The 72,089-nt window shown below is 44.5% G+C and overlaps 1 protein-coding gene and 2 pseudogenes across 3 annotated transcripts in view; all 3 read right to left on the bottom strand.

Annotated features, from left to right (window-relative positions):
• LOC310796446 (carnosine synthase 1-like) overlaps positions 1 to 3,379 on the bottom strand; it is a gene marked incomplete at its 5' end in the record, with an annotated part of 15,698 nt that extends 12,319 nt beyond the window's left edge. Inside the window, 2 exons of the mRNA XM_083658626.1 lie at positions 2,799 to 2,888; positions 3,220 to 3,379. Of these exons, the coding sequence (XP_083514752.1) occupies positions 2,799 to 2,888; positions 3,220 to 3,379 (250 nt within the window). The remainder of the gene's footprint in view (positions 1 to 2,798; positions 2,889 to 3,219) is intronic.
• A 9,593-nt stretch (positions 3,380 to 12,972) lies between these two features.
• LOC310795921 (deoxynucleoside triphosphate triphosphohydrolase SAMHD1-like) lies at positions 12,973 to 41,251 on the bottom strand (annotated as a pseudogene). The gene is made up of 16 exons (XR_014553970.1): positions 40,992 to 41,251; positions 38,843 to 38,909; positions 38,557 to 38,626; positions 36,926 to 37,086; positions 36,489 to 36,604; positions 36,180 to 36,250; positions 32,829 to 32,963; positions 23,805 to 23,903; positions 23,559 to 23,667; positions 23,362 to 23,453; positions 23,094 to 23,212; positions 22,413 to 22,552; positions 18,803 to 18,886; positions 18,519 to 18,623; positions 17,605 to 17,742; positions 12,973 to 14,348 (listed from the first exon to the last, which is right to left on the bottom strand). The product of XR_014553970.1 is annotated as a deoxynucleoside triphosphate triphosphohydrolase SAMHD1-like (transcript).
• On the bottom strand, positions 26,128 to 29,636 carry LOC310796062 (coiled-coil domain-containing protein 57-like; annotated as a pseudogene). Its single transcript has 3 exons — positions 28,836 to 29,636; positions 27,126 to 28,770; positions 26,128 to 26,400 (listed from the first exon to the last, which is right to left on the bottom strand). The product of its transcript is annotated as a coiled-coil domain-containing protein 57-like (transcript).
• Positions 41,252 to 72,089: the final 30,838 nt, after the last annotated feature.

Raw genomic sequence — 72,089 nt, 5'->3', positions numbered from 1 at the left:
TAATACAATGCAATTCCAAATGCACTTTTATTTTAAAAGTAGCCACACAGTGAGAAAAAATAAATCATGTATTGTGGAAAAAAGTGATGCATCAATTTAAGATGCATCGAGATCATAGACATCGAGATGCATCGAGATGCATCGATAATCGTAATCGAATTGAATCGTAGCCCTCTGAATCGTAATCGAATCGAATCGTGAGGCCAGTGAAGATTCACAGCCCTAGTTACTATATGACCCCTCAAGTGGCACCCCAAATACTGCCTCTCCACTGACTACCTCCATATTTGCATTCACCGAGTGACTCCGGCCAGTGCAGAATTGTGACGAATGTCCATCTAGTGTGATGTAAAAGTCGCATGAATTCTGATACAGGTCACATGACTGTTCAGACTGAGGTTGCATTTAAAGAAAATCTGACCTGTATCTGATTTAGAACCACATATTAAAGTAACCCAAATCAGAATTGAAAAGATTAGATTCTGTCTGTTATTGTCCATCACTAAAGGGGGGACTATGGATCTGTGGTCGTGCACGTGACTCGTCATGGCCGTAGCTAGCTATGAGGACGGGGAGGTCCGGACCTCCCCTAATATTTCAGAGAAAAAAATAAAACAACCTGCATGGAAAAGCATGAAAAACACGGGATCTCTTTTATTTTGAAACGAAAGGCAGGTCAGGCAGGAAGTCATCTGACGCCGCGTCCGCGGTAACTTGATTCTGAGAGAGCAGCAGCATGGTGGTGAGTGATGACTCTCTGTCTGCCTGGCGAGATAATTGAAGGTGAGCGAGCTGCGAGACAGTGAGCGAGTGAACGACAGACAGTGAGTGACACTGACAGATTTTTTAGCAACAACCAAGAAAGTAAGTGTCTAGTCTGTCTCTTAAGTAATGTTACCTGTGTGACACGTTGGGATGCTACTGGCTAATCATGCATGATGCCAATTGCCAAGCTCCCGAAGTCAGGTATGCAGGTGGCTATATGCATGGTTTCAGTTTCATGACCCAATAAGTAACAAAAAGAGGTGGTGTAAAGTTAAAAACAACATAATATATTTTATTTTATTTTTCAATCGTTCCTATCAGGAATAAATAAATGTCCCTCTGTATGTTTTTTTTATTATCGATGATCGAGTCCGATCGAATCCGCCTCCCCTTGCTGGACCTCCCCTATTTCGGAACTCTGGCTACGGCCCTGTGACTCGTGACACGAGGGAGCAGGGAGGGAGGTGGTCGTGCACGTGACTCGTGACACGAGGGAGCAGCGAGGGAGGTGGTCGTGCACATGACTCGTGACTCGAGGGAGCAGCGAGGGAGGTGGTCGTGCACGTGACTCGTGACACGAGGGAGCAGCGAGGGAGGTGGTTGTGCACGTGACTCGTGACACGAGGGAGCAGGGAGGGAGGTGGTCGTGCACGTGACTCGTGACACGAGGGAGCAGCGAGGGAGGTGGTCGTGCACGTGACTCGTGACACGAGGGAGCAGGGAGGGAGGTGGTCGTGCACGTGACACGAGGGAGCAGCGAGGGAGGTGGTCGTGCACGTGACTCGTGACACGAGGGAGCAGCGAGGGAGGTGGTCGTGCACGTGACACGTGACTCGAGGGAGCAGCGAGGGAGGTGGTCGTGCACGTGACTCGTGACACGAGGGAGCAGCGAGGGAGGTGGTTGTGCACGTGACTCGTGACACGAGGGAGCAGCGAGGGAGGTGGTCGTGCACGTGACTCGTGAGAGCAGCGAGGGAGGTGGTCGTGCACGTGACTCGTGACACGAGGGAGCAGCGAGGGAGGTGGTTGTGCACGTGACTCGTGACACGAGGGAGCAGGGAGGGAGGTGGTCGTGCACGTGACTCGTGACACGAGGGAGCAGCGAGGGAGGTGGTCGTGCACGTGACTCGTGACACGAGGGAGCAGGGAGGGAGGTGGTCGTGCACGTGACACGAGGGAGCAGCGAGGGAGGTGGTCGTGCACGTGACTCGTGACACGAGGGAGCAGCGAGGGAGGTGGTCGTGCACGTGACACGTGACACGAGGGAGCAGCGAGGGAGGTGGTCGTGCACGTGACACGTGACACGAGGGAGCAGCGAGGGAGGTGGTCGTGCACGTGACTCGTGACACGTGACACGAGGGCCGAGAGGTTCGGGAACACAGAGACTCAGGTCGAATAGGAGAGCGAGGCGCCCGGAGGGACATTGAGGAGGGCGCGGCCCCCGAGTCTGGAATTTGTGAGAGGCAGCAATGTGCATCCAGTCTGCCGGAAAGCCATTAGAAGAAGAAGACTGATGACAAAATATCGACTTGAGAGAAAAAAAGGCCAGCACTCAAAAAGGTCATTTAGGCGTTTTAGATAGTTAGCTTGTACAGCAGCACGATTTATCATTGCTGTTGTTTGAAGAAATCGACTTGAGACAGAAAAACTCAGGTTGAGCGTGCGAAGCCACAGGGCCCCTGGTATTCCTAGCTACCTCCAGGGACCTTGCCTGCCAGCCGACCCTTGCTGGCCCACACTTAAGCACCCCTCCCGGGGTACAGACCTCCAGCCGCAGCCCAGGGACTGTGTGCCCCTGGTAATCCTTTTTAAAACCACGTGCCTAAACACATGAATTGGCATGAGTTTGGTCACATGGTACATCCTCTCCAGAGTCTCCAGCTTAGAAATTTGCATGTGAAGCGCGTGGATTTCTAGTTAGAGTAATTCCTCAGACAAACTCTACACATACAAATGACAGATGTGGCTGTATGATGTACAGTAGAAGACAGTGTAATACAGTAAGACCGTCAAGATGTTCTGTTGCTCTTTACCTGGGCTCCTCTGTCCGGCCTCCAGCAGCAGAGAGAGGTAGGGGAGGGGGGAGCCCAAAACACAGACGCACACCTCTGAGTACTTCACACCTGTAATCATCCACAAGAACCAAGTTATAGTTGAAGAATATTTTCTGCACTATTGAATATATGAATTTGGTGAAATTCATAAGCAATAGAATTAAATAAAATGAAATACAACAATAAAGAAAAAGAAAAATGTTCCCTCCCTCCTGGTGAACAGTGATAATATCATATATCGCTAGATTTTGGCAGGACAGCATCGGATATTACATTTTGGATATCGCCAATATCGTATCGACATACTGTATACACAGAGTAGGTGGCTGATGCTGCTACTGTGCGTACATGATGGTATGGGAGGGCGGGGCTTTTACTATGCCATCTAGCTGGCTCGTACCCTGTAGCAGGTCCTGTGTTTCAGGCAGCCCGAGCTCCCACAGAGCCTGCTGCAGAGTCCGCTTCAGCGCCTCCTCTGGGCTGGAGGGGCCCCACTTCACGTGCACGCTCCCAACGCAGGGCCCCTGAGAGGAGGGCAGCGTGGGGCGAGGAACGACCATGCCGGGGAAGGACCTGATGGAGAGCTGGAGATGGAGAGCTGCAGTGAGCTGCAGTGTGTGCAGCTGCAGCTGCAGTGTTCCATTGCAGTGCAATGGAAAAAGTATAGGGTCAAAGTGATCAAAAAGATACTAATAAGTCAAATACAACACTGTCAGCCAGGGGCGTTGGAAGTACTTTTAGGTAGGGGGTGCTGCCACCGATTCAACATTGGGGGGGACGGCTGCCGGGGCCCACAGGGCGCCGGAAAATTTGGCCACTTTGTCGCCAGATTAGAGGAATATTAATATTTAAATAAATTGAGTGCCAGCCACTTTTGGAGAACGGACGCTCCCAGTGCCAGAGTTTCAGAGCTTTTTTCAGTGATTTCTCGAGGCCCACAGAATATTGTGTGATATTACTATGTAAACAATGAACACGCAAAAAGAACGATGAGACTCTTTTCTATTATCAGCAAAAACAGGTTTATTGATATCATTTTCCGTTCTTTAGTTATCAGCTGGAGAAGATAGCTTGATTTAACAAAAAAGAGCCGTTTTTTTCTAGAAGCTGAGATAATGGCTCTTTTGTGAAATTAAACATTTCAAACACAACACTGACTCTGAAGCTAATTTTCTGATGTAGTCACACCTCAAAAATAATTTCCTTCAATAAAACAGTGAAGGCCAGGGAATTTTGTTTGGCAGAATAATATTTTTAGCTGCAACCAGCAGCGCTGGCCCCTGCGTGCGCTGCTGGTTGCAGCTTCTTGCTGCTGGTGGGCATCGGATATTCTGGCTTGCGTTTGCCAACCCTGTCCTGCTGCTGCCTGGGTCTGTCTGGGTGTTGTGTGGCTGTGTGCTGCTCTGCGTGCCCCCCCCCCCGCCCCGCCCCGCCTCGCCTCAACTGCACACTCCTCCTGTATGGGAGGTGGCTCTGTGCTGAGTTTGCTCTGCACTGTGAAGGGTGCGCGACATCTAGCTTTTTCCGCGTGTTTGTCACCGGCTCCTATGCTTCCAGTTGAGAATAATAACGTCTCCACGGCTGATCATGCGAATCGGCTGTTGCAGCGGACATGGAGGAGCTCAATTGTGGGAGCAGATTGACTGCTGCAGGGACATCTAACGTTAAAACGCTTCATGCATATCGATGCATACGGATGCGATGCGATTTCCGTTTCCCCCAACGACTTATTCTCTGTTTTTCTCTGCCTTTCTGTTAACCTGGAGAGCACTGTCGCCACCTAAGGGTTCTGTAAAATAGGTTATAGACCTCCAATAGCTACAATAGTTGTACAGGAGCTGCGGAAGGCTTTGATCGACGTCCCACCGTCAAAAAACGCATTGGACGTCGAAAGACGTCCGTGGCACTCTACGTCACTATTTAATTGGACGTCGAAAGACGTCCATGGCACTCAATGAGTTAAGATTAGACTGTTGTGTCATTATTCAGTCACCTTTTCTCACTCACCTCCATGTCACCACTTGCTCCCACTGCTGTGTTGGAATCCTCATTCTCTCTCCCACCCTTTTTGGACTTTTAGCCATATTTAGAGGAATATTAAATTTTAAATTAACATTAGGATTATACTGTTGTGATGTCATTATTCAGTGTCTTCTCCTCTTCTCTGCAGCATTACTCAATTTACCCTCAGGACTCAGGGACAGTGATAGCCTACCTGCTATTCCTCCCATATATCCAGGGCCGGATTAATAGTACCATGGGCCCCCGGTGCTATTCATTTTCTAAGCTATTCATTTAGCCTTTCAAGGTAGTCATAAAGATTATATCTTCCAGACTGAAATGTTATAACAGAAGTGGAGTATTGGCCAGAATTACATGAACATTTGGACACTTATTCCGCGGGTATTTTGCATGTTGCGTTCAGGTGCACTGTAAAAAAAAAAAAAAAAAAAAAAAAAAAAAAAAGAATTACATCTCTTGCCACCAGGGGGTGCTGCAGCGCCCACCGCACCGTGCTTCCAACGCCTTTGCTGTCAGCTGCTGCATCATTTGTCTCTGGCGTCCATGGATCCATGGTCAGACGACACCAGCTGCACTCATTCAAACGCAGCGGTTAACTTTTCAGTTGGAATTCAGCCGAACTGACAGCAAACCCCTTAAAGATAATATCATGAAGACTAAAATGCAGCCTATATATCTCAGTGTTTTCCCTATTGAGATGTCATTCACAATGTCTTTGCTATGTTTCCTTATCACCGATATTTATTTCTATTGTTTTTTTGTTTTGTTTTTTTTATTTTTTATAAGGCCCATTTCCCCCCTTGTGTTTCTTCAGTGAAAAAAGTTGGCCAAATGAAGCTGCAGGGCTAATATTTGAGTTCCAACAAAATAATTTGTATTTCAAAGTAGCATAAGGCATAAAATCTATTATTAGTCTTTGGAATAGGCTCATGCCCTTCTAGCTCGAGCCATGAGCCATGGTAGCCTACATCTGAGCCATGGCAACTCTCTTACTAAAAGGCTTTGGTTACCTCAAATGACAATGTAGAAAAAACAAATGGCGGAGACAGCTGTCAGATCCTTGTGAATCGATCTTTGCTTATAACTTTAGTACACTGAGTATGACCTGTGTAAATAACACGCAGGGCTAAATTTATGTCCAGCTGACTCTTAAGACCTTCTGCACATGTAGACTTAGACAAGATGCACTGTAACTAATTTATTACGTTTGTGACATTCCAACTTTTCTGTTATCCTCCGATTACACTTGCACATTCAAGGATTGGTGTAAAAGCATTGGTATCTAGACACAATCTCCACTATCAAACAAGAGTGCTAACTTATGCTCAAAGCCATATTGTCAGAAATAAATTATATACACAGTTTATTTAGAAAAATAGGGAAACTTGTTTACAGCATGGACTGAATATTCAACTTATTAGAGTATATTAGAGTTAACTAATCAGCAGGCAATCCAGCATGCATGCAAATTAAGAGAAACTACTAAAATTATGAAAAAAGCCCAGCATAAAATCCCATTTGTGTTCAAATTAAGCCAAACTGAACATGAGACAAATGCATAAACACATTGCATTTCAACGTCAATATCTTCAAAAATACTACTACAACAAAAACAACAAAACTCTCAATATATTATTTATTTATACTCACCATATTGACTGCAGAGCACAGGCAGCACACTGGAAATGACAGCAAGATGTGGAAGGTTTGAAGTCAGGACAGAGAGTGAGAGGAGACACACACACACACCCACACTCACACACAGAGGTAGGTGTGTGTGTGTGTGTGTGTGTGTGTGTGTGTGTGTGTGTGTGTGTGTGTGTGTGTGTGTGTGGGTAGGTGTGTGGGTTCGGGGTCTTACTTAGAGGTGAGGAGGGGATCAGAGAGTAAAAGGAAACAGTAATTATACAGAATTAGGGTTAATAATGAGATGTGCTGCATGCAGAGTGACAAAATATTTTGGAAAGTATATTTTGGTTTTGAAAAGTCAAACAATGAGGAAATGCCTCACACGATATCAATATTAAAAAGATAAAAAATACTATATATTTTTTTATGTTTTTAATGATATATATTTATATATATATATATATATAATATATATACACACACACACACACACCGTCTATACCGTATGTATGTATGTATATGTGTAATAATATTAATACACATATTAATAATAATAATAATAATAATAATAATAATAATAATAATAAATATAGCCGCAAGCGGCGATGCGGGGTCCAAGCTTCTGGTGACTTGGGGGTTATATGTCAGATAATATAGACACTGAATTGCACATTTAGTCAGAGTTGATATGTGCACAAGTGTACCAAGTTTGTAGTAAGTAATATGTAGTAAGTAGCAGTGGTGGTGGTAAGCCAAATGGTGGCTGTCAAAGAGGCTTATTAAGCAATGGACTTTTTCTAGGCAAACTGTCATAATTTCACATCCTAGCTTCCTGATAAGCTTAGATGTGTTAGCCATGAGTGGACAGCTTACTGAGGTGTTGCTTTTGTGGTGTTCCGAGTCCTTCGGATGAAGAGAGTGTGCTGCTTCTACTGTACACTTCTGATCATGGTTAGATGTGCTCAGTGAGGAAAGGATTAAACAAACTGTTCCTGAATGGTGATCTAAGTAATTGGTTGTCACAATGAAAAGCCAATGCTTTTGTAGTAGTGGTGGTAGTCATACATCTGGTCTGCATAAGCACAAGGCCAGAATTTGAACCATTTGTCATGAAATTAATGTAAAATCCTAACTGTTACTAGATACTCCACATGGTACATTCATAGTGTCTCTGTATAGGTATAACAAGATTAATATTCAGGTTGTGTAAATCACCCTTTAAGTCAAACTGTTAGTGGCTTAATAGGTTATCAGTTAACAAGTTACTTGTCTGTTATTCAGATGTTTTAAAAGGGTAAACTTGGGCACAGTGGACATCTACAAGTTGGCAATAAAAGTGTAAGCTCAAGGTTGACTAAAGGAGTTAGGATATAATGCATAAAGAACTGGGACAAAGGAGGCAGATATATGATTCAAACAATAAGTTTTTATTGCAAATAATAGTTTTTATGAAATTAAAAACTTAAAGTAAAAAGAAATATATCAATCCATTTTGTCCTTGTGTGGGGCTGAGTCGGGGTTTCTGGACTGTGTGGAGCTTCTTCCATTTCGTCTGTAGTCATTTGAGTTGGTGATTTTGTAAGCAGTGGTGTGATAAGTGCGAGTGGGATGGTGTATGATGTTTCCTGGTTATTGATGGACAGAGAGAATTGGATATGTGTTTTGTGGTTTCTGTTTTATGGCGTTGATTGCATTTGTGACGTTTGTATGTGAGTGAGTCAAAGTTTACAGTAGTGATGGGTGCCAAAAACAGAAGTACTTGTTTGTGACGGTGGCAGAAGAGACTTCACTATAGATGCTTTGAGTGGTGGGTGGTGGTGGTTCTCTGTATGATTCAAGTGCAGTGGTGGGTGTTGATGTTGTGGTTGGGGTGGTTGTCAGATATGTATTGGTTTGTATGCATGTATGGATAGGTTGGTCAGGTGGTACCAGTCGTCGATGTCAGGTTTACAGTCCCCCCACACAGCAAGGTCAATGGTTCCAGTTGGGTCACTGAGGAGGAAGGTTGTTGTGTTCATGGTGGTGCCGGCTCAGGTTGTTGCTTCAGTTGTGGGTTTTACCAGTTTGATTACTTTGCAAGTGATGTTGATCTGTGGAAGAGCATGGCATAAACAGACAAATTACACACCACTAAAACAGAGGCTAAAACAGAAACTAAACTTTTTGGGCGATATTGTTATGATAAGTCATAGAAAACATCACAGTAACAGGGAAAATTAAAATGTTTCGGGGCATTTTGGATAATTTCCAGTGCAAATTTAGCAAATACAATAGCATTTTTATTTATTCAGGGACCAGGAGGCAATTTGATGTTTCACATGCTTGTGCAGTGTAGGCTCACTCTCCTCAATAAAAACAAATCACACCCGGGTGTTGAAGTTCAGAGAGTATGAGTGTACTCTCTGAAAATACCTTGAAAGTGTTATCATTTATATGGTCCCCCCCTCAGTTGACTTTATAGCATCGTCTGAGTTTTCTTTCCGACCAAATGTACAGTAGAGTCATACACACACAGTCAGTACATTTCAATTGAAAACTCTCCTCCTTGTACTACCGTGGCTCCTTTTTCCTCTGATAGCCTGCTGGAACCTCCTGTAGTCAGAAAATCCGAACCATCCAAAAAATATTTTCACGCTACAAATGAACCGAACCATGGTCCAGTTTGATCCGGACAGAGACATCCACCTCTCTTCATCGGACCAAGATTCGGCTGTTTGCGAGAGGTTGGATTGGAGGGTGGTTTTGTATCAAAATGGAAAGTCTGGACCAAACAAGGTAGATGTGCAAGCCCCCTAACAGTGATGTTATTCCTAATTAAGGTCAGGCCTGGCCTCATGCAGAATCTAAGCTGCTGAGAATGAGTGATGCCAAGCAGAGTAGGGATAGTGTGTGTGTGTGTGTGTGTGTGTGTGTGCGCGCGCGCACGTGCATGCGTTTTGTGTGCGGTTGTTTTCTTTCCTGTCAAACAAGTTTTTTTGTTTTCTTTTCTCTTATTTCCTCTCAGACATTTTGTCTTTCCTGTCAAACAAGCCCCAGTGTCTCTTTAAATGCAGGCTACATGATTGCCTGGCACTGGCACTCTTGTTTGCCCCTGTGGTTACAGGCAGACGTGCTTCAGAAATACACAGAAATGATCAGAAATAGCTATATCAGTCACTAGTCAAACTAGGCTACTAGTGCTAAGCTGTTTGTTAATGGGTCTGTTGATATGCAAATGCACACTAGCATAATGCTAAGTGGCCAGCCATTTTGGTAATGTGTTAAATTGTAGCCAATGTTTAGAATAGCCACTGATATGCCTGTTGGAGTGTTGCTTGCTATGTGTGAAGGTTAGCTTTATTCATGGTTGCCATACAGTTTATAAAGTTAATTCCTTTAACTTCTTTGGTACCTCATTAACCTCAAGTCACTCTTAGATTATTGTTTTATTGATTTTGTGTGGAGGTGGAGAACAGAGGAACTGTGAGAAGAAGCTGTATCTGCTAGAAGTACACACACACAGAAGAAGAAGAAGAAGAGTGAATCTGATAAATTGATTAAGTTTCTTCATAGATCTAGTCTCTTCATTTTGATCTCAACGTGCACCAGATTGATACATTTTTACTTTAAAATGTAAAAAAAAATCTCCCGGGGGGCCATGCCCCCGGACCCCCCTAGGGGGGCTGCGGTCCACCATATACATTCTTTGGGGGCTGAGCCCACCCAAAGGTGTCATCCTAAAACCGCCCCTGCAATTCACCTTTAAGATCAGGATGGCTTGGAATGGCTTAACAATGGCTAACAAAACTACAACTTACTAATAATGCATCTGAAGGGAGGATAAACACCAAAGGACTGAAACACCAACACAGCCTTCTGCAGTCAAGGACACAGACTGAGTGTAGAGGCTGATTAGCCTCTTAAGTGCAGGTGTGTGGTGATCAGTCCAGAAGTAGGTGCAGGTGTGGCGTGTGTGTGTGTGTGTGTATAGGTGTATATGTGTGTGCATGTGTGTGCGTGTGCATGTGTGTGTGTGTGCGCGCCAGTGGTGGCTGGTGAGATTGGTAACAGGGGAGGTAGCTTTGGGCATTTTTTTTTCTCTTTTGCCCAAAACGCCCAAATCTCATTTTAAATTAGCATTAGGATTAGACTGTTGTGATGTCATTATTCAGTTTTAACCATCAATAATTGTTCCTTTTCTCATTATTTCATTTCTCAGAGTAAATACTGTATATTTATTTCGAGATTTTTGTCAATTATTTGTGCTGTTATGGTTATAATTAGCCTAGTTACTCACTTCTACACTATCTTAGATTGTGTTACTTATGGATGGCATGGAATTATAGTGAAAATAGATTATCCCCCCTTTTTGCTGGGGACCCCACTTTGAAAACCACTGGCTTAGGCTAGAACTGTTGCGAGAAGGTTTCAGGATTTATCTCTATGCATTAGGCTGTGATTACTATTTATATAAATCTATTTATTCACATAGATTCATGATATATTATGGTATACAGCCTACCTGTGACATCAATGTTTTGATTAATCTGCGCCAGTACCGAAAATGTAGCCTATTACTGCATGACTGATCCTATGATGTCTCACACTCAGGTGTGCTTTCACAAGACAGGTGTTGTCCATTCAATCAGCCAACCTGTCTTTATAATGGCTGTCTTGCACTGTTTGTATGATACTTGACAAAGTCTATGGCCGAAACTGTTGTCAAATAGCGTTAAATTACACTTAATTGCATCTGGAACGAGAGTGTGTCTTCCCGTGCACAGTGCTGCACTACTCTAGTTACATTCCAATTCATCAACTTTGGAGCCTTATTTACCCCCCCCTTCCCGACATCCTAGGTTGACATGCTTCATCCCAATCAATTCCTTATTTCTTCTACTTTCATATGATATAAAGATCACCACTCAAGCTTTAAAATTGAGCTTGCTGTCAGCTATCGATTTCAGGCCAAATTCAGTTAAAAAATGTGTGAATTTAAGGTTCGCGGGTTTTATTATAAAAAATTACAGGATGAAACTTCAATACGACAAAAATAGCGCTGCTCGGTGAACCATTTCCACGCCGAATTTAATAGAAGGCTCGGATAATTTGAAATCAATTGACTTACTTGAATATCCATGCTGTCTGTAGTGGAAACGCTGCAGTCGAGACGTTGCAAATATTCCAGTTTTCTGACATTGCAAAAAGCCCAGTACCGCGCAGCGCACCGCAAGGCTGAGGCTCCCGCAACTCGAAACTCGTTTTGGGTGTAATCCAATACAACGACTGTCTGGCTTGTGAACACTTACTGATTGATAAAAATAAGGGGTAAATATAATATGCTGCTACTGTCTCAGTAAAAGTCGTAAATCCTTCCTGTCAGGTCATCACAGGCAGCAAAGTGGATTTCACTTCCTACTTTGATTCAGCTTGAGAGACCAGACAGTGGACAATACAAATGTCAATCAATGTCAGCAATCTATCCAACCAACAACCAATTAGATTTCACCTGGTTTAACCAGGGTAAGGGCGTGCTCACTTCCAGCTCAATCTTATTGGTTGGAAAACACATCACTCTCACGTGTTCTCTGTGAATTGCAAATGTTTTTCAACCAATCATATTTTTCATTAGATAAATTACCAAATAAATAAACGCCCACAGGGCGAATGTTTTTTTATCTGCCTACTAAAGGCTGGGACCAGGGCCAGAGTGACTCTCTGCATGGAGCTCTCCTTTCCATCAGTTCAGGTCACTGTTGTTGAAGCATTTTAAGCATATAAGAATATAATGAATGAAAAAATGAGCGTCTGCACATCAGAAAAAACACATTTGATTGATATTTTATTATAAAAAAAAATGAAAAATGAAAAATGAAAAATGAAAAAAACAAAAACAAAAAATTATAATATTTTTTTTTATATAAAATCCCCAATCTAATAGAGGACCATCCTCCTATGCCTCACTGGAAAAACCTCCTCTGGTATATGACCATGCTGTAAGTCGCTTTGGATAAAGGCGTCATCTAAATACCAATAAACTAAAGTAAGTAGAGTATTAACCTATACCGAGTGGGACCTCTAAACTTATCTTATCCATTTCGTCAGCTCATGAAGTCCGAGTCCTGGCAACTTTCTCTGGCTTGTTAAAGTAAGCTATTTTCCCAATCTGTTCGTGTTGGAAAAATTACTTCTGGTCTGATGACAGTTCAAAACAGTCAATCCACACAGGAGTGCTTGTAGCAAATATTTACACTGCATCTACATGACTGACAGCTGTCGCAGAAAAGAGGAAATGTATTGGTCAGCTGTGTGTCCAAGGCAATATTATTTCAATGACACCTGATTATCTTTTCACATATGGATTTTCTCTCTCTCTGAAGCAAAACACTCATTGCTGCATGCTGGACTGCTTGGGTCACCCAAGCATTTGGGTGATAAAGGGAACTGTTTGAGAAGGCTTTGCAAAGGAATAACGATCAAGAGACTTAGTGCATGTTGCCCTCTGGTGTTGAGGGAAGGGAATTTTATTTTCAAACCATGGACAGCCACAATCTGTTTACAGACCCTTTTAAAGAGACAGGATCTCCCAATGAGTTAAGGTTTCCTTTTACCGTCTTTCAAAAATATAATTATTTTATACACAATGAGTATAACAAAACAAAGCAGCCTTTTGATCAAACAGCTTAGCAATGATCATTTGATGATACATTTGGGGAGAAGAAAACAATGTGAATGAATGGCATCCAAAATATGCCTTAACTGCAGTGGTAGAGATGGTTAAATTGGAGAAAGCAATGGGCAACTTGCAAGTTGAACTTACTGTGAATAAAATAAAGCACAACATATGTCACAGCAACCATAAAGAATCCCCAACCGATAGTTAATTAATTATAAGTTGTAAAATATAGAATTCCAAAAATAAATTCACATGTACAAACCAAATAACATTATATGCTTTAAATCCCCAAAACACAAATCAAATGCTCAACTTAAGACTCCATTACCCATATTGTAATGAAGTTACTTTCTGACGCACCACCATGCTCATATGACCTCCTGCTGATTAGTTACAGATCTTTTGTAAGCTTGGCAGTTGCGCAAAAACAAACAAAACAAAATATAGCTGCTAGCTGAATAAAACAATAACCTGATTCATATCAGCTGGTGAGCATGCTGTAAAAACACATTGCCCTGAAATAAAACAGTTTAGACAGCATAATTGATTGTCCAGAGTAGAGCATAGGTCCAGAGTAACTTTTAACTGGTAACAACTGCATGCTTATGATGGTTAATAATAAAATTGTGTGATTGAAGAAGACACATACCGGTACAGGATGTAGAAAGACAGAGCTTTCCTTGACATTCACATTATACGCTCATATTTTTCTTACTGTATGTTGACCCGTAATGATATGATCAGATGATAGTGGGTTAGAACTTAAAATGTGACAAATACAACTGCCAACGGAAAGGGAATGTAAAATAAAATAGATTAAAAAAAAATCAAAATAAAACAAAGGTATAAATAATCCTTGGCATGCGGACAGGGCTCAAACCCTGAAGTACAGGCACTCAATATCCAATAATGCATCCCTGTGTCTTCTATTTGGAGTAAAAAACAGTGTTCAGTACTTCAAATAGAACTTCTCATCCTTGCTGTGCTCATCAACACACTCACCTTGTAGAAAAATAAAAATTTTCACTTAAAGTAACAGACTGTCCCTTTAACCAACCTGTCCCTTTTTAGGCCTCTTCCTCTTCCTCTTCCTCGAACAGTTTGATTTTGGCCTTCTGTTGCCCGCTGATGCGTGCAGCGTCATCTTCAACACTCTCATCCTCAATGTTCTTGGCCCAGCTGTCTTTCAGAGGGGTCAGCTCAGGTGCGATCACATCTCCATCCTGAGTGCAAAAATCATACAAACATATCAGTGTGAATAAGAGCTGCATACCATAGAGACATTGCATGTAATAGGCCACGCCCATCACGGGGGAAAAGCTCCGTTCATTTCCACACACCAGCATCATTTTCCTTGAATTAAACATAGCTAAAAGCTGTTGTGTGGTGAGCTGCGCAGACAACAAATGTAAAAAATCGCCAGTTAGTTTTTTTGTACTCCTGAGCAAAACAAGGAAGCCATTGAGAATTGGCGAGAAGAAAAATGTGGATCTAGCTGTCAAGAAGTAAATTGGAGTGTTCATCTTCCGTATATACGATCTTTTGGTGCAACACGCAACCATGCACGTGACATAGGAGAACGCCAGGATTGGACAGGAGTTTGTGTTTTCCCCCGTCTTGGGCGTGGTTTCTGAATGATGACGCGTTATGCAGTGTCTCTATAAAGTGAGTTAGAGGCAAGAAGAACACAATTTAACATTACTGAAGGGTAATGGTAATCATTTAGTTTAGGGACATAACGCAGTGAGGGAGCATTTAAAAGTCTAAAACAATCGAACATGATCCAGGGAGAGAAAGACAATTTTATTTCATGGGAGGGGAACAGAGGATTGGGATTTTTTTTTAAGTTATAAATGTATATTTACACCTACTAGTCCAGCCTGATGTCACCATTAAATATAGGCCTACTGTGTTTTCCAGGTAGTAAAAGTAATTAAGAGTTTTTAATATAACAAATCCACTCCAAATGTTCATATGAATTGAGGATAACTGCGACAACAGGTTTTAGGGGGGATGCTGAAGCCCAGGATCCTATACGAGGAATCAGTGTGATGTCACAACGACAACAAACACCTGACTTCCAGGTGTTATGCGCAAATCCTTCCGCCTATGTAAATACATGCACCCGCACTAGGCACTGGAACATACATGGCAATAAAACGCCACTGAACAACCAGTTTGACGGTTGTTCAGTTTGACGGTCATGTTCGACTCACTTTCCATAAAGCCCACCAGCTTTGATATCTGTTGGCTAGTTGTTGATATATTGTGGCTCTAATATACAATTTTTATCGATGCGATAAGACTGTCATGGCAGCGACTTTCACTCCTCACTCTGGTGTACTCTGTTTCCACCCGGAATTATTTTGAAGCGAATTGTTTACCAAAATGTTGATCGGCCGATCCCTCGTATACAGCAGTTAACAAGACTTTAAACAGAACGACTGCACGGCTGGACTGCAATGTATTCTTACCGGTGCGATGGCCGGTGGGCCGCTGGGTAGTTGGCCGGTCAGGTTGGTGAAAAAGTATGTATTATGTATTTGATTGGGCCGGTAGCGGCCCATTCAGGCGTCAATAATGAATGATTCTGGTCTCTGGAGTGGCCCTCTAACCAATGCTAATGTATAGCATTGTAATTTAGGATGTTACCTGAAGGCAACACAGGTGGTGACAGCCAATGACATGCACGGAAAACGTATGTATGTGTGTGTGTCTCTGACCCAGCTCCATGGGAGAAGAACCACAGAGAGAGAAAGAGAAACTGTTCCTCGTGTTATATTTATTTCCTCCGTCTTGCTGCTGCTCTGGGAGTGCACGCGAGAACTGCTGCATTAACCCACTCTGCTAACAGACGTGTTGTTCAAAGATGTTGTTGGTGCTTCCTCTAACTCCACAATGTGCAAGATAGTAATAGGCTATGTGTCTCTGTATAGGCGGGTGCACAACGCACACACCCTGCTTAGAGAGCAGCGCACACATGGGCCGCGGAGCCTATAGGGCCGGTAGGGCTTGAGCCCGACCTACTTTTGGGGAGTTGGACCGTCGTTTTGTGCAGAGAGACTTGCATGTGGCAGCTGCCCTGGAGCGCCTGATTGTGTCTGCAGCTGAAGGGGAAAAGGTCAGTTTCTCGTCTGCTATTCTGTGTCTCTACGAGAAGGATTTTAATGTTGACTCTCTCGGCACACAGCTTGATATGTTGCCAGACACAATCAAGCTTTTCGAGGAGGGCGAGGAGGAAGCAGGCAAACCCCTAACCGTGTCATCTGTTGTGTCAGCAATGAACAATACACCTGTGGCAAAAACACTCCTGCCAGATGTACACAAACTGTTAAAGTTGTTTTATACAATCCCCGTGTCGTCTATCCAGCGCCGAGAGGTCTTTCTTCCTCCGTCGTTTAAAGACCTATTAATTGATATATATTATGTGATCAACGACCTATATGCGATCAACAATGACACAAAAAAGACTTAATAGCCTGATGTGCGGCCATACACACAAGGACTATTTGGACAAAGTGGATGTTTCGGTGATTGCAAGGGAGTTGGTCCAGAGCAACGACAAGAGGACGCAGTTCTTCGGCAGAATGTAAAGAGATAGAGAGAGAAAGATATGGTGAGTCTGGCGTGTGTGTGGAGGAGGAGAGAGGGGAGAAAGTGTGTGTGTTGCCGAGGTGCAGCATCAGCTGGTGCTTTTTTGTGTTTCACTACTATATGTGTATTATTCTATCCCTCCTGTTCGCAAAGTAGTAGTAGCACTATTTAAACCACGAGGCTGAATCGAAGTGATGCTTGATTAATTAATTGATTGATATCGGAATCGGATTGATATAGGCTATAACCACAACTCCGCTCCATTTCAGTAGCAGGGACAGCGCCGTACGGCCCTATGCAAATAGCCTAAACTCACCTGTCTCCGATAATAAGCTTCATTTAACTAATGGAGTAAACTTCAAAAAGTTTAATATTGTTGTCTGATGTAGTCTAGTCTAATTTTTGCGGTTGAGCCCGACCTACTTCCGCCTTCCGCGGCCCCTGAGCGCACACACATGCTGACATGCTGCGCTGTTGAGACGCACAGTGTGCGACTGAAATGTCTGCACTTTTAAAAAATCAGTGTTATGTTTAGTACTGTACTTATGTCTATTTAAATAAGTAAACGTTGAGTTCTCACTGGGCACGTTTATTCAATGCTGCAACATCATTACACCTAAAACCCCTAGACCGGGTCATAACATGTGGCTTTATAAGTAAATCCCCAACCCATGCGAGCGTGAGCGAAGGGAGCGCGAGCTCGAAAAATTGGGCCGATTCGAAATTGTGGGCCTGTCTGACACATGGCAGGTAGCTTTTTTGGTCCCAGTCCAGCCCTGAACGACTGGATGATTGGACAAAATCCCCTCTATCAACACCACCCCTGGTCAGACATTGCAAAACTTGACAATTCAGTACATGTTAGCATCTGACTTGTGCATATACCTGAGGCTTAGAGAAATCCATGTTCATGCACCACTGGACAAAGTACTTCTTGGCTGCCTCCAGCCTCCTCTCATCAGTCTTCTTGTAGTAGACCCTGATCAACTGCTCCGCAAAGCACTCTGGCAGAAGTTTCGACACCTAACAGGAATGACAGTACAGTGTCCATTCTAAGGCCCAAACAAGAGTACAGAGGACTGATAGAGAGCTTCGTCACACAATACGACAATCACCTGAAGCTCAATATGAGCAAAACCAATGAGCTTGTGGTGGACTACCAGAGGAACAGGACACCCCCTGTCCTGGATGTCTTCTAGCTGACAGGAAGTGAAGAGGGTGGACTGGACTCATACAAGTATCTTGGGGTCCAAATTAATATAATTAATGTGATTATTAGGTCAATTTGAAGGATTTTTGTGTCTGAAAAAGGTCGTTTTCTCAGCAAAACATTATGATGTCACAGTGAAGTTGACCTTTTACTTTTTGGATAGAAAATGTCCACTTCATTTGATCAGACTGTATGTGTGAAATGTTGTCATAATTAGCATCTGAATTCCTAAGAGTTATGGCTAAAATAAAATAAAACGTCTTCTGTGAGGTCACAGTGACCTTGACCTTTGACCACCAAATTGTAATAAGTTCATCGTTGAGTCCAAGTGGATGTTTGAGCCAAATTTGAAGAAATTCCTTCAAGGAATTCCTGAAATATTGCATTAACGAGAATTGGATATATGGATGGATTGGATGGATGGACGGGCGGACGGGCAGACGGACAACCCGAAAACATAACCCCTCCAGCTATGGCTGTCGTCGGCGGAGGCATACAAATACAATTGAGCAAACAACAATTTAAAGCTACAAATAGCTCATGCAAAAAAAGACATTTAAATGTTTGTGGTCATTGCTTTAGCTCTGACCTGGTTTTTCTGTATCGGGTAGGGCTTGGTAGGGTCATTCTTACAATAGAAATGGACATTATTGATGGGGTTCTTGCTCTTCATGCCATAGTCCAGCGTAATGACCTAAAAGATATGAGGGAGAGAGGTCTCTTTATCTCCACAAGTATAGACCATAAAAGGGAGTCTAGAAATCAAAACGATAATCAGTGAATCCCAAAACCTCAAGAAAAGTGAATTCCCCATTTTGGAGTGATCAGTAAATGAATTTGAGGAGATTAAAATAAATCAGCCTAGATACTCACGCTTATGACAAAGTCCTTTGCCTTCAGAACGATATCCTGAGTGTAACCCTGAGGCTTGGATTCGGCCACGTCACGTGCCCAGGCCTAAGGGAGGGGGAAGGGGGGAGAGATGGGAGGGGTAAGAGGTCTATATATTTAGAGGCTATGGTTACAGGTGACTTGTGACTTATTCCATCATGCCAGGACACTTTAAGTGACAGGCCCGGATGGCCAGAAATCATCACATCATTCACAATCAGATGTGAGAGTGGTCAGGTTCGCATTGTGATAGGAATTCTATGTAGTCTGGATGCAATCCATGCTGCAGTGTGCATGCAGGCAATGTAAAAAGATAGAGAGAGCAGGGCAAAGAAATGCAGACACAAATTTAAATAAGTACAACCACAAAACATAACCCAAGTGTAGATGATATTTAGAATCAGAATCAGAATCACTTTTATTGCCACAGTATGCAAGTTACATACAAGGAATTTGTCTGTATGCAGCGTAGCAGTCACATCAATATACAGAGATAAGAAGTAGGAAGAAAACTAAAGACAATCACAAAGTTGCAAAGTGTAATCAAATCGAGTAAATATATACAATATGAGTGGTGAAGTGTTCTGTGGATGATAAATATTAATTTACGTTGGATTTACATGAGATTTACAGACTGAGTTAAATAGACGTTAAATAGGCATTGGATTTACATGAATTTACAGTCTGAGTTAAATAAGACTTTACATTGAATGTACATTAAATTTACAGGCTAAGTTAAATAGGCATTAAATGTGCAGGGAATTTACAGTCCCAGTTAGACAGGCATTAAATTAGATACAGTATGAGTTCCAGTTTTATGGGGGGGAGTTCAGTTGAGTTTAGGAGGAGGTAGTGAGTTTGTGTGTGTGTGTGGGGGGGGGGGGTTGTTGGTGAGGTCCTTGGCGGAAGGGGGTTTCCGGGCCTTGTTGGTGAGGCTGATGGCGGTTGGGAAGAAGCTGGTCTTGTGGCGGGTGGTTCTGGTCTTGGCAGACCTCAGTCTCTTGCCGTGGGGGAGTGTCTTAAAGAGTTTGTGGCCAGGGTGGGAGGGGTCAGCCATGATCTTGCGAAACCGCTTCAGTGTCCTGGCTGCATGCAGGTCCTGGAGGGATGGCAGGTTGCATCCGATTATCTTCTCAGCGCAGCGGATGATGCGCTGAAGTCTGTTGATGTCTTTGAGAGTGGCAGCAGCATACCAGACGGTGATGGAGGAGGTGAGGATGGACTCAACGATGGAGGTGTAGAAGTGCACCATCGTGGCCTTTGGTACTTTGAATTTCTTCAGCTGCCGCACAAAGTACATCCTCTGCTGTGCCTTCTTGGTGAGAGCTCTGATGTTCAGCTCCCATTTTAGGTCCTGGCTGATGATGGTCCCCAGGAAGCGGAAGGACTCCACAGTGTTGACTGGGGAGTCACCCAGGGTGATGGGGGAAGGTGAGGCTTTGTTCCTCCTGTAATCCACAATCATCTCCATTGTTTTTTGAGCATTTAACACCAGGTTGTTTTGACTGCACCAAGTCACCAGATGGTCAACTTCCTGTCTGTATTCCGACTCATCTCCATCTGTGATGAGCCCTATGAGGGTGATATCGTCTGTAAACTTCAGGAGCTTGACGGACTGGTGACTGGAGGTGCAGCTGTTGGTGTACAGACCGAAGAAGTAGGGAGAGAGGACACCGCCCTGGGCAGCGCCGGTGCTGATGGACCGAAAGTCAGTGATGTGCTTACCCAGCCTCACGTGCTGCTTCCTGAACAAGTTCTCAACTAGAACGACCGCAACGTGGACTTATGCCTCCGCCATTAGTTCATTCTTGAGTCCAAATCGCCATTTGAGGCAAATTGGAAGAAGTTCCGTCAAGGCGCTCCTGTGATGTTGCGTTACAGAGCTTGGAAATTGGGTGTGTGAGGTCACAGTGACCTTGAACTTTGACCACCAAAATGTAATCAGTTCATCCTTGAGTCCAAGTGGACGCTTGAGGCAAATTCGAAGAAATTCCATCAAGACATTCCTGAGATATCGCGTTAACAAGCTTGAAAATGGCATTCAAGAGGTCACAGTGACCTTGACCTTTGATAACCAAAATGGAATCAGTTCATCCTTGCGTCCAAGTCGATGTTTGAGCCAAATCAGAAGAAATTCTATCAAGCCGTTCTTGAGATATTGCGTTAACCAACTTGGGAATGGCGTTCGTGAGGTCACAGTGACCTTGAAGTTTGACCACCAAAATGTAATCAGTTCATCCTTGAGGCCAAGTTAATGTTTGAGACAAATTTGATGAAATTCCGTCAAGGCTTTCCTGAGATATGGCGTTAACAAGCTTGAAAATGGCGTTGGAGAGGTCACAGTGACCTTGACCTTTGATCACCAAAATGTAATCCATTCATCCTTGCGCCCAAGTCGACGTTTGAGCCAAATTGGCAGAAATTCCATCAAGCCGTTCTTGAGATATCGCTTTAACGAACTTGGGAATGGCATTCGTGAGGTCACAGTGACCTTGACCTTTGACCACGAAAATCTAATCAGTTCATCCTTGAGTCCAAGTCGATGTTTGATGAAACTCCGTGAAGGCATTTCTGAGATGTTGCGCTAACAAGCTTGAAAATGGCGTTCGAGAGGTCACAGTGACCTTGACCTTTGACCACCAAAATCTAATTAGATCATCCTTGAGTCTAAGTCGATGTTTGAGGCAAATTTGATGAAATTCCGTCAAGGCATTCGTGAGATATCGCATTAACAAGCTGGAAAATGGGGTTTGAGAGGTCACAGTGACCTTGACCTTTGACCACCAAAATCGAATCAGTTCATCCTTGAGTCCAAGTCGATGTTTGAGACAAGTTTGATTAAATTCCGTCAAGGCATTCCTGAGATATCGCGTTAACAAGCTGGAAAATGGCGTTTGAGAGGTCACAGTGACCTTGACCTTTGACCTTTGACCACCAAAATCTAATCAGTTCATCCTTGAGTCCAAGTCGATGTTTGAGGCAAATTTGATGAAATTCCGTCAAGGCATTCCTCAGATATCGCGTTAACAAACATTGTACGGACGTACAGACAACCCGGATCCATAATGCCTCCGGCCTGGCTATCGCCGGTGGAGGCATAAAAATCACATGTCATTAGGGTGACCAGATGGGACAGGAGGTTGGGGGTTGTGGTCACGTCCTCCAGTAGGCTATATATTTCAAACATAACTACAGTACATGTGAACCAATGACTCAAACGGGTGGCTTAAGGGGAAAGGTCATACGGATTAAAATTTATAGAATTTAGAGTAACATGACTAACTGTGATAACTGATCATTTGTTATGAATATTATGGCGATCAGTTACAGATTGATAAAATAGGTTTGGTTCTGCTCGTTTCCCCTCGGCCACGGACCACCCATATCATTATGCAAAAAGGACGCTATTACGTTAATAAAGGAGTACTCGTTCATTAATTAAGAGAGTACTCGAATATTTAAATTACTTAAAATGCCCATCCCTACCAGGATCCCGGGACAAGTGCTTGTAATTTGGGACTGATACGCTACGTCGTGAAAAATGAAATGTCAAGCGTAATGGACAAGTATACACGAAGACAGGAGCACACACCGGGTTCTCCTCCATGGGTTTCTTAGGCTGAGTTTCACCCACAAACTTGTACAGGCGCCGACAGACAATGTTGCGTAGAATCTGCCTCGATTTAGCCAGATCCGGGGAAGAGGAGTGGAGTATTTGTTCAAACACAGTGTCTATAGGGTTGGACAGAGTAGAGGACCGGTCAGACAGATCAATTAACGACAACAAAGGTAATTCATTTCATACATTTCTCGCTGGGACTTTACTGTCAGTAAAGATAAAAGTTTGCATATTGAGTTGACAGTAAAAACACAAGAAAATAGACTCAGAGGGGTAGAGAGGACTGATAGAGCTTCGTCACAAGGTGCAACGACATTCACCTGAAGCTCAATAGCGAGGCAAAGTGACCGCCTACTTCCTGCTTCAGCACTGTACCAGAGATTTTTATCCGCCATTTATTTTCCCATAGACATTTTGTAAAATGCTTATAAAAATAGTTTTACTTCGTCAAACCAAACGGTTCAGCTATATTTAGAATCGGGAGAGACCATAGAACATTTCACTCAGGCCAAAACCTAAAAAACTACATCGAAAATATTTTCTTTAAATCCGCAATTTTTTTAACGTATCCTGGTATCTTGCCTATCTCCTCCCTGTTTCTTAGTGTTCTACAAACATGAGCTAAGAGGACATACTGTAGTGGCCTCCACTGACCTGTCAGCTTGGTGTAGGCCTCCATGTCATCAATGGCAGAGGAGAGGGTGAACATCTTCCCCCCTGAGCCTTCGATCTGGAAGTGTTCGTTGTCTGCTTTTATGAAGGCCTCTGTGATCCTGGATAATCAATTCCAAAAATGTCATTTTTGAGAACATCTATCACACAAGATATAGTGAACCATAGACCAAAGGCGAGAAGCTACATGAGACACAAGACCAAGCTACATCAGATGTTGCCAAAGTACTAATGTAGGCAGAGCACTCACATGGTCTCTATGATGTTGCCCACTTTGTGCTGGTAGGCTCTTCTGTAGAGACAGTTCCTGGTGTGGAACAGATCATACAGATTCCCGACTTCCTGTTGAGGGAATTCACATCTAGTTCAGTCTTCTTAACTAATAATGGGAATGGATTGCTGTTTAAATCAGAGCTGAAAGTGGGGGCCTGTTTGCATGGTGAGCACCTTGTCTCTGGTGCAGATTTCCTTCTTCCCGTCCACCTCGCACACCCTGGCAAACTGGAGGAAGCGGTGATAGTCAAAGTTATTCTGGATGCCCAGGTGGTAGCAGTCCCTGAGGAGAAACCAGTGAGAGATATACTGTATGAAGAGAACTAATAATCAAAACGATATCGGATCAGGTCACACGTATGAATTCTTCATCAGTCCGTGGTCAAAAGTGAATTATCACAATTAATCAATGAGGCCCACCTGGCAAAGTAGTCCAATTTATCCACATCGATGCCATTTCTTTTTGGCCACAATTTCATAGAGGAAGGACTTGTCCTTTGACCGACCCTTGTACGGCCACTGTGGAGACAGCAGCACAACACGGCATTAGACACAGTCTGGTTAAACCAATGGTGCAACTGACTGGTTGGTGATTAGGGCTGTCAAAATTGGCCAAAAATGATGTTCAATTATCCCCTTCTAAAAAAACACAATTAGGTTCGAACAGTGTGTGAAATACCCGGTGGCAATCGGAGGCTCCCCCCTACCTAGTGGTCCAGTGTTATGCTGAAATCTTACACAGATGCATACATAGCTGTATAGCTACAAGATTGCATGGATGCAAACCAAGGCAATCAACTAAGGTGCTTTCTCACTGGCGCCCGGGTACCGTTCCCGAGCACACTTGGTGGTCTGAGGAGCGCTTTGGTGTGCCCGGGCACGGAACACTTGCGAGTGTGAAAGCCAACTGTTCCGAACCACATAGACAACAAACGGGCGAGGATAAACTCCAGGCATAGTTGATGACGCAAGTGCACTCTGTTCCGTTTCCGAGCGCGGAAGAAATGTTGTAATGTGAAAGCTGACCAGTGGGGGAGAGGGGAGGCAATCGTTCCAGGGTGCGGAACGGAATGAAAGCAATTGTTCCCAGTGAAAAAGCAGTAAAGCACCCTAAGTTATACAGATTTTCATACACATCACCAAGGCTAATTTTGTTAACAATAAGGCCACTCACAAATAAATACAGTATACTCTGCAACAACTCCAGGCACATGCACAGATAGACCCCAGGAGGTGCTCAAGCACCTCCCCTTTTGGCCTCTGATTTGCCATCACAAGACGGTCTCTAGTAATACTTCCTTGGCATGGTAGGCTATAGCTTATTTTTTTTATTATAGAGCTTTGATTTGCTTTGATTATTATAGATAGGTAGGCTGTACTTGCAAGCTCTTTTCTTAGTAACCTGCCCATCCCTGCTACAGATGGCAGGTTAGAGGTATGCAGATATGCATGTATGCCTGCCTGTACAGATCCAGATTGTTATCAAGGTGTTATCATTTACTCTGGATTGTGAAGAAGAACAATGCTGTCAAGCAGGTGATTTCCGTGATGAGCAAACATTCATCCAGAGTGACAGAGAGGAGGAACTAATCATCTCTGCACAGCTCTCAAGATGCCAGGTTAGATGTGTTTTTGTTGGTATGCGTACATTGGCTATAGAGGTACAGTAGTAGAGGCAGGTTCATTATTAGTTCCTCATCTCTGGTCATCACTGAAGTCATCTGCTGCAGTGTTGGAATGAAAAGCCATGGCACATTGTTGTCCCATCCCTGCCATAACACCATAACATCTTGTTACTTACCGACATACTCTGCATACCAACAGAGGCTCCTCTGACCTGCCATCAGGGCAGAACTGGGCACAGTACATTGTTTGCTGTTTTTAATACTTTAATACATGTAGTGAGTCAGTCAGATGAAGGATGATGCTTTAGTCAGGTTTACAGTATTTGATTCCCACTCCTGTTGACTCTTTTAATGAAGCGCTCTATTGAGATGAAGGTGAAAGCAGGTCAAAGCCATTGTCCCTTATTAATTTAGCTTTTTAAATGGCTTAATAAATCTATACCAATCACAAAGGAGGAGATGTAGCTAAAGAGAAGCAGGTAAGAATTGAGATGTGTACTGTGTGAAAGGGGCTGGAACTCAACATCACAGATGTCCCTTACCACTGTGTCAATGTTTGCCTTATGAAGGTCACCTGCTGGACTTCATATCTTACCCAACTTGTTCTCTACCACTGCATCTCTGGGTGTGTGCTATACTTTATAAAAAAAAGCCTCTACCTAGCCAGAATTGGCATTCATGCAATGGTCCAAGAACACTACGTTCTTCCACACTTCCCCTCCCTTCCCTTCACTGGTCCATCCATCCGGACCATCAGCCCTTGATATTGTGGTTTGTGATCTTGCTGACCCTGCAGCCTGTCTTGGCTGGGTGAGGGTGTAATGTCATTCTAGTGGGTTTCCTCCTCTCTTGGGCCTGTATCTGTGTCTGGATAGGGGCCCTGACCCCCTGCACCCTCAAATGGACATGGACTCCAGCGCCGCTGGGCTCAGCCAAGTCCCTGGTGCTCGGGTCCCCTTCACCTTCAATGAGTATTGACGGACTGAGGCCTCGGTCCAGCATCTTTCACACTTGCTTCAGCGAGCCCTCCGATGCCACCGCTGACATCAGGGGTCCGGCCGGGCGGGAGGGGTGCAGAAGCAGCGAGCTCGGGGATTGGCTGAATGGAGGAGGCGTGTTCACTTTGCTCCTTGGGTGCTCAGGCCCACCTGTGTCTTTGGGCCCCTGGGTCCAGGGTTTGGCAGCCACGTTTGTGCCCGACCTCCACTGTTGGTCTCAGAGAGCAGCGGCTGAACCACAATGGAGGGCCCCTGCTTCTGAGCGTACTGCAGCTCCTGGGAGGTGAGCTGGTACTGCAGCTGTTCCAGAGAAGACAGACGGCCATGTTGGTCCCCCTGCTTCTCTATGGAGAGCCTCTCTGGCTCCATTGACTGCACTGGTCTGACAGAGGCCTGGGGGACATGTAGTCCAGCAGTGCTGGTGTGGGCTCACAGGCGGTTGCCCATCTCTATTCATAGCTTTCAAGGGGCGTTACGTGCTGCCGGGAACGCCCACCTGGCGGTAAAAAAAAAACTTGTTGATTCCGTTGCCTGCGAGTCGACTCACGCTGTTTGTTCAGCCAAAGTGCCGCATAGCCTACCTGTTGTGCTATCGGTTGCACTAAACCGACGAGGAGACACGCCTGGCTTGTGTTTTACAGAATCCCGTCGGAGAAAGAAAGGAGAAGGTTGTGGATTTGTGCGACGTGGTTCAGTCGCTGGGCAGGGGAAAAAAATTGCTTTTTTTTCTACCATCAAAGTACACACGTCTTTGCTCTTTGCGGGCAACATTTCATCAAAGGTAAGCTCAAGTAACGTTACAATAATGATTAATACCCCGTTAACGTTACTTGAGCTTACCTTTGATGAAATGTTGGCCGCAAAGAGCAAAGACGTGTGTACTTTGATGGTAGAAAAAAAAGCAAAAAAATGTTGCCCCCAGCGACTGAACCACGTCGCACAAATCCACAACCTTCTCCTTTCTTTCTCCGACGGGATTCTGTAAAACACAAGCCAGGCGTGTCTCCTCGTCGGTTTAGTGCAACCGATAGCACAACAGGTAGGCTATGCGGCACTTTGGCTGAACAAACAGCGTGAGTCGACTCGCAGGCAACGGAATGAACAAGTTTTTTTTTGACCGCCAGGTGGGCGTTCCCGGCAGCACGTAACGCCCCTTGAAAGCTATGAATCAGCTGCTGCCGCTCCCTGCTCAGACGGGCGATACAGCGAGCCGCCTGCTTCAGCTTGGCCTGCAGGAGAGGTGCGTTTGGTTTACCACCTGGCACGTCCCCTGGCACACCGGCAGACCTCAGGCCCAAGGCCAGCTGCTGCCGCCGGAGACACAGGTTCTCCTCCTGGAGCTGTCGCACGATCTCACTTTGTTCACACACAATGGGCTCCCGCCTGCTAGCAATGTCCAAATTCAGTGCCGAAACCTGGTTCCCCAGGGCAACAGACTCCAGGTTGTTGAGGACATTTCCTTTCTGGTACTCCTCCTTCTCTCGCCTCACTTCCTCCAGCTCCATCTCTACTGCGGCCAAACGCTGATGAAGACCCGCCTCCTCACACACCCCCTTCCTCCGCTGATTGGCCACTTCCAGACGTAGCTCCTCCCCTTCCACCTGCTTGGCATGGCACTGTTGCGTGAGGCTGGAGAGGGCAGACTCCAGATGTGCCACTCTCACCTCCTGCTTCTTCAAGGCAGCAGTGTTGCTGACTTTCTCCATACGCAGACCGCCAATAGTTTCGTTGAGTGATCTGATGTGGTTCTGTAGGTACGTGTTGTCCAGAGCCACGGGGGCCAGGGCCTCAACAGGTCTGTCTGTGGCTGCAGCTGGATTGAGGGGTCCTACAGGGCCCTCTAGCTGTCCCTCCAGGTGTCTGCACCGAGCCTTCAGCAGTGACACCTCCTGCTCCAGGCCATGACTGTATTCTGGAGGAACTGGAAGTGCTGTGCTGGTTGTAGAGGAGTTGCCAGTGGGCTGTGCTGGTGGTCCACTAGCCACCTGTATGCTGGTAGTAGGGATGGTGGAGGAGATGACAGGGCCGCTTGGAGGCTGGGCTGGGAGATGGCTGAGATCCATATCCTTCCTCATCTGGGCCACCACAGCCCTCAGGCTGCTGCTCTGCTGCTGCAGGCGACGGATCTCCTCCGATGCCAGATCACTCATGTTTGGTGTGAAACCCTGTAGTGCCTGGTCTCTCTCCACTGTAACAGAACGCAGTAACAGTCAGGTCCTGTAGCTCTCTGTCTCGTTCCCTCAGCTCCGCCCTGGTCTGGTCTCTGGCCTGGGTCAGGCCCTGTATGAGCTGCTCACTGGCCAGGTAGTGTTCAGCCTTGGTGTCCTCACAGCGTCTCTGCCACTCCAGCTCCAACTGGACTCTCGTCCGCTCTAAAGCCTTCTCTCTGTCCAGACCTGCGCCCAGCTGCAGCTTGTATCTCTCCACCTCCTCCCTGCTCCTCTCCAGTTCACCCCTCAGTTTAGCCTCTCTCTCCTGCAAGGGCAGCATTTCCGTCTCCTTGGCAACAGCCTCCTTGGAGGCTGTTGCCAAGGAGGCTGATGTACAGTACTTGTCCCAGCCAACTTGTGTCACCTCCAACTCTGAGCGAAGCCTCTGTGCAGTCTTGTCTCTCCGTTCCAGCGCTTCCCGCTGGTCGCTCTGTGCCCGGCGCGCCTGTGCAGCCATCACCTCCATGTCCTCCTGCAGCTTCACCACATGTCTCTCAGCGGTCTGCAGCTGCTGGGTGTGGGCCTGCCGCTGGGCCTCCAGCCGGGCCTCGCACTCCCTCAGAGCCCGGTCCAGATCCTCGTGTTGTGGTTATCCTCCTCCTTCTTCAGTTTACAGACCTCACTGCTGGCAAGGATCACATGATTAAGGAGCTTGAGGACAAGCTGAAAAGGATGGAGACCAATCTTCCAGGCGCTGTGTTGGAGCTGGGTTTGGAGCTGTTGACAGAGCTCCTCAGAGGCCTGCAGAGCCTCCACAGCCTGGACCTGGGCCTGGAAGTGCACCTCCATCTCTTTAGACAGCAGCTTCACGTGGAGTTCATGAGACAGCACCACACCTCGCATCTCATCCATTTTCAGGTTGAACTCGTGTTCCCGGAGTCTGAGATCGTTGTCAAAGTCTGCCGTCATCTCCCGTCTCTGTAGGGCCAGCTCTCCTTCCACCTCTATTATCCGGCGCTGCAGATCCTGTTTCATCCTCTCATACTCCTCCCTTTGCTTCTGAATGTCAGCAGCCATAGAGCCCTGCAGCTGGTCCAGCTGCAGGCTGTGCTTAGCAGCTCGGTGCTGGCCGGCCCTCAGCTCCTCCTCCCTCTCCTTGGCCTCCCGGCCTCTCAGCTCCTCCAGCTTGACTACCTGGATACGCAGCTGGCTCAGCTCCTTCTGTCTGTTGCTCTCTACAGTCAGTGACATGGTGGCCACAGCATCGTATCTCTCCAGCTCTGGGTCTCTCTCCTCTAGGACCGCCAAGTTGAATTGGAAATCCTCCCTCAGCTGCTGGAAGCGTTGCCTCAGGGAGGAGCGCTCGTCCTGGGCCTCTTTGAGGGAGCTCTCCAGCTGCTGGAACCTGAGAGACTGGAGCTCCTTCCATTCCTTCTCCTTACTGGCCAGCTGAGCCTCCAGGTCCCCATCTGCCTGCATGGTCAAACTGGGATACACCTAGGAGTTTTGACACCCTCTTCTCTTGTCTTCCATGTGACGTAAACGCTTCCCATGGAAATCATCCGGTACGTTAACACATTGAGTGCCAGCGACGCCATATGGCGTCATTAGAAATTTACCGTAGAGTGCCAGCGACGCCAAATGGCGTCAATAACTCTAAATTGTTTTTTTGACGGGGGGGGGGTGTCCATCTCAGCTTCTTACATCGCCTCTTACAATATGAGAGCTATTGAATGTGTCTAACCTATTTTACAGAACCCTTAGGTGGTGACAGCGCTCTCCAGATGAGAGAACGTGGAGTAAAACACACAGAAGAAGTCGTTGGGGAAAAGGAAATCGCATCGCATCCGTCCGTATGCAGCTGCTTCATTGAAGCATAACGTTTAGCTGTGCCCCTGCAGCAGCCAATCTGCTATCACAATTGAGCACCTCCATGTGCGCTGCAACAGCCCATTCGCATGATCAGCCGTGGATTTGTTATTATTCTCAACTGGAAGCATGGGAGCTGGTACACGCGGCTGTAAAAAAGCTGGATCTAGCGGACTTTTCAAGTGCTGAGCACACGCAGAGCAAACAGCAGAGCCGAGCAGAGCAGAGAGACACTCCTCCCACAACGGGGGGGGGGAGGAGGAGGGGGGGAGGTGGGGCACGCAGAGCAGCACACAACACTGACCCAGACAGACCCAGACAGCAGGACAGGGTTGGCAAACGCAAGCCAGAATATCCGATGCCCACCAGCAGAAGCAAGAAGCTGCAACCAGCAGCGCACGCAGGGGCCAGCGCTGCTGGTTGCAGCTAAAAATATTATTCTTCCAAACAAAATTCCCTGGCCTTCACTGTTTTATTGAAGGAAATTATTTTTGAGGTGTGACTACATCAGAAAATTAGCTTCAGAGTCAGTGATGTGCTTGAAATGTTTAATTTCACAAAAGGCTCATTATCTCAGCTCGTAGAAAAAAAGGTCTGTTTTTCGTTCAATCAAGCTATCTTCTCCGGCTCATAACTAAAGAACGGAAAATGGGATCAATAAACTTTTTTTTGCAGGTGATAGAAGAGAGTCTCATCGTTATTTGTGCGTGTTCAGTGTTTACATAGTAATTATTAAAGAAATTATATGACTGTTTTAAAATGCATTGCGGCCTATGTGGCACAGCAAGCAACCTTTTGCCCAAGGGCCGTGGCACTCAAAGTGTTAACATGCTATTCACATTTTAGTGGAGAGCAGCAAGTATAGAGAGCAGCCACTCTGCTGCACTGTTGTGGGGAAAGCCATCGTTGTCCAAGTCGTTGAGCGGGCGTAGGGTTTTTGAGGTGAAACGGACTGAGCACAAGTTTTAAGTTCTTCACCTTAGAGTTGCACAGCGCTGCAGTGTGTTGGTCAGCCAGTCTCATGTGTTACTGTTGAGTGAGCACTGCTCTGCTGCACTAACATTAATGTTGGTCTCCGAGTGACGGCGAGTTCAGAATGTAACGTTCGTCTGGCAAAGGTCATTATTGAGTCATTTGAAGATGAACAACAAGATGTTTTGACAAGATAGGCTGTCTGCGCCATATAGTCTCTGGACGCTGCGGCGGCACTGCCGTCACAGTTAAGTTCCACACACGCAAAACTGTATGGGTGCTACTGCTGTAAATTATTTCATAGCATGTGTGACATAATTGCACTGTACAGCCCTCACTGATGACATCACAATTGCGTGATTGATGACATAAATTCAGACTTTTTCCTCCGAATTCATTACATTACGTCATTTGGCAGATGCTTTTATCCAAAGCGACTTACAATAACACATTTTTGTCAGCAATAGAGCAATCAACTATGCAACACAGTCTATGACAGCTACAACTTCTGAAGAAATAGTGGTAAAGTTTTTTTGTTGTTTTTTTAGAGAGAGAGAGAGAGAGAGAGAGAGAGAGAGAAAGATGTTAGTTCAAGAAGGGGCCAGGTGGAGCCTGAAAGGTGTGTTTTAAAGTCCCTGGAAACCAGAAATATTTCTTTATTATTTAGCATTTTGAGTTCATCACATCACAGGAGCCTATGTTAATAAGCCACCAGCCAAATTTGAACGATGATGAACGTCGCAAAATATATAAATTTAGGTTTGACAGTCCTGGCAAAAGTCATGAGAATCAATTATTTTTTAGAGTGTATTTTCTCCCGCGGACTGTGTGGGCGTGTCCCGTCTACAGCAGGGAAATTTCCCTCTCTCAGACCTCTCTCCTCTCCTCGGAGAGGGAGAGAGAGAGAGATGGTTTGTGTGTGTGTGTGTGTGTGTGTGTGTGTGTGTGTGTGTGTGTGTTCGCGTGTTGCTGCGCGCATAGCGTACTGACGGTCATCTGTCTATCTGTCTATCTGTCTGCACGCGCGCACACACACACACACACACACACACACACACACAGCAGCGCCGCAGCAGGCAGAGGAGAGGTTTCTACACACCGCCGACGAGACTAATCTCTGCTCTGCCACTTCGAGTGCACAGCGCTTCTGTCTCCCTCCCACCGTGTGCTGTGTTCGTTCGTTCGTTCTCTCTCTCTCTCTCTCTCACTAGTCCAGAGAGAGAGAGAGAGAGAGAGAGAGAGAGAACGAACGAACGAACACAGCACACAGAGTGGGAGGGAGACAGACAGACACTGAGCAGCGCTGTGGGGGCAAAGAACACCCGTGTACAAAGGTTATATAGAGCTTATGACCTCATAATCTCCTGCGTTTTAGCACCTCGCGGACTGCTCTCTTCAATGAGGAAGTACTTTGTAGAATCTTGTAGAAAAGTGTCGATTTTAAGGCTTTGGGTTGAAAGTAATGTATAATAATTTCGGAGGCACACAATTACTAACATAAGACCCTAAATAACATAGTTAGAACGTTTTTGTGGATTTTGGTTTCCAGGGACTTTAAGTTTTTGACGAAAGATTGGCAGTGAAGCGGCCGTCCTGACCATAGGGGGGAGCTCATTCCACCATTGAGGTGCCAGGGACGAGAAGAGTCGAGATTGGGATGAACGACTTTTGAGCCCCGTAGTGAAGGGGGGCGAGGCGTCCTACACTAGTGGAGGAGCGGAGGGAACGGTGAGAGGTTTGGAACCTGACCATAGATCAATTTAGCCAAGTCACACACTTTTCTAATGCTTAAAAGTCTATACACATTTGTAGTGTGTGTTAATGACTGACCGAGACGGGTCCACCGATCTGCTCCTTGATGAAGTCCAGGTCCTCAGGCAACACCAGGCCATGATCCTTCATCACCGGCTCCAGGCCATTATCACTCACCAGGTAGTCAAACATCTCTTGAGAAGCAGTCTCATGCTGCAACACAACAGGCACACAGATGCATATTAAGATGAGAACGTGAACATTCACCATTTCAAATTGTCTTGACTCACTAATCAAACAGAAAGAGCTTATCTAAGAGTTTACTACAATGACAGGCATACTCACATATAAATGCTCATGTGTGGTTAGAATTAAACAGATTCATATCTTCACAGCGACTGAGAAGGTGTCCTATTTATTTCGACATATTCATATAGAATTATCCACGACAATAACAGTCCAGGATACAAACTTGAATGGTTCTTATCTCTCTCACGTTTGATAAATTGTATTAATGACACCATGACTAAGAGTTCTTATCACTGAACCTTATCAGGCTGGACACTGTAATAATGACTATCTTAGTTGACAACTGTTTTGCTTACTAGTCATTTGACAGGAATTGCTTAGCAGATCAGCCTTGGTTTAATTATATACAAAAAACACCATGCTGTTCACTTACATAGTTCTGGCTTTTTGAAAACTTCTTGTTAAACCATATTTTAAGAACACCGGAGAGGTCAGGTCAAGCTTTGTGAAACTAAAGTTTTAGCTTCCGAATTGCTAGAAAATAGCCAAAATAAACAATAAATAATAAATAAATAATTGGACAATCCAACAGCATGTTTGGGCTGGATTATTACTGTGGTTGTGGATTGCAGACATGGGACCAAGTCACTTCGGTCCAAGTCTCAAGTAAGTCCCAAGTCATTTGGTCCAAGTCTCAAGCAAGTCCCAAGTCATTTTGTTTTGGGCAAGTCAAGTCAAGTCAAGTCACAGGTTTTGTCAAGTCAAGTCAAGTCGAGTCCCTAGTTAAGGCAAGTCAAGTCCCAAGTCAAGTCACTTTTTTTTTCCACGCCCAAATACTGCAGTCTTACCTTTGTTTATAAAGAAAAAAGACATGGTATTAATACCTGTCTAATAGTGGTGATATTATTGGCCAATTTACAGTATCTAACCCGTTCAAAAAGTATGACAAATTTAATTTGTATTCTAATCATTGATATTCAGTGAAATAAATGTAATCAAACAAAAGTCAAATAACTTTATAAACGCTTATTTATTTCTTAACTGCTTCTCAGTAAAAAAAAAAAAAATCTGCCACGTCAGTTTTAAACTGTGAATTAGTGACAGGCTGACAGCCATACTACAATGTAATCAAACAAAAACAAATAGCTTAAACTTAGAGTATTTACCTCTTCTCAATCAAAACATATTAATATAAACAAGGCTAGGTGGAAACGTAGTAGTGCAGAAAAGCATTGTTGAACCTGTTGACACACACACACACACACACACACACACACACACACACAGCTGACAACATGTACCTCTCCCCCCTCCAACCCAGGGCTGACACATAGGCTACATTTGCATAATGTCCCAATATGCATTGTGGTTGACAAGGAAGCAACCAGATGAAGCTAAATAAGTGGTAGATAGTAATATTTCTTTTTACCAAATTTTTACCACAAGTTGTAATATTTCAATGTTGGCCAAAATAAAAATTTAAAATTGACTTTATGAACACCCTAAGTCTAAAGCACATTTTCAGGCGGGGTATATATACATCTCACAACTAGAACGAGTTGTAGGATGATTAGGAACTTTGGAGACCACCGTGTTGCGCAAGCTTGTGCATAATATTTTAAGATCTCTTGGCGTGCTCGCAGTCTACAGATCGAACCGATAGTCTACGGGCCTGCGCTGGCCAAAAGTATTTAATAAATATTTCCTCTCAATCACTGTTAAACAGTGAAACACTGACAGCCAGACTACAACATCAAACGTTCCGCCCCTGTCCCTTCTGCCTGTTTGAAGAATATCGCAGCTGTGTGCAATCCAGTGACATGATTGATTGACGGCCAGTCATCCAATCACGACAATGCTATAAGGCGGAGCATGACTGGATGACAATTTGTCATTGGATCACTCAGTCATGTTCCTCCTTATAGCATTGTCGTGATTGGATGAGCGGCTGTCCGTCACGCTCCTCTCTTCGTCTCCTCTCCAGCTTGCACTCCCCGCCATGCACTGACTGACGCATACCGGACAGACAGAGAAACTTGGACAATGTTATGTTATGATTTAATTATTTAAACAGACAAACACAAACAAGTCATCCAAGTCATCACCTCTCAAGTCAAGTCAAGTCTCGAGTCTTTAACTTCCAAGTCCAAGTAAGTCTCAAGTCATTTATGTTTTTGTCAAGTCAAGTCACAAGTCATCAAAACAGGGACTCGAGTCGACTCGAGTCCAAGTCACCAAGTCTCAAGTGCCCATCTCTGGTGGATTGATAGATTCTTAGGAATCTAGCATATCCTTGCTGCTAGAGATAGTTTTCTGAAGTATCTAACATTGGACATTGGTTTAAAACAGTTCCAGCTTGCATATTGACAGCAGATGTGTCTTGTCGTTCAGTTGGTCATTCAGCCCTTTCAATCAGAGCCTCACAGTGCTGGAACTGTGTGCCAGCACTTATCAAAGAACTTAATACAGTTAAATACTGTTTGTGATTGAACCAGTCCAGTTTGACAGTGCTGTGTTTGTCAGTGATGTCATACATAAGCATTGTGACATTACTTTACTCCCTGGCGAAAGTCGTTCCACTACTCGTTACATTACTTTTGCGTTACTAACATCGCTTGAGTGAAGTAATGTGCGTATCTCCACCCCTCAAAAGTTGTAGACAGCGCTGCCATCCCCCCCTCCCCCTACAGCCCCCCCAAACTGACTCGAACTCCTATGAAAGTTGGTGCTACAATGGATCGGCCAGAGGGATGACTGCCTCCGATTGACATGAAACATCCTATCGTCACTCCTCATGCCTAAATCTAACCAATCATCACTCCTCCCCGTCCCTCTAGTCCATCCATTCTAGCAATTAACGGCTTTTAACAGTCAGCTGTGGTGTTGCGCAATCGTGCATTAAAAAGCACTGGAAACATTGGATGTTTTTTTCCAGAATCCTGCAGATTCAATCCCGATCCTGCTGATGTTTGAAGGATTTATGTAATGCAAGTAATGACAGTGTTTGATTTAGTAACTAATGTGATTACTGGATTTAGGAACCATAACGCCTTACACTACTCGTTACAGACAACTGTAATGTGATTACAGTAATGTGTTACCCCTCAACACTGACCAATATATGACATGGGACTATAGAAACAAAATTAAAAAATATATATAAGGGGGACAGTTTCTCACCTTCCATTTCAATCCTGGACGCGCTCTGGGGATGAACATGCCATCGAACATATGGGAAAAAGGTCCATGTCCTGGATAAAGAGGGATATGGAGATGTTACTGATTTGTTTGCGTGTGCATTAAACTATTCATGTTTATATCTTACCAAGTCTTGTACCAAATAGAAGCTACTGAAGCTACAGTTTCAGTTTTATTCTGACTCCCAACCACACCCAGTTATTAATGATCAGTTACATGAGATGAGTCATGGCATGGCACAGTGTGTGTGTGTGTGTGTGTGTGTGTGTGTGTGTGTGTTTCTTAACTCACCCAGGTCATGGCAGAGACCAGCGATCTGCACACAAAGGATGTCCCTGCGCGAGATGAGGAGTTCTGGCTGCCTGTCATTCAGTGCTTGTACAAGCCGTCCTGCTAGGTGTCCCACCCTGCAGCAGGGCATCAACAACAGAACAACCCCTTTCACAACCACTGTGTGACCATCCTGCTGCTACCCACCTGGAACTAACACATCATGAGCTTTTGATGCATCAGAGTTGACAATTTAGTCTGCTATCAGGCTAAAAACTTTATATTTTGCATTGATGACTCTGTTGACTGTTCTTTACATGTTTTCAAAGTTTCAAAGTTTTATTGTTCTTATTGTGTGTGTTTTACTGCACCCTGTCTGCAAACCAAACTTCCCCAATAGTAAACATTTTGAATCCACACACACACACACACACATCTGAAAACACACACAGACATACCCAATGGAGTGTTCAAAGCGGTTGTGAGATGCACCAGGGAAGACATAGTAGGTTCCTCCCAGCTGCTTGATGTTTCGTAGTCTTTGGAACTGGGGTGTGTCTATGATTCGGATGAGAAGTGGGTGTATCTCCACATGCCCATGGATGGGATCATTAAACACCTGGTAGAAAACAGCACACCAAACAGCTAGGATTAGAAAAATATACACACGTATTGTATTATTTATCAGCTAAGAGACTGTTAGTTAAAAACAAATCTGTGCCTGTCTTTCGGGAGGCAGGGAGGCCGTCTTTACCTCTTGTAGTGTGACATATTCAAAGACCAGCGTCTTGGCATCTGGGATGCCTCACAACACCCAAATGAAAAGTCTATCATGCCAGTCTCTTTTTGGTATTGTCACAGTTGGTTAATATGATGGTTGCTGGTTACCCCTGTTGTGTGATTTATGGCATCGCGTGAGGCTGTCATAGGAAAGTGGGAGTTGACTTGAAGGGGTGTCTCTCGGCCACTCCAACCAAGGAAGACATGTTGTCTCCCCCGCCTCCTGTTCTCTCTATTCTCTTTATTCCTTTATTTTCACGTATGGGTGTGAGTGTGTGTGAGATACTTTTCTGTTAGCGTCTAAACTAATGAACGGAAGCTGGTTGTAGCTAGCTTCCACACCCCGGCTTGGGCTATCCAGTAAAGCACGAGCCGTCTGCCTCGGCCGGCCTGCTGTCTGCGCCCTACGCCTGTGCCGGGTAAGTCAACCTCCCTTTCACAAACTTTCCATCTGGCAGCCTTGTGGGTCTTTGGTTCTGCCGTGGTATGTTGCGGGTCCAGTTCATCTAGACACGAGCCTATCTCTTTTTAGAACCGAAACCGTGACAGTATCGTCTCGCATAGTTTGTCTTCCTGGCCAGGAACCAACTCATTCGTTGCACAACCACACCTGTGCCAGGTAAGTCAACCTCCCTTTCACAAACTTTCCATCTGGCAGCCTTGTGGTTATTTCCTTCTGCCGTGGTATGTTGCGGGTCCAGTTCATCTAGACACGAGCCTATCTATTTTTAGAACCGAACCCGTGACAGTATCGTCTCGCATAGTTTGTCTTCCTGGCCAGGAATCAACTCATTCGTTGCACAACCACTGCAATACCCTAACATTTAAATTGAGGTCATTCCTCATAGTGGTTTTATTTTGGAATGAAGTTTCTATGTGTGTGGAGTGGACTCCTGATTCAACATCGTCCTCGGCAACCTGGGAAATCCACACGATAGTCCCTACCAACTCCAAGGGTGTTGTTTTAGAGCTCACTGTTCAATATCACTGGAAGGGGCAAGCAAAGATGAGGGGATGATGAAACTAGTGTTTCATCATTCATCTTATTCTACCTCTCTTCCCCCTTTTTCCAGCCTGCTGACTTAACTTGACTGTAGAGTGAGAGTAGACAAGGACAAAAACAATAACAGCAAGCAAAAAAGAAACCATAATGGATGGTACTGTAGGTGGCTGTGATGGTCCTTTACTGACCCTGGTATGTCTTGACCTTCCCTTGCTGTTTATCCTACACACCTTTCTTCTTTTAAATAGTCAGTCTCTGTTATCACCACATCCTTCAACATGAGTTATTTTGAAGAACATTGTATACCTTTGGCTCCGCTGCTCTCTGCCAGAGCTTCCTGAGACTGTATAGGAGTTGCAGACGGACACCACGGGGCCTAGGGAGAGAGAGAAAAGCAGTGTAAGAGAAAGTGGACTGTGAAACATCAAAGGGGGCTGTGGGTTTTGCTTGACTGCCTGCCATTCTGGTCAACCATTATAGTGATACCACACCAAGGGGCATTGGCTTTGAATGAAACCCCCTTTGGTTAGGCAGGAATCAGGATTCGTATGTTTTCTTAGACATCCGACACCAGGACAAATGACACACTTACTCTATGCCAATCTTCTCCAACTGTGTCTCGGAGAGATCCTGCAGATCGACACCAGTTATTTTTTTCTCTGGACACAGGAGGAAACACAATGTTGTTGGCATTTCATAGTTCTCCTGTATCTCAGGGAATAGAGCAACACAACACTGTTAGGGTTAGGCGTTTGGTACTTGTGGTATTGCAGAGCACTTTGGATAAAAGCGTCCCCCAAATGGCACGTTAAATTATGTTTATTGATTGTGCGTAGCTAGATTTAGCTAGACACCCTCTCTGTAAAGTCCTCTGAGACATGCTTGTGAATTAGGGCTATACAAATCAACTTGGCGTGACGCGTGTAACTTAACGTAGACACTACAGTCCCTCCAGGAAATTGCGATTTTGCGATCGCAATAATTAATGCAAATTCAACCAAACTCCGCGATATTTGCGGGGCTTGCAATTTTTCAAAATTCCCGCAATTTTGCCACAAAAAGTTAGTAAAATGCCGCATCTATTCTTTACCTGGGTTTGAGATATGTGTGCACTGTCATCTTGCCTGGTTGCTGTGGGAACGAGGGACAACAATAGGAAGTGACGAGAGTATGGGACATAACGTAACACGTCATCGCATTGTGATGAGGAGGGCAAACCCCTCACATTTACCAACAAAAATAACCGCAAAACAATTTCCAAATGTTTTGCATAAAAGTGGAGGCAAACTATTTTGCACTCCCTGCAACACTGTCGTGGAGGAACACAAACGGAAATCGTCACTGGACAGCTACTTTGCTAGCGCGAAGCATTTGAGACCCACACACACACACACACACACAGGTGGCATATTTAGCTTAGCCTAGGTAAACCCAGCCCCCACGTGACCTGCTCTCTCAGTTCCCAGTCACTAGTGACTGAGAACAGGTCTGAGAGCAGGTCACTGGGGGCTGGGTTTACCCAGGCTATATTTAGCTTAGGGTCTAGTTGTTTGAATATTTAACAAGGAACAAGGAACAAGGAACAAGGAACAAGGAACAAGGAACAAGGAAGGGATGAGGAGGACAGGGAAGGCATGCCGGTCTATAAACAAATCATAACGGAACTGAAAAGGCAAAGAACACTGGACAGAACAAAGAGACCCACACCCTGGCACCTGCTCACCTTCTAACAGACTTCTTATTTTTGATAACTATTCCTTTCTACTGTTTATAAAAAATAAATAAAAAAAATGTATTTACTGTAAATGTTTGTAACCCCTTATTGAATAATTGAATAAAGTATATTTAAAAAGGAAGGCATGCCAGCTCGCCCCCCCCCTTGCTTCGCGGGCTCAAGGGCCGCTCTCAAGCTCGCCTTTTTACCTGTCTCGCCCCCAAATGGTGGAACGAGCTCCCCCCCATGGTCAGGACATCAGAATCTCTCCCCATCTTCCACAATCGGCTAAAAACTCATCTCTTTTCTCTCCATTTTACCTCCCCCTAACCTTCTTCAACTCCCTTATATGCTGCCCACGGACTGTCAACTGTTTTTGGTTCTTTATTTTATTTATCTTTTTCATTATCTCTGCTTTCCACTATGTATGTTACATGATCTATGCTTGTTTTTTATCCCTCTGTACGTCGCTTTGGAGAAAGGCGTCTGCCAAATGAAATAAAGTAAAGTAAAGTAAAGAGGAAATAAGGATAAGAGGAAATATATAAAGCACTAAGCAAAAGGTATGAGAAAAGGCAAAGTGATAATAGCATTATTGAGGATGAGGAAGAAAGGAGAAGAGAAATGATGAAGGGAGGAAAAGAAAAAATGTAATTAAAAATTAAAAAATTAAATCGAATTGTTTTCCTCATGCCGCAATTTTTGCCAGTTCCCGCAATTTTACAGCAGAAAATCACATAAAATGTTGCAAATTGCATCGCAAATTTTGAGAAAAGCCGCCGCAAAATCAAGCATCTACAGCTTGCAACTGTGTACGTTTTGACAACAGCTGTAACAAGAACATGAACTAGCTAACAAGCTATTAGTTAGCAAGTCACACAAATAAACATGGACAGGTGGACGTTAACCGAGCTAGCAGCTGTCCAAAAGGAGAAGAGACTGGACTAGTCAGGCTAACGTTAGCTGTAAGAAGAAAATACATTTAAACAGATCAAACTGTATAAACCAAAACCATAATAAGACAGACTTCTAAATGTGTCTGCCCATTCCTCGAGTCCTTGTTGTCGCTGCAGGTATTGGCACGTTTCCTCCACTCCCCATCTCATGAAGTCCTCTTCGTGCTCTCGGACCACAGACACTCTCTTCTCTGGGGTTTTGAAAGTGTCAGCAGTGGATGGATCTTGCTCTAATTGGCGCTTTCGGTTCGCCATGTTGAGCAGACAAAAAGCAGTAGATAGAGTGGAGGCCCACAAATGAAATGTCACGGGAGCAGTTTCAGCTGATCAGTTCAGACATGCACACAAGACAAGACACCCAGGCAGTGAAAAATGCCGGGTTTTTGTTTCTCTCCCTCTCACTCTGTTGTCTGTAGTCAAGAGCCTCTGTTGTCTGTAGTCAAGAGCCCCAGAATCACAATAGAACTTCCGGTTACAGCCTTCAGAATACAATTCTTTGGTTTAACGCTAGTTCTTTTTAAAGTAATAACATCATTCATACAGAAGTGGGAACAACACTTAATGAGGATAATATCGGGTCTGTTTTCCCCCTCAAAGCACACCTGATTGTTCTAGTTGTCAGACTAAACCTCCACCACCGATATGCCCTGACAACTAGAGCGGTTTATTTTCCAAAGGAAACCACATAACTTCCTTCCAACTATCTCCAACTTCATGCAGCTTTTTTCTGACTTTGGGTTTGGTTGACAGCTAAAGGGCGGAGCTATGGCTCTGGGCGGAGCCAAATATATTCAGAGCAAATGAGATACCTTCATTCGCCCGGGATCGTCTCTCTCTTTCTTCTTGGGCAATTCATGGCATAGGAGTTGAAATCATGTAGCCTAATCTCTCACTGACCCTTTTAACCTATTGACGTTTCACTGTCACTGTCACTTACTTTTCACCCATGTGTGAGAGGAGAGGAGGAAAACCCCATGACAGTTTTTTGATTGGCCTGTTTGTTTTTTTACTTTAAATAATATCATCATCAGTATATAAATGGGAGCTAGCAGGGCTCTGTTTCTGTCTGTCCCATGTCCCACTGTGATGTCATAAATGACATCATCAGTGATGTCATAAATCCCACTGTGACATCATCAGTGATGTCATAAACCACTGTGACATCATCAGTGATGTAATAAACCACAGATGACCACGGGAGAGACTGAGGGAGAGAGAAGAGAGAGAGGGGCAGAGAGACTGAGGGAGAGAGAGGAGAGGAGGAGAGAGAGGAGAGGGAGAGAGGGGGGAGAGACTGAGGGAGAGAGAGGGGGAGAGAGACTGAGGGAGACATGCGCCAATAGGGCAGGCCAGGCCACACAGCAGCCGAGCTGCGGGCAAGGCCACGCAGCGGCCGAGCTGCGAATGCGAGCTGCAGGGCCAGCTTGGCGAGCTGCAGGACGGGTGAGGCCGCGCAGCGGGCAAGGTAGCAAGCCCGGGTAGCGGGCAAGCCTAGGGATCGAGCGCGTATGCGCGCTCGATCTGTCAATCCCAAAAGCTGGATTGACAATCATGGCTGCGTTTCTTGATTAGAACTGGGAGGTGGACTATTTCTCTGGCCTTTTGACAGCAGAAACGGTTGCTGAGCTTTGTGGGTCCAGATCACTGGCATAATTCTCTTTTACAGGGAACCAGTTAGAACAAATAGCCACAAGATGGCAATGTTGTTCAATACTCTGTTTGTTTTTAGGGTTAGCAATGGGCCATGATGACCCATGGGCAACATGTTGGACTGCTTAGGTCATACGCAGCAATGTGGCAACATTTAAACTTCCACTGTGCACTTTGTCTCTTTATGCACTTTATGCCTCTTGTAGCAATATTTAAACTCCTCTGTGCACAATATGCCTCTGCATTTTATGCCTCTTTTATCATGATTTTATGACTATGATTTTAGGATGTAAATCGTAATATACGATTTTATTTCGTATGCTTCTTACTATTACTCCTGATGCAGTGTTGGTGTAGTCTGTGCTCTGTTTTAATTAGTTTTTGTATCTCGTATGTAAATGTGTGTATGATCTGATCTGTAACTTGCTGCCTTCTTGGCCAGGTCGCAATTGTAAAAGAGATTTCGTATCTCAATTTGTTTTACCTGGTTAAATAAAGGTTATAATAATAATACATGGGCAACATACGGCCCGGGCGCCCCCTGTGTGGCCCGCGATGGAATTGCAAAAAAAAAAAAAAAAACGTTTTTTTTGTTTTTTTTTTACAGTGCACCTGAACGCAACATGCAAGATACCCGCTGAATAAGTGTCCAAATGTTCATGTCATTCTGGCCAATACTCTTCTGTTATAGCATTTCAGTCTGGAGTCTGGAATATGGAATATCTTTCAATAATATTTATGACTAAAAGGCTAAAAGTAATCTCATGTGTAAGAAATGACTGTTCTACATTGAAGTAGAAATTTAAATAATGAACTTGTTGATTTTGGATTTATTTAGCTTCAAGAGTGCATTTTTGTTCTTGTGTGACCCTCAACACAGGCTTTGAGAATCCCGGGCCACTTACTGATACTTATGCTTAAATTAACCCACTCATATTCTGGTTTATTTCAAGAAAAACATTTCGGCTAGTGGAAATTCGAATTGGCTGGTAACTTTAAATCTAGCAGCCATATTGGCAGGTGGTGAAAAAAGTTAATTTCAAGCCCTGCAGGGAGAGAGTGTGGTGACATAGGAGTGAGTGAGAAAAGGATCAAATATTGGTGGTTAAGACTGAATAATGACATCACAACTGTTAATTTAAAATGAGTTATTCCTCTAAACCTGACTTCAAATGCCCAAATTTTTTCGTGCTGGCGCCGTTCAGCCCTCAGCAAAACCTGGTAGCGAGGACATTTTTTTGTGGCCCTCTCTATCATCAAAGTTGCCCATCCATGGGTTATGGCATGACAATATTTGTTCGGCCCCCGGCAACAATCTGGGTTTCTCATGTGTGGCCCCCCATGAAAAATAGTTGCCCACCCCTGGCTTAGGTGATAAAGGGATTAAAAATTCAGGTTTTGCAAAGGAATATAAAGCAATGCTCAATATTAAATCCAGCTCACTGCCACCACTTTTCATACAAAGGCCTTTGTTTTTGAAAGTATTGCCATATTTTTCAGGCGCAAGCACGGCCAATGTCAGAGAACCAAACAGAGAGCTAGCTTAGTGACAGTTTTGTCAACAGCATGCGTCAAATTAAGATGTATTCTATTAACTCTTGGCTAAATATAACTTTAATGACATGGGGAACACAATGTAAAATCTCCATTAAATACATGTTCTATTAAATGGCAAGACATTAGTCTCTTTATACAATTTTACTGTCTACAAGACCATTCATCAGCATTTTACAAGATTCTTCCAGCCCTCTATTATTAAATCCTGTTAAAAGTAAGCTATTAGGAGGTACGGTGGTGCAGTGGTAAGCACTATCGCCTCACAGCTCGAAGGTCGTGGGTTCGATTCCCACCTGGGGACGAAAGTAAGCTATTATTTGCCAGATTTGAGTAAGAATTTATAACAATACATAATTTATTACATGTTAATATATTGGATGGACACATATCAATTGTGTACCATGGACACAGATGTGCCTTAGCTCCTCCTACTCCAAAAAATAACTACAAGAATGTGCTGTGATGTGGGATCTGCTGGACCTTGAACTTAGTTAAAAGACTTCACAAGTTGCTAGTCTGTTGTCCCTCAGCAGTGACCTCTAGTTCCCACTACATGGACACTCTCTTTCACCGTGGAGCTCAAACAACCACGTGTGTTAAAACAAAGGCTTGGCTTTAACAGTCAGGGATCATTGTACAGTAACCTGAACCTAAATCATTTCAACACTGTGGGCCTCCTGTCAATCAAATATTAGCCAGGCACTTTCCATGTTCCCCCAAAGCAGCATGGACTGCATCATGGCCGAGAAGATGCTGAACTATTCCAAGTATCTGCAATAATTAGGCTACTACCGGTAACTCAAACCAGGGGAAAAGGTTTAGAGCTAAATCCCACATGCCAATAGGCTTTTCTTTAACTGTTCCCTCACGTGTGGACAAAACAACAAGCATACTTTAGAGTATAAGCAAAATAAGCCCCCAGGCCTCTCAGATCTTAGGCTGCTTATGGCTCAGGCAGTTGGGGAACAGAACAGAATCATTAGGACAGTGAAATCTTTTGTATGGGAAGTGTGCAGCCTATCTGCTCATTCACTGGTGCTCTTACTATTATAGGGCATTCCCCAAATGTTTGAGTATTGATAATATAATATCATTAATCCCTTTTGGATTTGTTTTTCTTCCTGTTCAGTCATCCATTTCAACCTGATACATTTAATTTAGAAGAGACTGAAATTAAACTACGGTATTCTCTATTTCACAAGTAAAAAAAAAAAGCAAAAATTAGGAAAAATGGAAAATAATAAACGTGATTATTATACATTTTTATAGCAGAAATATGCCCCTCCCCCACTATTCTATAATCATCTTATGCCCCCCCCCTCCTATACAATAGACATTAATCCTCATAGGGAAGAGATGCATTGTAACAAATTTAGCCATAGGCTAATTTCCATCTGGAGTCCCTGGGCAGGTGGATTCAGAAGCCATTCAGAGTTAAGAAAACACAATAAACTACATAAAGTGAAAACATGCAATGTCTATAGCTGCATGCATAGGTTAGCACAAGAGATCACAAGATAAAATAATATGGACAATAAAGTAAAAGAAATATATTAAAAAAAAAATCCAGATACCAGACAGCAGCAGGCAACAGACATCGAATATAAAATACATACATGTCATGCATACATCTATACAGATGCCAAAAAGAAAACACCACACACACACACACACACACACACACACACACACACACACACACACACACACACACACACACACACACACACACACACACACACACACCCTCTTAATGTTTTGGTTGCACCTGTGTTTAATTATACAGTCAAAGGTTCTCAAATGGGGGTCTGCGGACCCCCAGGGTTCCTTGAGGGGGTTCCAGGGGGTCCCCTCCCCAGCCAAAAGAAGGTTAATTTATTTCCGCTATAATTCCATTCATAAGTAACACAATGACTATTTTGGTCATGGGTTTTATATATTTTGGTAATGAAACATCTAAAAGCATCCATCTTATTATCATATGGGGGACAAAATCCTATCAAATGGGGGTCCGTGGTGTAATTTTTGTCAGTTTAGGGGTCCTTCATGTGAAAACATTTGAGAAGCACTGGTCTGGCTTTTAGACACAAAATGGCTGCCGTGGAAAAGTCAATGGAGTGGCACAGGAATGAGTTAGCATCGCCTGGTTCCTTCATCTGGAAGTCAATGGGATTTTTGTATTGGGGATTTTGGTTAGATGCCTGAAAGAAGGTCTGTGGTTAACAACGTTTATGAAACTGAGACCTTTTGTGTTCAGCAAGATAATGTTCACAAATTGGGGGGCGGGGAAGAAGAAAAAGATATTTGAAGCATTTTCTGGCTATCGCAATTTTGGAGGATTGCATTTACGCTTCAAAAATCATAAAAGTGGTGTTCAACACAAAGGTCTCAGTTTCATACACTGGTGCCCAGGGCACACCAATCAAACAATCTAGAACAAACACATTCAAACACAGATGTTTGTTCGGTGTGCCATGGCTGTCTGTCCTTGTTTGGAGATGTTTGGTCAGATTTCACATGTTCAACCCTTGTTTGTCTGTGTTTAGCCCATGGTACACCAACCAAACATTCTCCAACATCCGTTGGCAGTTGTTGGACAATGTTTTATTGGTGTGCCATGGACTTGAAGTGCAGTAGTGGCGACTGCACTAGTGTGTGTGTATATGGTACCCTGGCTCTGCAGCTGGTCCAGGTCCAGGTATTTGCTGGGTGTGGGGTTGAAGCCGAGCGCCTCCTCTCTCTCCTTCTCCTGCCACCTCTGCTGCTCCTCCTCCCTGGCTCTCCTCAGCACCTCCTCCTGCAGCTCGTCCAGCTCGCTGCGGCCCGTGCCCGCTGCCACACACACACACACACACACACACACACACACACACACACACACACACACACACACACACACACACACACACACACACACACACACACACACTATAGAGATGAGTAAGAGATATACCCACCAAAGCTCTGTCTGTCTGTCTGTCTGTCTGTCTGTCTGTCTGGACCTGAATGGTGATTAATAATCATAAACTGAGGATTGCATCTAGAAAAGGTGGGCAGTATATAATATACAGTAGTATATATAAGCAGTATATATAAGCAGTATATATAAGCAGTATATAATATACAGTAGATTTACAGAACAGAGTTTGGATTTTCAAATGACTTTTTTTTACGCTTCACTAAGTTGAGTCTACGTTAGAGATGAACTTTTATGACATCCTAATCCTTCTGCATGTATGCATAAACCATCCGCCCTCCCTCCATCCATCCCAGCAAATTATTTCCTGCTATTTATAGTTGGGTACTAATGATGAAACGATGTGACTAATTTCATATCACGATTATAGTGGCCAAAATTATCACCGTCATCAGTATTATAACGGTATTGTTAAAATGTGCTGAAAATGTTCAAAGAGTACTAATACACTCAGTGAAATCATTTCACCAAGGCTGCGCGTTTGCATCTGGGAGACAGTTGCCAACTTAGGTTGATGATGGACAGTATTTATCATGTTTTTCAAAGCCCTGTAATCACGGTACCACAGTTTTAATGATAATGAACAAGCTTGGAAATGGCATTCGTGAGGTCACAGTGACCTTGACCTTTGACCACCAAAATTTAATCAGTTCATCCTTGAGTCCAAGTGGACGTTTGAGCCAAATTCTAAGAAAACTCCGTCAAGGCGTTCCTGAGATATCGCATTAATGAGCTAGAAAATGGTGTTCATGAGGTCACAGTGACCTTGAAGTGTTACCTTCAACGCCCAAAATCAAATCCTTGAGTCCAAGTCGACGTTTGAGGCAAATTGGAAGACACACACACACACACACAAACACTCAATAGACACTACATACGCCTATACACACACACACTCGCTGTGCCGTACCCAAATTCCCCCTGCACTCGTGCAGCAGAGCTCCACTGCTCCTCGCCCGCACGCTCCTCCAGGCCGGCCCCGAGGAAGAGGAGGAGGAAGGCTTCTTCATCACACACTCCCTGCAGAGAGAGAGAGAGGAGAGAAGAGAAGAGGGCAATATCATCTTTACATAACTGATGGACAGAGCTGCCTGTGCTTTTTAGAGGCAGTGGCAACAAAACAATATTTCAACTATAGTTTTTATTGTTTCCTTTGCAGATATTCAAACGTCAGTCCAGTTCAATTTACAATTTGGTATACACTCACAAAGAAACAACAAAACAAAAAACACAGTCCGTAAAATAGTATACAAATAAAAATAAACAACATGTGCAAACCAGATATAAGTTGTAATGTTGCATTATCGGTCTATATTACAACAGCATCCAACTATAGACAAACATTTTGTTAGACAAACAAAAAACACAACAGCCTGCATACTTGATCTGAACTGAAAGGAAACCATTTTCTCCCAAACCAAGAACTCAACCCCCTCCCACCAGTCAAACATGTTGCACTATAGGTTTGGTTTTAAATTATTGGTGTGTCAGATTTGTCAGATTTTACTCTTCCCTGATCTGAGATAGAAATGGGTCCCAGATTTCTGTATAGGTGTCCAGCTTCCCATTTATTTTGTAAATCAATCTTTGGGACGAGGCGGTTTCAGATAGGGGTCAGAATAAGTTGGGTTAACAAAACAATATTGACCTTTTGGTGTTTTCTGTAAGAAAACTAACATTCAGTCAGGAACACTCTCGTCATAGATTTATCCATTTCTTGCAAGTAGTAGTAGTAGTAGTAGTAGTACTTTATTGGCATAATTAATTACCAATTTACAGGTTAAAAAGCAGACGTCGACACAAGTTAAAATTCAAAACAGCACATAACTAAAATAGAACTTCAGGCATAGACAAAAGCAAACTAAATCAACAGGACATGTTATGGGATAATATGTTGGTTCAGGAGTCTAGTCAGATATGGTATGGGAGAGTTCTGATGGCGGCGTGTTTTTGTGAGGGGATTGTTCAGTTTATGACAGTTCCGGGTTATACGGCAAGAGATCTGCAGACGTGTTGGGGGTAGCCAGTTGGCGAATTGGGAGGTTTTGGGCTCACGTCGGGAAGCCAGGTCAGTGAGCCCTAGCTTTAACAGGGCGGTTGGGTAGTGGTCATAGTTGGGGCCGAGGATGATGCGACAGGCCCTCTTCTGTACCCGCTCCAATTGGGATGAAAGAGCTTGTGTGATGCCAGCATTCCAGATGGGGGCAGCATACTCCAGTAAAGGTCGTACATATCCAAGGTATATGGTTAGAAGGTCATCAGTGGAGACAGAAAAACGCCTGAGGCGCTTCAAGAAGAACAATTTCCTATTTGCATTTGATGTTATGGCATCCACCTGGCTGTTCCAGCGAAGGTCATTCTGAATGATGAGGCCAAGGATTTTGAGTTTAGGGACAGCTTTAAGAACAGTGTTGTTGATGGAGAGCGGTGGAGGTGAAGGTGGGTTTCTGCTGAATGTTATATGCATGACCAGACATTTCTTCTCATTGAGAAGCATGTCATTGGAGGTTGTCCATCTATGGAGATTGTCAAGTTGGCTTTGTAATTGTGATGGTTGCATGTGTTTTCTAGCTTCCAGCAGGTTCATGTCGTCTACATACTTCCATACAGGGCAGGTGGAGTCCTGGGCAGCATCGTCAATAAGCGCCAGGAAGAGTACTGCTCCCAGCAATGTCCCTTGGGCAACACCACATGAAAGATGCTCCCATTCAGATAGTGCACCCTGGTAGCGGACCCTCTGCCTTCTGTCAGAGATGAAATTACAGAGCCATAGGGCTAGTTCAGGTCTTAGTCCCATTGCAAGTATTTTACTGGTGGCTATGCTATGGTTAACTCTGTCGAAAGCCTTGCTAAAGTCTGTAGCTACGAGGGAGCAGATTGAGCTATAGCCTGGTCAGTGTTTTACAGACTATGTATGAGGCTGACAAGAGCATGTGTGGTAGACCGACCCTTAAGGCTGCCAAACTGTCTGGAATCAAATGTAATGTCCTTTAAAATCCACTGGAGGGCAATTTTTTCTGCTATCTTGGCAAACTGAGATGTCAGTGATATTGGTCTTAATTGGTCTATGTGGGCAGGGCGTGATTTGGGTATTGGGATGACCTCAGCTTCACGCCACTGTTTAGGAACCTTCCCCTCACTGAAAGAGCAGCAACAAATGAAAATAGTTATGTTTGACACTGATGGCTCTGCTCTTTACAGAAGATGCTCCCTAGATTAGCCAAGCAGCATGCTAAGCTAATCAGGTAGCACAATGCAGAATCCCCCCATGGGTAAACAAGAGTGAGCCCAAAGCAAGAATACATGTTTGACCTTTGAGCCATGCAGACTCTGAACTAGAAAGCTGGAGGCTGGGGTGATGGAGCTTTGCAGCAGAGAGCAGCAGTGATGTGTGTGGCAGCATTAGAGTAGCAAAGACCAGTGTAGAAGACAGCCATATTTAAACGGACCGCCTTGTTGTGAGAAGGGATGTGATTGGTGTGATGATTAAACACTGATCCAATCAACGGGCTGTCAGCTGATTACAGTCGGGGGGGTATAGCCTAGGACTACCATGTCCTGGATGAACCAACGCGTATCTTTATTCCTTCTTGGTGCATTAACATACCTTTCATTTGTGCGGCACATCCTCCATTTTCTTTTCTCTCTCTGGCACCTGTAGTGTTGATTTGACATCATTGGCATTTGATCACCATGAATGTCTTCATGATTGACAGTGTAACGGCCCTGTGTTCGGCTCGCTGACTGCTCTGCTCATCAGATCATGTGAGGAGGCATCACTCTGCTCACAATATAAATTTATCTATTTTTTCTACACAGTAATATACATCCATTGTTGTTTCGCCCAACAAGTCCTGCATCAGAATGTAAGGCATTATACAATCAGCAGAATGTTTGTTGTTGTTGTTGTTGCAGAACAGGTACTTACAAGAGGCTACCTAATTTAGGGCCAGAGTGACACCTCTTCACTTGATCTATGCAGCTTTGTTTTTGGCTGCAGTTTGACTCACTGTGTGTGTTAAGTTAAGTTAAGTGATCCTTTATTTATCCCCATAGGGAAATTCATCCTCTGTATTTGACCCATCCTCTACTAGGAACATTCCTAGAACTAGGAGCAGTGGGCAGCCACAGTGCAGGGCCCGGGGACCAACTCCAGTTCTTTTGCCAGTGCCTTGCTCAGGAGCACTGACAGGAGTATTAACCCTAACATACATGTCTTTTGGTGGTGGGGGGAAACCGGAACACCCGGAGAAAACCCACACAAACACAGGGAGAACATGCAAACTCCACACAGAAAGGACCTGGGACGGACCGGGGTTCGAACCCGGGACCTTCTTGCTGTGAGGCAACAGCACTAACCACTGAGCCACCGTGCCCTCCAGGGGGTGAGTGGTGGTGCTGTCTGCCTTCATGAAGCCCTGTCACGTCTATGCAGCACTTTTTTTCATACAGACATTTCAGCACCCCCTTCCCAAGTACCCCCTTTACCTGACTACAACATTTTGCTTAGAAAACTGCCAGAGAAAACTATAGCATGTGATGCAATGAATGAATGTTAAACCACCTTTTGAAGGATATGACGTTACAAAAGAAGAAATGGAGTGAAAGAGTTGTAATTAGTGCCCCCTGAGCAGGTTTATTTTAACGTTTAATTTATTTTAATTTCCCCCTTTCGCTCAAGTACCCCCTGTAGTACCTTCACGTACCCCTAGGGGTACCGCAGATTGGGAACCAGTGAATGAAGGCATAATAATCAGCCCATTTCAGGCACTGTGTGTGTGTGTGTGTGTGTGTGTGTGTGTGTGTGTGTGTGTGTGTGTGTGTGTACTGTGTATGTGTGTGTGTGTGTACTGTGTATGTGTGTGTGTGTGTACTGTGTATGTGTGTGTGCCTGCCCACCTCTCTGCAGGCAGGTTGAGCTCCTGGCTGCTGTTGTTCCTCTCGCTGCTCTCATAGCCGCTCTCCATTCTCTGGATCAGCCTGGGGGGAGGGGGAGGAGGGGGGAGCTCTGCCCCTCTGCACCCCCTGCTGGAGGGGGCGGGGAGCGTCGCGTCTTCAGGATTCCTACACATTTTCAATTCAAAATATTCCATATGATTTCCAGACCATGACTTGTTTTGAAGATTCTGTCTGGTGTTCGATAGATTTACACAGAGACATCTTGCCCCTAACTAGGTCATATCACTATAGATGAAGATTGTTCTACAATGGCTCTACAAGAATATAAAAGCAAGAATTTTGTGTGTATCGGACCTGGATGACCACAACATTTTCCATACTTTTCCAGACTGCCCATCCCCCCCAAATTCCCAAACTATTCAAGACCTGGAAATGATCTAATTGTTTTTTTTATACTTTTCCAGATTTTGTAGCTTGGTTAAAAAGCATCCTGATCATGTGACTTCACATTTTCTTCCACGCATCAGCTAGAGATGCTGCGATCGAGATTTTTCAATTCCGATCCGATTTCGATATTTTAGCTCAAAACCGATCCGATTCCGATCAAATTTCGATACCCGATTCGATACCGATTTCGATCCGATACCGATACAGCACATATTTAAGTCTCTCTATTCTGTCTGATAGCTAGCAGGCAACAAACATTTTTAGGGTTAGGTATGTATGTGTGTGCTTTGGTAATATAGTATGTAAACGATTTAGTTCATCTAATTCATTTGATGTAAAACTAAAACATAACAATCAAATTAGGGCTGGGCGATATGGCCTCTAAAGAATATCGCGTTGTTTTTCGGCTATATCGCGATACACGATATATATCTCGATATTTTTGAAATCTCTCATAAATGCTCAATTTAACCCTTCAGGGTTCATACACATTTTGACCAATGGATTTCCATGACTTTTCCATAAGTTCTTAACCTGTATTTTATGCACACCTGGCGTAAAAAAGAAGAAGAAAGAAATGGCAAATGTTGTGAGCAAAGATGGATGATTTAATATTCCATAGCTCTGACCTAAGCAAATCTGACATCACTATTGTGATATAATTCTCAATAGTCAATACAAAAAATAATGGCTTTTATAGAACCGAAAGCCTAGCTGCTTAGTCTGCAGATAAAACATAAAAAATTACATTTAGACTCTTATTGGCATGACGGCAACATACTGTATGTGCGCATTCGTTTTCCTGATAGATCATGACAGCCCTGTCTCTGAGAACAGATAGTGTGACTGGTGAAAGGTTGCAGCTGACTGCCCGGCCCTGCTGCTGAGAGCTCAACAACATGCAGCACAACAGACAGCAGATGGTCTGTCACAGAATACAGAATACACACACACACACACACACACACACTGTTAGGATGACGTCATCATTCCTACTTTGACGTCGTCATTCCTACTATGATGTCATCGTAACACAGGTGATGTCATATTCACATCTATAAGGGCCTGTTCCTGCAGGATCTCGCCAGTGATTCATAAATTCACATCAAGGATCATACCAATCTCTGCAACGTCTGCAACCTGCAACTTCTGCAACCAGCAACTTCTGCAATCTCTGCGACCGTTCCCAAACCTCGAACTGTGCAGCCCCAGCCATCAAGTTCCACAACACCCCAGCTTCTCAAGACCTACCAAGTTTCCCGTGGCCCTCAACTACCCGCGAATAGATCCACATGTCCAACACCGATCCTGACAGTATGAATCACTGGCGAGATCCTGCAGGAACAGGCCCTTATAGATGTGAATATGACATCACCTGTGTTATGACATCACCAGCGAAAGGCATGAAAGACGCTTATGAATCATGACATCATCAGTGATCGATGACATCATAGTAGGAATGACGACGTCAAAGTAGGAATGATGACGTCATCCTAACACACACACACACACACACACACACACACACACACACACACACACACACACACACACCAGCCTAGAGCCCGCCCTAGACAGGAAACAAGCAGCGGAAACAGCTCGTTCACTTGAGAATCAGACACCACGAAAAGGAAAATAAAAGATGGACGCACCGAACCAACTTTTTTAAGAAGTTCTTGTAGAAACATTGCAGATTCCCTATCACATATTTTAAGCCAATACAGAAGCTTTACTTTTCAAACAAATAGCCAGTTGATGGAATAGTTATAGTCGTCTGTCCGCTGTTATCGATAATGGAGGATCAAGTACAACAGTTGAAGCATCTCTGCTGCCTGTGCTGGGAAAGACATGGACATTGATCATAAGATTTCACATGGCGAGTACTTGTCTTTGGCTCTCCAGAAACCTTCCTCGGCAGTGACTACTAGAGAAATGTGCTAACGCTACTATACAACTTGTGTTGTTCTTTTTATCAGGCTCTAGCTAACGTAACCTCGCCGCGTCAAGCTAACGGCAACAAAGACGTTTTCTGGCGCACTTGTTTCCGGTATTGTTTCCTGTTTCCTTGGTTTACGCCCCCATGGCCAAAAGTGGAGTAAAGCGTGCCCAGACTATCCAGAGAATGCAAACATCAAAAGCCATCACCTGAGACTGAGAGGACCTCCCCATTCTGAAAACCTCTCTCCCCGGTGACCACTGACCTGTTGTGCCGTGACATCCTCCAGGCTGTCTGTGCTCTCTCCCCCTCCCCAGCTCCTTGCTCACTTTCACCCGGCTAGAGGTGATGGCAACAAGCCCCGTTGTTTTGTGAGTGAGTCCAGGCTCTGGAAAACGCCCCGTGGGCGACGTGGTGCGGGTCCCAAGTGGTTTGTCCCCATGTTGAATCACTCCCACGGCGACGACAAGGGACACGGTATCTCTCTGCTACTACTGGTGGCAAACAGCGGGAAAACCTAGATCACACACACCCCCCCCACACACACACACACACACACACACACACATGCGCACGCACGCACACACACACACAGACACACATAAAACACGCGTCTATGGGAGAGTATGTGAGTATGTGATAGCTAGCTAGCTAGCCAGCTAACGTTAGCTAGCTAACCCGTGCAAATAGGGTTGCCAACTTCTTGAAATAGAAATAAGGAACGGGGGGCGGTCCAGGGGGCAGTCAGTAGTGGACTTATTAGCAATCACATAACTGCAATTGCTACAACTTCAACCATTTAGGGGCGGCTGTAGCTCAGGAGGTAGAGCGGGTCGTCCACTAATCGCTTTGGATGAAAGAGGTCGGTGGTTCGATTCCCGGCTCCTCCAGTCTGCATGTCGAAGTGTCCTTGGGCAAGACACTGAACCCCAAATTGCTCCCATTGGTGTGCCAGCACCCTGCGTGGTAACCTGCCGCCATCGGTGTGTGAATGGGTGAATGTACCTAGTGACTGTAAAGCGCTTTGGATAAAAGCGCTATATAAATGCAGGCCATTTACCATTTACCCATTATTATTAAGACAAGCAAACCTGAATTTGATCAGTTTTTTTATTTTTGCACGTAGCCTATTCCTAGATTATCATTCAAGAATTTTATTTGGGCATTGCAAAACAAAAGGTTTCTCATTCTTAATGGGCTAAAACAGCTGTATTTTAAGAAAGAACAGTATTTTGATATGGCCTACCGGTAATGCAACTTCGCATCTACTCATTACATTTTCTTTTAACAGTGCAAACAGCAACGTTACATATTCTTTTGAATAGAACAAACCTGGTATTATGAACGTTTAAATCATTAGTGGAAAAACATTTTAGATTTCAGATTAAATCTTCTGAACACAACAAAATGGCATGTTACTACTATAGATTGATACAATGTAAATAGCTTACTCAATGTGCTGTCGTCAGAGTTTATTTGAACCTAGCAACGCTGACAGCGTTTCTCTTGGTCGTGACTCACAACAATCAATGAGAAGCGCATTCTAGGGTAGTTGGACATAACATGACACCACACAGGCTGAGGGGCAGAGCAGCTGCAGCGGCTACGGAGTTTCTCACTCAATACAAATAGCCTGTCACTCTTTGCACTAAAGCCGTTTTCCCACATGCGTACCGGAAAATTACCTGTAAGTCAATATCGGACATTTCCCTTCACACTTCGGCTCGCGCATGTGGGAATCTATCAGCGAATTTTCCTGTATGTTGGGGGGGCGGGGGGAGGGGGGAGCTTATTTGGGGGGTCGGCAAAACTCGAAATAAGTTCGCTTGTCAGTTGTCACACAATAAATCACACTCGTTTGACTTAAGAGCAGCGTCAAGCCGCCAGCGTAATAAACACAGCCGATTTACCCACTCCCCTCTCTGCTCGAGAGCAGCAGCCACACAGGACAGACACAGCGAGAAAGGCTTGCAAGCTGCTCAACGCTTGTATGTATGTAGAGAAAGCAAATGCACAAGCGAAATGTGGAAGTAGTTTGCTTTGATGTCCGCGAATGATTAGATGATGCACTTTGAAGAAGTTGGGATCCGTGTCTGAGAGAAATAGTTGCTGGTTCGATGTTTATCCGTTCACCTGCGTCGCGTTGAAGCACTTTTTACAGACTGGCTTCGTTTGATGTGTCCGGGGTTGCCTTCGGAAATCAGCAAGCTGACATACTGCTCTTATTAGGCTATCACAAGATCATTTCGCCAGTTTGCTTTAATGTGCGCGAATGATTAGATTATGCCCGCTGGAACATTAAGCAACGTGTGTAGGCTACTCCTCGCCCATGATTGAAGGACCGCTGTCGCGGAAAATGACTGGAACCGTTTCCACTTGCATCCCCTTAAGAGCATACCGCTCTTCTGACTGGCACGAAACTGGTGAAATGTCGGGGACGATGGGGTCGCGCTTATACCGGCACGGCGCCTTTCTCACATGCAGGCATTAGACCACGTACCGGTCATTTTGCGGTACAAAGCACATGTGGGAAAAGGGCATAATTGTTTCTCCAATACGGGACAAAGCGCGTCCCGTATCAGTTCAATACGGGACACGTCTTTTTGTTTACAAATACGGGACAATTGCGTATTTTAAGGGACGGTTGGCAACCCTTCATGGCAGAAAGCCACACGTCCATTCTAAAACGTTTAAAGTGTAAAGGCAGCATAACTGGCTATAAGCCACACAACTAGTTCGTTATAATCAAACATCATGCTTTGAAGGCGACTTTACGACGGTGAGGACTCAATCACAGCAGATATCCGCTGATAGCCTACCACGGAGATCTCACAGGCACAGGCAGCAAAACCCGACGCTCTGATAGAAAAATCTCCATGGACGCGCCGCGCTCAGGCCTCGCCCCCCGACACGCCCTGTGCGATGACGTCATAATCGCCATGCGCCCTATGCGCTTGGCTGGGCGCGAAGAGTATGCCACAAGCTTTAAGCTTCTGGCATACTCTTCACGCACGCGCTGGAGGCGGGGCCCCGAGGAGGGCGCGGGCACTCTGCGCGGGCCAAAACAGAACATACTCAGTGCGCAGCTCCAGGCGCCAGGCAGTCTGAATGAAATTGAATGTAACGTTCCCAATTCTATGTATTAAATTATAAAAAAAACGACCCTCAACATTTGGGAAGGCTAAGCCACACAACTAGTTCGTTATAATCAAACGTCATGCTTCAAAGGCGACTTTACGACGGTGAGGACTCAATCACAGCAGATATCCACTGATAGCCTACCACGGAGATCTCACAGGCACAGGCAGCAAAGATAGAAAAATCTCCATGGACGCGCCGCGCTGCGCTCAGGCCTCGCCCCCCGACACGCCCCGTGCGATGACGTCATAATCGCCGCGCGCCCTATGCACTTGGCTGGGCGCAAAGAGTATGCCACAAGCTTTAGGGCAGGGGTGGGCAATTATTTTTCATGGGGGGCCACATGAGAAACCCAGATTGTTGCCGGGGGCCGAACAAATATTGTCATGCCGTAACCCATGGATGGGTAACTTTGATGATAGAGAGGGCCACAAAAAATTTCCTCGCTACCAGGTTTTGCTGAGGGCCGAACGGCGCCAGCACAAAAAATTTGGTGCATTTGAAGCCAGGTTTAGAGGAATAACTAATTTTAAATTAACAGTTGTGATGTCATTATTCAACCACCAATATTTGATCCTTTTCTCACACACTGCTATTGTCACCACCTGCTTTCAGGGCTTGAAATTAACTTTTTTGGCCACCTGCCAATATGGCTGCTAGATTTTAAAGTTATCAGCCAATTAGAATTTCCACTAGCTGAAATGTTTTTCTTGAAATAAATCAGAATATGAGTGGGTTAATTTAAGCATAAGTATCAGTAAGTGTCCCGGGATGATCAAAGCCTGTGTTGAGGGTCACACGAACAAAAATGCAGTCTTGAAGCTAAATAAATCCAAAACCAATGAGTTATTTGAGTTATTTAAATTTCTACTTCAATGTAGCCTTTTAGTCATAAAGATTATTGAAAGATATTCCATATTCCATACTGAAATGCTATAACAGAAGTGGAGTATTGGCCAGAATATGACATGAACATTTGGACACTTATTCAGCGGGTATCTTGCATGTTGCGTTCAGGTGCACTGTGTGTGTAAAAAAAAAAAAAAAAAAAAATTGCAATTCCATCGCAGGCCACACATGGGTATTTTGCCCATGTGTGCTTTAGGGTCTGGGGGGAGGTTAGGTTTAGGCGTGGGGGGTGGGAGAGGTTAGGTTTAGGGTTAGGGTCTGGGGGAGGTTAGGTTTAGGCATGGGGGGTGGGAGAGGTTAGGTTTAGGGTTAGGGTCTGGGAGAGGTTAGCTCCTCCCCCCAGACCCTAATGCGGGAGCAGTTGACTAATGGGGGAGCAGTTGCCATAAGCGTCAAGATTACTTCCGTGGGTTTACATTGAGTTTAGTCGGAAAGCCCAAGTCGTTTCATGGCTCAAGGGTACCATTAGGGCTGTGAATCTTCACTGGCCTCACGATTCGATTACGATTCAGAGGGCTACGATTCGATTCGATAACGATTATCGATGCATCTCGATGCATCTTAAATCGATGCATCACTTTTTTTCCCGAATACATGATTTTTTTTCTCACTTTCTTTTTTCTCACTGTGTGGCTACTTTTAAAATAAAAGTGCATTTAGAATTGCATTGTATTATGATCCATAATTAAAATAAACAACTGCATGTACTTCCATTATATTTTATTTTATTATATAAAAAAATAAAAAATAATAATAATTAATAATCGATTTTTGACATTTGTGAATCGATGCAGAATCGTGCAGGTCCGCATCGCGATGCATCTTATAATCGATTATTTTTGACACCCCTAGGTACCATGTTAGTAACAAGCGACGCACAAGGGACGGGACAAAGCGTCAATATGCTACGCGCTCGGAGTGAGAATGGGTTGGCAAATGTGTGTGTGTGTGTGTGTGTGTGAGAGAGTGAGAGTGTGTGTGATGTGACATCAGACTATTTTGTTAATACGTATGTCTTTGTCTATTCAAATAAACATTGAAATGAAATTGTAAATGGTTGTACTACAGTTAGCAAGCTGAAGATGCAGCTTATCTTAGCTGTGCCCCCCTGAGATTTTTTTGTCAATTTTAAAGCCAAATGCTTCAATCTGGTGCACTTTGACAGCCAAATGAAGAGGCTAGATCTATAAAGAACTACACACATCATATTAGATTCATATCATCTTTACTGTGCTATTGCTTTACCATTATACCAAAAATAAATCTCTCCCCACATATATTCTGCATACAGGTCACATGGTAGTTTGTAGAATAAACATAAGCAAATCTATCTATCCATCTATCTACCTACCTATCTACAGTATATACACACATACAATGATAATATATTACTCTATAAATTACACTTCACTATTACACTATAAATATGTGGTGTTGTTCAAGCTCATTACTGCTGCCACTTACCATGTACCTGTAAATATCTGTGAATAGTTTTATATCCCATCATGTGAAGAGTGGGCAGTGTACCGCCATCATCACCTCTACTTCTTTTTCTTTGACTTTCACTCTCCTCCTCAGTTCGCTTTCCAAAGCTGAGCTTTGTTTGATGCAATCTTTTCATGGTCTCTCTATGTTAGTGAAGAAAGCAAACACATCCCCGGTCAATTGATATTCATGTGTGAATACCAGCCTCTGCTAGGATAATCTAGTTGCAATGAAAAAAGAGGGGACCTCATTTCAACATGAATTTCAACCATTTACACACACTGAATTGAAAGTAAAACATGTCATTGACGGTCTACCATTGAAATCAATGTTTGAATTAACTAGCGTTAGTTAGCAGTAGTAGCCCCCCCCCCCCCCCCCCCCCCCGCCCAACGCACTGCTAGGCTTCATTCATTCATTTTAACGTTTGGCACTGCCTATTACTAATTCTAATGACACAGTTACAAGAAGCAAGCAGCCCACACTATTATGTTACCTGGCTCGCTGTATCACCGTCAAGGTTTAATTCCTTCCTCCTCTGCGGTGCTACTCCCTACTTTGTTTACAAACCTCACACGCTGGCTGCACTGCCCCACAAAATACCACCGCACGCCGAGCGAAGATCGTCTATGACTTGACCACTCACTCCATCAATCACCCGAAGCAAGCATTGTACTGGCCGTCCCACAAATTATGCACCGCGTCGACCAAAGATCATCTATTGAGAAGAGGAGTCACTCCATCGTAATTTTGGCGTTGTAATATCTTTGCCGCACGAATATCAAGTTATTTTTTGGTCGGAAAAAATACCGAGGGCATGACCTCGGTATTCTCAATGGTGGCTAGGGGCCTGAACCTGCGCACGGCCTGAACCACGGGCCTGAACCACGGGCCTGAACCTGCGTCTGCGCACCTGCTGCACTACTACCTTTAGTACTACTGCAACGTGACCAATTGAGAGCGCATGAGGTCATTAAAAGAAATGGAGAAGAATAAGAAGTGTTTCTGTAGCCTGCCTATCTCTACCTGCTACCTCCATTTGAAGACCTTGGATTAATTGAAGAAAGACCGACATGAAAGCAGCCGCGCAACTCATCCAGAGCAGTACAACTGTTGTCGCGCAGGGCAGCATGTGAGTGTCTGTGTGTGTGTGAGAGAGAGACAGAGAGGGGGGAGAGAGACAGAGTTATTAGCTACTTTGCACACCTTGGAAGCTCTGCTGTGCTCCTCCTGAGTCCGGAGACATATTACATTAAATTGGCCGTTGCGGGCTGCTGGGTTGGGCTGGGTTCGGAATTTTCAGATATTTTAACGGGCTGGGCGGGGCGGGCTGGCTCCAATGATGGGTTGGGTTGGGGCGGGCCTTAAAAAACCCTGACCCGCGCATCACTACGGGTCATGCATCATGTCAATGATTTTATTTGACAATTCTGGGGACTGGATTGGGCTTTGGCCAATCCTGGCGTGTTCCGCCTCCAAATCGAGTGGGATTCAGTGTGTTGTGGCGCTCCCCTCGGGAAGAGCCTTTTGACCGGAGGAGTGGAGCTCAGCGAGCCGCAGGCAGCCAGCTGCCTTCGTGTTCCGAGCGGAGAGTGCAGCACGTCGGCCTGGAATCTCCGAAGTGCAACCCCTGACAACCAAGCTCTCGGATGCGCGCGCCATTAACGCTGTAACGATACGATATCCCTGGAATGCGCGTTTTAATGAGCCAGTTACATTTCTTTGCATTCTTAGAGATTATAGTTTTTGTTTTTTGTTCATGTTTCTAACAATTGGCCAAGTTAGTAGTTAGTTTATGGGATAGGAATTCTGCCAGATGACAGGCACTAGGCGCCATTTTCGACTTCATTTGGAAGAGAAAATTATCCTGAAATGAAGATTTGATTGACAGCTGCATGTCGTGATATGATTGGTTGAAATGGGGTAGAAATTTGATAGTACTACTGGGTGATGTCAGCAAACTGTACATTACTGTTATCAATGAAATCTTGAAAAATGAACTTTTGATGTGAAAAAGTGTGAAAAACTAAAGAAATTAGATTGTTGTGATTTTGTTTGCATACATTATTAAATAGGTGCACTGCAAAAGAAAAGAAAAGTCATTTTTGGGTTCCGCTCGACTTTAACTGAACTTAGGTCACTAATGGAATAAATGATAAAGTCACTCCAGGTAAAACAACTGCATGATTCGCAATCCACAGTAGATATAAACACAACCTATAAGTAAGTGTGTGTGTGTGTGTACCGCAGGTTGCAGGCGAACATGCTCCGGCAGACTCAGGTTCTGGCTCAGCAACTCTCTGAACTTCTTCTGGAGCTCCGTCAGCTTCTTACGCCTCCCTGCCTTCCTCAGCTCGGCCTCCCGACACACACACTCCATCTCCAACTTCTGCTTAGCCGTCTCTATGCTGGACAGAGAGAGAGCAGGGGGAGAGAGAGAGAGAGGAGGGGGGGGGAGAGAGAGAGAGGAGAGAGAGAGAGAGAGGAGGGGGGGGAGAGAGAGAGGAGAGAGAGAGGAGAGAGGGAGAGAGAGGAGGGGGGAGAGAGAGAGGGGGGGAGAGAGAGAGGAGAGAGAGAGGAGAGAGGGAGAGAGAGAGGGGGACAGAGAGGGAGAGAGAGAGGCAGAGAAAGCGAGCGAGACAGACAGACAGGCAGTGAGAGAGGGACCGACGGAGAACGGGAACGCGAGAGAGAGATACCGAGAGAGAAAGAGAGAGGGGGGAGAGAGCATGCACGCAGCTTCTCCTGTCTGTGGCTGGAGAGATGTAGAGGATAGCACCAATTAACTTCACACAGTGCAGCCTGAGAGATGTGTATTCCCAGTAACTAGTAGCAATAATAACAATATTACCAATGGCCAAATACTTACCCATACTAATGATAGCTACCCATATTAATACAACAGTGCATCTTTGCACAAAGCTCTCAGGTTTAAGGTAGCCTACCTCGGTTTAAGGTAGATTTAGAACAGATTAAAAAAATGCGATTAATTTGCGATTAATCGTGAGTTAACTATGGAAATCATGCGATTAATCGCGATTAAATATTTTAATCGATTGACAGCCCTAATATATATATATATACATACCGGTATATATTTATATATATATATATATATATAAATATACTAGGGATGGGCATTTCTAGCAAAAACACTATTCGAAATTCGCTGGCCAAAGTCGACTTTTAATCGAAATTCGAAAATTAAAAAAAAAAAGTAAAAAAAAATGTAAACATTTTTATTTTTTTTGTGAGTTAAATGTTGCATTGTCTCCCCTGATTCTAAGTCTAAGGCTTTATTAATTAATAGAAAAAGCTTCTGCTGTGGATTTTTAGCTCAAACAAGCATTGCACCACTGAAGTAAAGAACATGTGACATGACATTGACATTTTCGAAAATAAAAAACAGTTTAAAAAATATTTAGTAGGCTCAGGTCTGAGTGCCAAAGGGGTGTCAAAGTCACCCCCTCTCCCTCTTCATGGGATTTCATCCGCCATTTATTGGGGCCGGTTGTGCATGCACAGCAGGACCCCTACATTCGACTCTGTCGCCGATTTGCATATTTGAGCACGGATTCAGGTTCTTTCCACACTCCCAGCATGCATTTCGGCATAAGCAGAGGCAGAACGCAGCAGAGAAGACGCTATAAGCTCCGGAAAGTTTTTTACAATTTAAAGTTTTATTTCATCACTAAATTAATTTCTGATGACTTTTGATGCCTACAAGCAGGGTAGTAGGTTTCAATAAGTGCCACTTTACGAACATTTATGGCGAAAAATGGCAAAAAGTTCCAGAGCACAATTGGCTGCATCTACATCAGCTGTGTTGCTGCGCGCATAGTGTACTGACGGTCATCTGTCTATCTGTCTGCGCACGCGCACGCGCGCACGCGCACACACACACACACACACACACACACACACACACACACACACACACACACAGCAGCGCCGCAGAGGAGAGGTTTCTACACACCGCCGACGAGACTAATCTCTGCTCTGCCACTTCGAGTGCACAGCGCTTCTGTCTCCCTCCCACCGTGTGCTGTGTTCATTCGTTCTCTCTCTCTCTCTCTCTCTCTCTCTCACTAGTCCAGAGAGAGAGAGAGAGAGAGAGAGAGAGAGAGAGAGAGAGAGAGAGAGAGAGAGAGCGAGCTCTGTGTCACTTCCTGAAAGTCTTCGCTCTTAAATGTTTATATACTTGGCCAATACGTATCTATCATACAAACAAAGCAAGCTGCCAAACGGTAATGTCTTCATTTAATTAATGTAGAACGCAAAACATCGTTGTTTTCATGTGTGTAAGCTATGGATGCATGTTGTGTGATTGGAAACTGTGTGCACTGTGTACAGTTTGCATAGACTGAAGGTGCGTATTTGTGCGTACATAATGTATGTTTTCTAAAGGTGTACTAACTCACTGTAAAACATGGAATGTACAATTTGTCAGAAATTGATTAAAAAAGAATTAGGCCTAATTATTAAAATCTAAAGTAACCGTAGTTATTGTAGAACCTAAATGGTTTCATATAGGGATGCACGATATATCGGCAATCATATCGGTATCGGCCGATGTTAGTCATTTTTTAACATATCGGTCATATCGGTATCGGTCAGATGTTGCAATGTTAATATCGGTTATCATTATCAGCCAAATTCTTCACATTGATATGAAATAATGCAGTAAATCTATGATTTATGGGCTTTTCCAAAGGCTTTGCAAATAAAGAAATGCATAACTTTTTCAAATTCAGTGTTAACATGTGTTTTTCAGTATGTACAAAATGTGATGATCATAAAAATGTGGTTTTATACAGATCATATCGACATCGGTAAATATCGGTTATCGGCCATAACAGCAATGTTAATATCGGTTATCGGCATCGGCCAAAATTTTCATATCGGTGCATCCCTAGTTTCATAATTGGGAAAATAGGTCCAGATAAATAATTCTGTTTTGGATTGCGGTGCGTGGGACCCTTACATCATGTCACAGCTTGGTTTTCAGTTTGAGTGTGGAAGAGGCTGTCTGACAGAAAGAAAAAGCAAAAATAATAATTGGGGAAAAAATAAAACGGAATTTAGAAATAAATCTAAAGGATCTCATTGCTGTGTTTTGTCTGTGTATAAATAGTTGGTGGTACAGGACATCGCCATGCAGTGCAGAAATGGAAATTTTACCATGCACCGGCCCTATGCCAGGTTTCGACCTGGCCTTGTTTTTCCATAAACCTTGCTTAAAATGCTTATAAAAATTGTTTTACTTGCTCAAACCAAGCGATTCGACTATACTTAGAATCAGGGGAGACAATGCAACATTTCACTCACAAAAAACGACTTTCAATAATAAAAGTCGACCTTGATAATAACAACGATTATTCGAAAATTCGATGCCCATCCCTAATATATACACACACACACAGTATATATATATATATATATATATATATATATATATATATATATATATATATATATATATATATATATATATATACAGAGTATATAAAAAGCTAACTTGGTTTGAAAAAAAGCTTGAAAAAAGCTAACTTGGCTACTAATGGCTACTTACTGTATACATCCAAGCAATTCATTAAAGCCATAGTGTGACTCAATGGAAGCAGGCTGTGGGTATAAGCTCTGCCATTGGCTCTGACCACTTCAGTCAGAGCGGAAGGGAAATAGGGAAATCCCTTTCGCTGCCTGTTGCCGCTCTCAAATGCCTCTGCTGCTGTGAAACGACAACAATGCTAGACATTTGTGTTTTTATGTGATCAGACATAGGTTTATAGATGTTATTTATTTACCTTGACAGTTTCGACGAGTCAACTCTCGTCTTCTTCAGAAGCAGTCTCACTGACAGCTGGGTATGACGTGTCAACCAGTTGCTTTTCAGCAACTGGCGGTGTGCCCAGCTGAGCCGTCAGGTCTGTCAGGCCGGCCACGCCCACTATGACGTGTTGTGGCCGGACCGACAGACCCAACAGCCCCGCCGGGCACATCGCCCGTTGTTCTCTGGAGTAGAGTATCCCAGGTGGGGGAGAGCATGTAGGCCCCCTCGTCCCTGTTGATGGTGCCCTCGGCACGTCTCCTGATCTCCATAGCCTCCTTGACTGTTGGCTGTTGGGTCTGTCGGTCAGAACACATACTTAGCCATACATACATACTTATTGGCCAAGTATATTAACATTTATGGGCAAGAAAATTCTGCCCAGGTTACAGGTACTAGGCAGCCATCTTGCCTGCTCAGAATGTTCTCCTCGAAAAGAAGATTGATTGACAGCTGTCATGTTGTGATATGATTGATTGAAATGGGGTAGAAATGTGATAGTTCTGACTGACGTCAGCAAACTGTAGATTACAGTTTAAATGAAATCCTGAAAAATTTACGTTTGATGTGAAAAAGTGTGGAAAAGTAAATAAATTTAATTTGAGTGTTTTTGTGTGTGCATACATTATTAAATAGGTGCACTGAATACCCACGGATGTGATCTAAAATAGAAAAAAAGTATTTTTTCATTTGAGCTCGTTCTTTTTGGGGGATTCTCTATCCTAGACTGAGCAGATGCCCTCCTCTCTCACCACAAGAAGAGGGGCATCTTACCACAGAGTCATTACGCCAAAGAATGAGTTGCCATGCCATTTGTGAATAGAATCAGAATCACTTTTATTGCCACAGTATGCAAGTTACATACGAGGAATTTGTCTTAGTGTCTGTATGCAGCGTAGCGGTCACATCAATATACAGAGATAAGAAGTAGGAAGATAACTAAAAACAATCACAAAGTTGCAAAGTGCAATCAAATCGAGTACCGTAAATTCCGGACTATAAGCCGCGGCTTTTTTTCCCGTTTTTTGGCCCCTGCGGCTTATATAACGGTGCGTCTTATCTATGGATTTTTTCAGGAAAAAAAAAAAAAAAAAAAAAATATCTCTCTTTTTTAGCACTCTTTCTAACTATAAATCCACTTCTGTTTTAATTTCCTCTCTTGCCCTCTTTTCACCACACCGCGGACACTGTGTGCACTGTAAAAATAAACAACGGTGGTGTTGTGTTATGTTGTTTTGTTGAAATGTTACGGTAATACGGTAAATGGGAGCTTCCTCAAACAGCCATCTCTTTCCCGACAATCCCCTCTGTGCGTGACCACTTACATATGGTAATTACGGTAAGCAAACGGCCACAAGCCCATCAACTCCCTCCCCCGACTACCAGGAGAAAATCACAAACTTCGGCGAATTCACACAAAGGAAGATCAAGGAATATTCCATCGAACCGGAGCAGATCATAAATATGGATGAAGTGCCTTTGACGTTCGACCTGCCACTCACTCGGACTGTTAACAAGAAGCGCCCTGGAGGATTCTTTCACCAAAAAAAAGCTTTGCTCGTTCTCGACAGCATGAGAACGAGCAGTAGATGATCATGAGGTGGTTTTTCAGACGTGTCGATATAGCAGTTTATCGCAAAAGTGTAATGGAAACACATTTTTCGCATTTGCACGTCATGTGACCCATATTATCCCTTGGAAAAGGAGCGGAAAATAAGTTTGGTAAGTAAGGTTCGATAGCCGTGTCAAAACCTCCGCAGCAAGTGGAAAACTTTGAAGCAACGCTACCTAGCAGAAAGACGAGTGTTGTGCAAAAGCGTAGCCGGGCAAATTAGATAATGTTTAATGGCAGAAATCGGTCCATGGTGACAGCAGGCTGCCTGTGTGCGCGCATTTGGCACAGCGGCGAGATGAGAGGATGAAAAGCACACACTGGTGCGGTGGTGCTGTCTGAAGTGAATACAGTGACTGTGAGTAGGCTAATACATTGCACACGTTTCAGGTGCAATTATAGAACCAAATCAGCCTTTTCCCCCCTCCATCTCTAAATCGGACCAGTTGTAGGCTATTAGGCTACCTTTTTTCCTCTGCCTGTCGCGCTGACTGCATTCACGCAGCCAGCAACATTTTGCGACTCATTTTCTTTTGAATTGATAATCAGGCTCGTTTATATGCATTGTAACTTCATGTTGGGATTTCCATTGACCATTGGTTGGATTTGAGCATGCAGGGGACGGGATATGGGGCAGATCCCCGTGCGTAATCACTGTGGCAGCTGCTGCAACGGGGAATCACTCAAACGCAACTTCAATGGAAACGCCTACAAGTCGCAATTGTACATTGTCGAAGTTGTAGAAATATCGCAATTCTTTTGCGAAAAACTGTAATGGAAACACAGCTATAGATGAAGAGGAGTTCGTTGGTTTTGAGTGACAATGAAGGAGAGGAGAGTGGTTGACGAAGCCACCCTGAACCTGTTCGTTTCCGACACTGAAGATGAGGACTTTGGTGGTTTCAGTATGCAGGAAGAAGAGGAAGACGAGCATTAGTGACTTGACTTCTCTGGTTACAGGTTTGCTGCACATATAGCCTATTGTTGTGTGATTTTGTCTGGGGATTAGTGACCTGACTTTTGTTTTGTTTTGTTGAAATGTTAATAAATGGGAGCTTCCCCAAACAGCCATCGCTTTCCCGACATTCCTCTCTGTGCACGAACCCTTTCATATGGTAATTAAACATCAAAACACCCGCGGCTTATAGACCGGTGCGGCTTATAGAAGAAAAAAATTGTCAATTTTGGTCCCGCGGCTTATACACCGGTGCGTCTTATAGTCCGGAATTTACGGTAAATATATACAATATGTACATGAGTGGTGAAGTGTTCTGTGGATGATAAATATTAATTTACGTTGGATTTACATGAGATTTACAGACTGAGTTAAATAGACGTTAAATAGGCAGTGGATTTACATGAATTTACAGTCAGAGTTAAATAAGAGTTTACATTGAATGTACATGAAATTTACAGGCTAAGTTAAATAGGCATTAATGCTTGCTTGTCAAATTTGACCCACTGGTCTCTCATGATTGAAACGAGCATGGGACGCATGGACGGACGTACATACGGACAACCCAAAAAGAGAATGCCTCCAGCCATCCACGCTCTCGCCAGCAGAGGTATACAAAAAGAGTGTGAGTGTGTGTCTGTCTGACTGAAAGGTGTCGGGGGTCTTCACCTTGACACTGTGAGGGAGACCCTCACACACTAGCCACCACCCCACTCCCCCCAAGCTGCTAAACTCACTTCACTGTATTCACAGTTCCCCCATAGGGCTGTCAAAGTGTGTGTGTGTGTGTGTGTGTGTGTGTGTGTGTGTGTTTTACTCATAACCTTTAGTGAGGTAATTAGGGTACAGCAGCTCAGCCCTGCAGCTATTTTTTAACACCATCAACTCGTTCTCTCCTCCTCCTTCCTCTTCACAACCACACAACACCTCTCTCTGTCTCTCACTGGGGTAGGGCAGTGGGTGATTGTCCAGCCAGCCACACACACACACACACACACACACACACACACACACACACACACGCCCAGCCCACATCGGCTCAATTGATGCAATTGGCTCAACTCAAAAGGGGCGGCCTATTTAAACCTGCTTTACTCTGCCTGTCATATGGCTCATTTCCACCACATTTTTACTGCCCTGTACAGCTCGTCACCACTCGGCTCTAATCGTATCAGCCCTATGGACGTTTTGCTTCCACCGCGGATCATCTGCCCCCACCCACCCCCGCCCACAGCTGGTCGTCTAAAAATAGCGACCGCATATCTGTCCTTCGGCTATAACATAACGTTACAATTAAATCCATCCACAGAACTTTTAAACTGTTTATGAAATACTGGTGCCTCTAAATGACCTACAGTGTACATGGGCAAATGTGACAATCGGCCAAGAGAATGATATCACAGGCATGCGCTGCGCTGCGCTGTGCGGGGACGGGAGAGGCGCAACAGAGTGAAGCCTCTACCCCGCAGCCTCTCACCAGGCAAGACCGGGGCTTCCAAACACCCGCTGCGGCCTAGCGGAGCGCTGCAGCCTCCACTCAGCTACAGAGCTCCCTGAGCGAGCAGCAGACTTTTTTCTCAGACAATTGAACACCCGCCACGATTTTATTTCACCGGAGGTGAAGGCAGCGACACAAAATACTGATGGAAATATACATAACAGAAGATAAGGTAAGACCACTAAACTGGTATGCAGCCGCCAGCATTGCATTGACAGTCAGTAGACAGAGTAAACACGATTCTCTCTGACCAATCAGTAGCCATCAGAGTTTTACGTCACCATTTGGGACCTACTCGCCAGCCCGAAGTACCCCGACGAGGCAGGGACCAAAAGTAGCACGACTCGGCCTCAAATCAAACCGAGCTGGGCCGGTTTTTGACGGTGGGATGAGACCAAAAGTCGAGTCGAGCGGAGCGGGACCGCGCTACTAGCTGCTGTGGAATTGGGCCAATTATTGCTGCTTCCTCTGCAAGCCTGTTTGCAACCCACCTCCTCCCCAGCTCCTCCTTCATGCTATATCTGACTTAAACAATGTCATTTCTGTTGTCATTGTTGCTCGCTCTGTTCTGTACCTGGGGGTCTTTTGCTGCTCCTTGCCTTAAGGCTATTCCACAGATCTGTGGAAGGGCAAGGAGCTCACAGAATCATCTGCTGCTGCTCTCCACATTCACACAGGACGCCGAACGTAAGCAGAACTGAAGCTTGAAGCAGGCACAAGCTGAACATACGCCTTACTGTTCACACAAGACTAGTGATGCCACGGTGTGAACATTTTCACACCGAATGATAAGCACGTGACCAGACCGGTATTACCGGTTACACCGGGAAATGTAAACAATAGGATTGTTAGTTCCTACTAGTGCATGTTGTTCCCGGGAACAATAACAGTGAGACACCAGTGGGGTATCCTTAGCAGCTAGACTAGAGCGAACGTTACGTTATATGTATGTTGATAATACAAGTTTTAAAGTAAGCAAGAGTCTATGCTTTAACCGTCCATTCTGTATGGGCTGATTTATGTGCCACCTCAAATTGAATTCGAATTGCTCAACTTGAATTTGAAATTTTGAATTTTGAATTTGAATTGCTCTTTTTGAATTCGAAATTTTTCATTTTGAAATTGAATTGCTCTATTTGAATTCGAATTTTTTCATTTTGAAATTGAATTGCTATATTTGAATTTGAATTGCTCTATTTGAATTCGAATTTTTTCATTTTGAAATTGAATTGCTGTTTTTTATTTTGAAATTTTTATTTTTTAATGTGAGTTGAAAAACTGAATCTGAATAGCATAATTTTAAACTGAATTTATTTGCTTTGAAATTATTCAGTTTCCACATTCCTATTTCAAAATTCAATTAAAAATTTTCAGAATCTTGTGTTCATCATTGAACAGTACATGACAGCGAATCTCGTGAACCCGGAACTGATCCTCCCCCGACCCCGTGACATCATCAACAGGTCAACATCATGTACTGAGATTACACCACAGGTCTTTGCTCCCGCGACTTCCAAGCATGGATGTATTAAATTAGCCGCCCGCCAGTCTTGGCGTGGCGTGAGCGTGGCTTCAGCGTGGCGTGAGCGTGGCTTCAGCGTGGCGTGAGCGTGGCTTCAGCGTGGCGTGAGCGTGGCTTCAGCGTGGCGTGAGCGTGGCTTCAGCGTGGCGTGAGCGTGGCTTCAGCATGGCGTGAGCGTGGCTTCAGCATGGCGTGAGCGTGGCTTCAGCGTGGCGTGAGCGTGGCTTCAGCGTGGCGTGAGCGTGGCTTCAGCGTGGCGTGAGCGTGGCGTGAGCGTGGCTTCAGCGTGGCGTGAGCGTGGCTTCAGCGTGGCGTGGCTTCAGCGTGGCGTGAGCGTGGCTTCAGCGTGGCGTGAGCGTGGCGTGAGCGTGGCTTCAGCGTGGCTTCAGCGTGGCGTGAGCGTGGCTTCAGCGTGGCGTGGCTTCAGCGTGGCGTGAGCGTGGCTTCAGCGTGGCGTGAGCGTGGCGTGAGCGTGGCTTCAGCGTGGCGTGAGCGTGGTGTGAGCATGGCTTCAGCGTGGCGTGAGCGTGGCTTCAGCATGGCGTGAGCGTGGCGTGAGCGTGGCGTGAGCGTGGCTTCAGCGTGGCTTCAGCGTGGCGTGAGCGTGGCGTGAGCGTGGTGTGAGCGTGGCTTCAGCGTGGCGTGAGCGTGGCTTCATCGTGGCGTGAGCGTGGCTTCAGCGTGCCGTGAGCGTGGCTTCAGCATGGCGTGAGCGTGGCTTCAGCGTGGCGTGAGCGTGGCTTCAGCATGAGCG

This window comes from Poromitra crassiceps, assembly GCF_964638095.1.
Source record: "Poromitra crassiceps genome assembly, chromosome: 22".
In the NCBI taxonomy this organism is placed as follows: Eukaryota; Metazoa; Chordata; class Actinopteri; order Beryciformes; family Melamphaidae; genus Poromitra; species Poromitra crassiceps.
Note: the sequence above shows the minus strand (reverse complement) of the source record. Positions and strands in the feature narration are given on the sequence as shown.